Below are 72,089 nucleotides of genomic sequence, written 5' to 3'. Positions count from 1 at the left end.
TGATACTCTAATGGATGTTTACACATACAACAATGAATTCATCCAAGAGATAAGTTTTCTGCCTAATTGTTCTCAGGGAGCTATTTTTGCAATTAGCAACTTGTAGGTTTAGAAAAGGAAAAGGAAAAGGAAAAGGAAAAGGAAAAGGAAAAGGAAAAGGAAAAGGAAAAGGAAAAGGAAAAGGAAAAGGAAAAGGAAAAGGAATGAGAACAAGTAAAGAGAAAAGAAACAGAAAAAGAAACAGTTTAATAAACACTCCAAATAGCTTTCGATTTTTTGAGGTCATTCCAATGCAATCAAAGTGCAACAAATCAGGTGTCACATTTTCTTCTGCATATGCCTTGCTTTTTTTTTCAGTGAATGAAGCTGCAGATCGTGGGAGATGAGCTGTACTAAGGACTTGGCTGAGTGATACACAGACTAAGAAGGCACTCTGCACATTACACAACATTACTCAAATAATGCAGCTAATTCCTATTCTACCACACCTTTGTTATTCCAATCCCAATTGTCTCCTGAACAGACTTCAAATTGCACTGTATTTTGCAATCAGACTGTGTGCCCAACAGACAAAGATGACATCAGACTCTGGACATTTGTCCCGGATGTTAATTGGCTTTCAATCCCCAAGGATCTCTCACCTTCTGCGTGTATCAGTCATTTTTTAGCTGTTCCACTGGTCAGAAAATGAAGCAAGAAAGACAGCAATCTCTCGAAGATTATTAAACCTTTCTGTAAGGATAAATGCATTTGCTGTGTAATGAAATTCACAACCATTGTTTCCTGGATTAAGATTTTAATGTTGGCTTATCTGGGTACTGTTGTCAGGAGTTGAACTCAATGAACCCTGTGTATTCCTTCCAACTCAATGCATTCTGTTCTGAAAATTCATTCTGATTATACCAATATTTTTCAGATTTGACTTCAAGAAATAGATCAGTCTTCCAGTCCAGACCTGCAACACTGGACTACAGCATCAGCAGAAAAGTCCTGTAAGACCGGGACACTCACAAAGAAGGATTGTTCTTTATATTCAGAGTATAAATTGATAAACACTGAGAAGTCTCATTGCACTAAAGTAAATTCTGATTCAGATGAAAACGTTTCATAGAATCATAGATTTGTAGGGGCTGGAAGGGACCTCCAGAGATCATTGAGTCCAACCCCCTGCCAAAGCAGGTTCCCTACAGCAGGTCGCACAGGTCGGCATCCAGGCAAGTCTTGAACATCTCCAGAGAAGGAGACTCCACCACCTCCCTGGGCAGCCTGTTCCAGTGCTCCGTCACCTCACTGTAAAGAAGTTCTTGCGCACATTGGTGCAGAACTTCCTATGCTGCAGCTTGTTCTGTCTCCACGTACCACTGAAAAGAGTCTGGCCTCATCACTATGGCCCACACACCTCAGATATTTATAAACCTTTTATATATTTGTCTGATGTGCATAAAAGGGTTTTTCTCTTCCATATATCCTCCAGAAAGGAAAGATGGAGCTACATATGGAACAGAAATTCCTTCTTAATCTTAATAGTCAGAAAACCTTCCTGTTTTTAAAAATAATGTTTTATTATAATCCTTCTTAAAAATGTTATAGATGCTCTTAGGCAGAGATATCCTGGCTGATCCTATCTCTGTCCTGTGCAAACTGCAGTGATGAGTATAAGACCCTTTCTTATCTTTCATAGTTATAGACATAGATATCCATAGTTGATAAGAAGTGAATTAACAGAAAACAAAGAAAAAGTGCTGTCCGGATATCACTTTTTGCCTTGACTTCCAAGGCTGATATGTGTATATTGTATATAATATACATAGTATACATAATATGTATGTATATTTGGACAGAATTATTTTGTTGTATTTTCCTAGCATTATATGACCGCAAAATCAGTAGTAACAATTATTTCAAAAATCATTAAGAAATATAGCTTTAGTTGAAATCTCACCACTAAACAACACTTCCTCTGTCCCTCAAGTAGTTTTTAATCTGGTATCACGCATGCCATTCCACACCAGGGTAGCAAAATGTACTTCTACTCCTGCTCATCCTGCAGGTCATCACTTTTTCATTGCCAGTGTCATAACTCAGACAACATTCCCAAATTCAACTGATACATAGGTATAGCGGCATCAGAATATGTCAGCAGAAATCAGGACACTTTACATGCTTCTTTATATCTGCAATTTTGCAAACTATGCAAACATGGGATATACCCTTGTGTGGCTGTAAACCATAGTTTGTACAGATTTGCACTGAATTTTTAAGGCATCAGGACTAATGTTTGTCAGGCTTGCTCAGTCTGAATTTTTCTTGACCTCCCTGCAGCATTGTTTTACTTGGTTTAGCTGTTACAGCAATTTCTTCAATTGACAAGGTGTCTACAGCTAATTTATTTTCTTCTTGTTATTTTCATGTGGTACCACCACAGTATAGATAGCAGTAAAAAACAGCTATACTGTGAAGAATGAGATGTCTACAGTTCTAATAAAATTACATACTGTAAAAATATACAAGCATATTATGATGAGTCATTGAGAAACAGAGACTGAGTGTGGCACAGAGGAGTACAGGCATGAGATCTTAAAAGATGAGTGTAGGTTTGGCTTTGGAGGAAGCACATAAAAATGACACTAAGTGGAGTAAGGAGAAGAAATCAACAATATGAACATCAGAGTCACTTTGGCAGAGGACTCTAGATCTTGATAACTCCTGGTAACTTTCCTACCACCACCACTACCAGAATGAAACTACCAGCATCATCATCAGAGCAGTAGAAGGGTGAACAACTCCAACAGAAGAGGCAGAAACTGATAAATGTGCATATAATAATTTCAAATACATTACTACAATTATTGAGACTTTGCTATAGAGAAGTATTTTTTTGTTGTTGTTCTTTATTTTTATATCAATTACACAAGAACTAGTAATGATTAGACTCTTAAGATTTCAGTTACACTAACAATAAATTCTTGACCATATATGCATATATTTAAGCATGTATTTCACTTTTGACCCTGGATAAGATTCTGAACATAACAGCATGACTGGTAAAAGTGGGATTGTTGCTGCACTCACTGTTGCAGTGCTACTGTTCCTGTGATACTTATTTTGAGGTGGGTATGTTTTCATCAGCAGTTTTGGAATGGACCAATTTGTTAATTTCATTTGTGACAAACACATAGAGGAAACCCAAAGGGCCTGAAATACAATGAGATCATTACATTTTCCAAAAGATGTATTCGTTATGTACTCAGGCTGGAGAAGAGAAAGAGGAGAAGAAAGCCAGAGTGCCAGGCCTGATACCAACTAGTCCCCATCCTACCACAGCATTGCTAAAGGCTCCCAGAACATGCTCCATGTGAAGGAGGAAGGAAGAAACAACATGACCTCTGGTTAAACACAGACACCTGAAAATCTTACACCTCTCAGACTAGAGAGGTGTGTTGAACATAGTTTCTTGCCCCTGAGCTGGGTCTTGTCACACTATTGTGTCAGTGTAGTCTTGGATAAACTCCTACATGGTATTTTTCCCTCTTTCCATAGAGCATGAGAACACACACCATGACTCAACATGGACAGTTCACCACTGAAAGTGAAAAACCTTAGTTTTTCCTTGAAAGGCGTGGCTTCAAATGTCATGGAGAAAGAATCAGGGTGAAATTTGGAGGATTTCTCTTCTCAAACAGTGATATTCAGAACACTGGAGGAACACATTTATCACCCTCTCCTGCTGTGGTGTAAAGCTCTTACGTAAACTGCTTACTTCTGAATGAAAAGGCCACAGACCTTTTATTTCTTGAGTCCCTGGGAAGCAGCAAAATATAACTTTCAAGCAGCTAAGCTCCCCAGATACACTCTCAGCAGGGTAGCTCTGTACACCAGACAAGGCCTTGCCTGCAAATACCCAAACTAATCCGAATCAAAATAATGCCAGGGACCATAGCATGGATGATTACACAACTGTGCCAGGCCGATGGTATCGCAACATTTAGTTTAATAATATAGAGATAACAATTGAGAATTTTTTCATGAGTTTATACTGTAAGCAAATTCAGTGGGCTAAATTTTACTTTGCCTGTAATTTAATGAAGTTGAATTAATATCCTGCTGGCTTCTGAGCCTCTCCAGCTATGCTAGCTATGTAATAAAATGGGAAAATTCCTGAAAATTTATGACTTACATTGCTTTGAGTCCAGACTCCCTGCTGTGTCATAAGAAATACCAGGCTGCACTCCAGTGCTTGTGGGGTACAGGATAGCTGTCACTGATCAGAGTTACTTGTAATTTTGTCAAAGAGGAGTAAGGGAGAAGAAGCCCATATAAAAGTTCTTTCTCACTTAAATACAACTATGATTTAAAATTACAGTGACATTTGCAAAGTTTTATCTCGATATAAATATTTCTGATATTCTTCTGATGTGCTTGTAGTGTATTTTCAGCAATTGTCTGGTAAGTTGAAGTACCCCATAAGAACAAGGGCATGTGATTGTGTTACTTCTGCCAGCTGCACATAGAGTTCTTCATCTGTCTCTTCAGCCTTGTTGGCTTTAAAAGACTGGTTTCACACTCCTCCTCCTCCAAACCTAGTTTAAAGCCTTCTGAAAGAGCCCCACCTCAACTAGAATGCTTTTCCCCACCTGGTGAACCTTATCTGTTGCCAACTATATAAACTACCCCATGATCCAAAAAACTAAAATTCCACTGGTGGCACAAGACATTTGCCATTTGTTGATCATGTGGGTGTTCGTGTTCCTTGAAGTATATTTTCTTAATACAGAAGAGATTGAGTAAAACAGCATCTGAGCTTCCACTCTTCCAACTTATCGCCCCAGTGCCCTAAAATTTCTTTTGATATCCCTTGTGCTTCTCCCCTTAACTTCCTCACTGCTAAGGGCTGTAACAGACCAAGGAGTTTCCTAGTAAAGTCCCTGAATTGGTCCCCAGAGAGGAAGCAGACTTCCCTGTGGGAAGGATCCAATCAGCATTAAGGTACATCTGTTCGAGAGTTTTGATATTGTTAATATTGCGTACCTCCTATACACCACGAATATATAATCACCAGTATCACTGTCCTTATATTTAGTGTTGAATGGTGCAGCATCAGATCCTCTTGTTATCGTCTACTAGATCACATAAAAAGCAGTTAGCAAATACTTAAGTATCTACCTGAGAGTATTCAGCCTTGTAAGGAATGTGTAGTTTGGAGAAAGACATTAGGTGGCAGAGGCTATGGCAAAGAAACCTAGTACTACCTCTTCTGTGGAGGCCACTTCAGGGTTTGAGAATAGTCTAGGTGTTAACCATAGAGTCATAGAATTCTTAAGCCATAAAGCCATTCTATGATTCTGTGACTAAATGCATATTTATCTCAATTATAGCAAATATGTATTCAAAGACACAGAATTCTTTATCTATACAATGGATTTCTTGTATATGGGAATCATCCAGGAAGATACATCTGTTAGCCATGGGAGATTACTGTCATCACCTCTGATTCAAGGAACAGCCTCTCCTCTTCCACTCATAAATTCCTTCTTATGAGATGTCACTTATCTTCAATAGCAAGGTGCTTTTAATTAAAAGGGGAAAAGATAATTTGAAATGATACCTCATAGTTAGTATCATTATTAATGTAAAAGGCAAACAAAATAGCTTTCTGTTGATTTTTGTCCTGCTCACATTCTTAGGAATTAGCTACATAAACGTTAAAAATAGGTGCTTATGAGACATCTTGGCTACATTAGTTGTTACTGAGCTCACATTATGTTTCTTTCTCTTTTCTGGATAAAAGAAATGCAATCTAACTTGGGTAATCTATTTTCTAAAGTAAATATTCTTTATTGAATATTGTGTACGTGTATGAATTACCAGATATCAGATAATAAATTAAAAAACACAAAAATTCTATTGAATTTCATGAGAATCTGGCATATTTAAAACTGTCATTTTTTCACTCTCTTGACTGACTCTTCCTCCAAGCTACTCTTAGGAAAGCAAATTAATCCACTGTAGAAGAAAAAGAAGTATTGCATTTGATTTCCTTTTGACTCAAAAGATTTTTGTACTTTTGCTGTACCAGTACTAGTTAAAAAACTACTAGTCTGAAACAAGAATATAATACCTGTTTTCCTTTATTATCACCCTTGGAATAATACTTCAAAGCATGCAAGGAAATGTGAAAGTCCTGCATATAACCTGCTGGAATTCTGGGAAACTGAAGGAAATTATTTCCACTTATGGAATGAATGCTTACTTTGGAAACATAATAAATTGTATTAATCTAAGAGCAGTACCTTAGAGTAGTACTGTTCTTTCATATCAACTTCAATTCATACGTGTAAAAATATTTTTCCACAATTTACTTTGCACTGAATTTATCTTTTTTTCTATTAAGTTATTTATTCTTGTAATGAAGATATAAAACCACCTATTACTTACAGAAACGTGCTTGGTAGTATTCTTTGCCTATTTGAAGATCATAATTCTGAACTTCTAAAAGTAGTGCTTTTGTTTGTTCAGATGCATTTCTTTTTTGTTTTTCCAAATAATTTCAACATGACAAAATGAAGAAATGTTTTAACCTTGAGATGTATGACAGCATTTCAGCTATAGCATTATCCAGTAACAATAAAAAATGAGGAGGATAAGGGTCAGAACAAAATGCTTCATGAGAAAATAAAGGATCAAATCCATTTTTTGAACTTCAACTAAAACTGTATTAATTACTGTCTAGATCCAAAATGGGATTTAGACAACTTAACTTAAAAGCTGGATAAGTTTCAAGCAAAAATGAAATTCAACTGCTATTTGTTTTCCTGACTTTGGCAGCCACCTAGATCTTCCTAAGTACTTCACTGTTGGTCTACAGTAATACAAAAATACCTGAAATACCTTTTCTTCTTCAGGAACTTGATACAGAAGGCACGTTTGATCCTCTTGATGGCATTCATCCTATCAAGATGTAAGCTGTACAATTTATTTGTATTTGACCGAAATATTCACCATTAGTCCTAGGGCTGTCTCAACTCAGCCAATGAAGCACTTTCATGTTGTATTTCATGAGTCTTCTTGTCAGCGATAGAGTCCACAAAGCTGTGTAAATTCCTAATTTTCTCCAGAGATTTTACACAATTAGTTCAGACTTTGGTATCTACAGTCTATATAAAGCCAAATGAATACTAGCCATTCAGACTTCATAAACAGTAGCTTTACCTTCTTTCTTATAAAACCAGAACACTATAGGGAAGTAGAAGAACCTACAGCTTTAGAGAACAGCTAATGCATTCATTCTTGGGTCAAGGGAATTCAGATCCATTTCTTCCTCTGATCAAGATAAGGACAAATTCACAACAGAGACTACATACAGTAGTAAACTTTATTTACATACAGTAAACTGTGCAGGTGCAAGAGCTTGTTTTCTGCACAAGACAGAAGTAAACCCATTGTGGCCAGTTCGGTATGGCAACAAGCATGTAGAACAAGCATGTCTGCTTACAGTAGAAAATACCACATGAGCAGTACTATCTGAGATGCTTGAATGAGAGTTCTGTGCAGAAAAAATCCTCTTCAAAAAATGTTTGGCCTGTGTAAATGTTTCATTTTACAAATTATACGATGATAGACCTGTATTTACTAAAAAGTCTCAGAAAGAACTTTTCATCTCTTAGGAAGATTTCTATTACTTTCTTTCTCTTTATGAAGGTGCAATGAGTTTCCTCTCTCTAGATTGATGTCATTCACAATAACAACAGCAATTAATGAAACAGCCATGTACTGAAAAAAAACACATTGTACCTCGAGCAGAAGAAAAATACAAGCAGGTTGTTTTGCTTTGCTTTTTCTTTTTCCTTTGGAGTAATCTAATAAGCCATACAGAGCTATTGCCTTGTGACTAAGGTTATGGGAGAAGGTTACTTCATCACAGCTCCTTGTCCTTCTCTGGATTACGCCTGATTTCCACCAACACAGATCTAAATCTTTGGGTTTAACATCAAAAGTACCCTAGGAAACACTGGGAGAAAGAGGAAGGTGACTGTCAAATCTATTCCATCTGAGAACACCAGTTCTGCTGACCATTGCATATTGCTTTCATCTCTGACCAGAACACAGCAATTAGTTCCACGTCAGAGATCTCAGAGGTAGACTTATGTCTCAGTCCTCTGTCACAACATTAATTAAGGTAGCACAAGGAGGTGTTTTGGTGTATTTTCAAATGGAAGAATGGAAGTCAGAATCCTTTAATAGCAACTGATTCAGCTCAGGTCAGGATTTAGAACAAGAATGAAGAAGAGAAAGAAAATACACACTGATAGACAAGACATCATCACAAAAAACAAACAAACAAACAAACAAAAAAAAAAACAAAAAAAAAAAAAAAAAAAAACCAACACCTGAGAATAAAGAAACAAAAATACATTTGGAGAAATCTTCAAGTGGGAGAAGCATTAAGTGGTAATGCTGAGTCCTTTGCATACTTTTTATAGTTAAAGGAAACAAAGAGACCGTGAGCACTGTTCAAGATAAAACCATGACAAATGCCCAACAATGGTGGACGAGATAATGGCAGAAACATTAAAAATAAGCACTCTTGTAAGCAAAGCTTGTATGGGTGGGGTATACTTTAGATGAGCTAGTAAGCCTTTTCCACCTCCAACTTTAGCTTTAGACATTTACATAATCACACCCAAAACTCTGAGACAGCTATCACTAATCACAGCGTCAACAAAGTTTCCATGACTAATCCTGAAAGGCCAGCTGCTGGTGATGGAGAAGTCCTGTGAGGTCACCAATCCATCCCTTAGACAATGTCAGACTGAAGATATTGTTGCAAGATGGAACATTTCCTATTTATGGCATGGCTTTAAATAGGCTCTGTTCCTGGTTTGCTTTTTACCTCATGTATGAGTTTCTGCAAAGCCATTTGGACTTTCTGAACTCAAGTTTCCACTGTCCGTAAAGTCAGCACAACTATCAACCTATCTGACCATGCAGATCCAAACTTCAGCATAGAAATACAACCTAAGGCTTTTATATGGGAATTACTGTACAAATATGCAAAATAATTTTTTACGCATAGCACTGGCTTCTAAGGCTGTTGTGGGACAGGGAGGTGTCGGAGTGTAAGATTGATATATCTGCCTCTGTAGCAGCTGATTTAAAAATATATGAGTGAAAGTACCAGTAACTTGAGATTTTACCAAAAGCTTTCAAATAAAAATTTCTTTAATTTTGCCTGAATGTTATTTGCTTATTGTTTTAATAATTACCAGTTGTTGACCATAGTTTAAATAAACTGACTGAATTATATACTAGAAAGTAGGCATCTGGCATTAATACCTCTGCTGATTATCAGCAACAGTAGTTGCTGTACCTGGTGTTATTTATAATGTTCTCCTAACAAGTAATCATGGTTGCATGCAAAATAACCATATACCATCACTCTGATACTTCACCTACCAGTGTGGAACACTTGCTTTGGTGATTTTGCTTTATTTCTGCAGGCCAGATAGCCATAGTTATAATAAAATATTCTTCTTGTGAACTTTCTAAGAGTTTCATTTTTTAAGAGATATTGCAGAGATTTTGTCTTGACATAAGGAATGAGTAGTGTATCTTTCCATCAATGTTCCATTACATTTTACTAGTACTGTATCCTCTTCATTTAATAAAAAAGTTATTTTAGATGATAAAATCTTGTTTTACTGCCACTGTCTTACAGTAAGGGTGTTCAAGATAATGAGAAGAAGAAAGGAGCAGTATTCTCATAAGGCTGTATTATTAGTAAAAGGAATCAAATGATCTTTGAAACTCAGAGCTTCTATATTTCTCAAATTTAGGAGATGATTGTCTGGATTTCTTGGCCAAATAAGATAGTGTGACAGGCTAATATAAAAACAGACTTTTTATCCTTCACATACAGAAAATCCAAATATAAATATATATACATTTTATTTTGTGCTAGACAAAACCATTTTCAATATATTTTCTCATTAGTTAGACAGATGTCCTCAATCACCAGATTTTTGGTGGACAAAAAGCATACTGCATGCACTGCAGTACTGACTAGACGTGGGGACAAATAAGTCAATTAACCTGACTGAAGTTAGCATGAAATGAAACTGTTTGCATCTTATTCTAGTTTTCTTTAGAAGACCATCATGAATTCTTAAAAAAGAATTCTCACTGAAAAAGGTATATTTCTGTAAACCGCCATTTTCTGATGAAGAATTATGAAGATAAATTACCAGCCAACTCCACTGAAACACCTACTATGTTCCATTCTACCTAATTATACCTACCTTTTCAATTGATTTAAAAGAAGTTAAAGAAGCAATGTTTCCCTCTTTGTGTGCTTTAGGCAGATGTTTTGGTGGGGGATATATTCTGCATATCCTATTTATTTATTGTGCACTCTTTACCCATGAATATACTGTTAGTCACTTTTAGACAGAGCTTTCTTCAAGATGGCCTTTTTCCAACTACTTTGATGATTTGCATATTCTTTCTTTGCCATTGTTCTGTCAGTGTCAGTACAATAGCATAAACATTCATCTTCAGAGCTAATAGAGCTACAGAGCTTTTTTCCTCTCTTATAATGTATCTAGTCAAATGAGCTCCACAGGGACAACAGCTACACTTGGCTGAACACATCAATGACGAGAAACCACTGTGGAACTTGTGATGTGTTAGTCAAACAGGGATACCTATATGGCACATTTACATCATCAAACACAATGTAATAATTGTTATCACATAATAAAACAGCTTTTTAAACTACTAATAGAATTCAGATTGTTATTTATCTCTGCACAGAGATCTGTGCTTATGGACTATTGTTGATTATCAAGCTTTGGGTTTCTCAGTACAAAAAAAACATTAATGAAAAGTTAATCTGGGGCCCAAGGTGGTTGAGAGACTGAAAAGTATCACATATTCAAAGAAGTTGAAAGAACCATTCTAGTTGAACATGAAGAATTTATTGCTCTCTGTAGCTACTGAAAAGGATCACAGAGAGTAGATAGAGTCAGACCTTTCTCAGATACACACCAGGATAGAAAAAAAGACAACAAACTCAATGTGGAAAAAAGAAAGTCCAATTTGATGTGAAGAACATGTATTTACCATATCCAAATATTGAAAAGGTTGTCTCGATAGGTTGTGGAATCTTCATGCTTGAAGACAGTTAAAACCCAGCTGCACACCGCCCTGTGAAACCAGCTACATGACTCTGCTTTGAGCTGGGGATTGATTGCATCCTGTGTGCTCCAGAGGTCTCTTCTTACAGAAGTCATGCTGTATTGTCCAAGGCCACTCAACATCAAAAAGAAAGATTTGTATGAAACACTCTGACTATCTTACAAGATTTGCAAAGTCTTTATGTTCACTGATTTGTATACAACTGAAAGTGTTCTGCCCACAACAATCTTATTCAGTTCAATAAATCAAACTGTATAGAATTTTCCATGAAATATTGAGGCGCTCAAAAATCAGGTCAGAATGTGTGTCAGTGAGAAAAGAAATTCAATAAATAACATATATAGATCTGCAAAAACTTAGGTTTTATTTTTCAAAAAGGACCTTTACTACATTTTTATATTACACTAGCATCTGATGGAAGTCTAAGCAATTCTCTAAAAGATGACTAGTGTAGCAACTTTCTATGCAATTACCAGAGATGCATTTTTTTATAGTATAGAAATGAATTTTAAAATGAATTTTAATGAGGTGGCTACCTTTGTAATTTGATGCAGCAATTAGAATCCCTTATGACATACTGTAGCTTTCTTTTGACATAATTCCATCTTCCAGTCATGAGTTAAGGGAATGAGATTTTTTAAAATTAATCTTACTGGTTCTTTTGCTGCAGACTTCATTTATCAGTAGTGTAATCTTGTAGTTAGCAGAGGTGTGTTTGATCTTCTGAAACAGTAATTTCTTTGAAACCTTAAAACTTCCAAGTTTACTGTAATATGCATCAGGTCATTCCATACCCCATTATGTGATATAATTAGAGTAAAAAATAGCCTGACATGCTTCTGTCTACCATCTTTTGAGTTTCAATGAATTTACAGCTCAAACAATTTTAAGATCTGAATGTTCATTTCTGACTGTTTCCATAGTATATAGATTGAATTCGAACTTTGATTTTCCAGCAGCATTCTGGGAAATGTTATAGTCTCATGTGATACAAATACGACTATTTCACACAGTTCTTGATCTCATAAATCCTGAAATACCTTTTAGTGTAATATTCTTCAAATGAAGAAAATTATCAAGCAATCAGATTATATTGCCTAATTATTTTTGCTAGTACAATACAAACTGCAAAAGCTAGTAGGACAGATAAGATCTGAAACCGATATTTTTTCTTTACTACAAAAAGGCTCCTAAGATAGCATTGCTTGTTCTGAGAAAATTAAAAGATTCCACTGGTTAGCAACATCTCCTTTTTTTAATAACTGAAAATGGACTTTAAATTAGAGACATGTATCCATGAAAGAACGTACCATATCCAGAGTTTCTAAATTGTAGAATCGTAGAATCGTAGAATCACCAAAATTGGAAAAGACCCACAGAATCACCCAATACAACCATCCACCTATCACCAATAGTTCTCACTAAACCATATCCCTCCACACAAAATCCATCCATTCCTTGGACACCTCCAGAGTCAGTGACTCCACCACCTCCCTGGGCAGTCCATTCCAGTGCCTGACCAATCTTTCAGAGAAGCAGTATTTCCTAACATCCTGCCTAAATCTCCCCTGGGGCAGCTTGAAGCCATTCCCTCTGTTCCTATCACCAGTTACACGAGAGAAGAGCCCAACCCCCAGCTCACTACAACCTCCCTTCAGGTAGCTATCGAGGGCAGTAAGGTCTCCTAAGGTCTCTCCTGAGCCTCCTCTTCCCAGACTGAACAACCCCAGCTCCTTCAGCTGCTCCTCATAAGCCCTGTGCTCCAGATCCCTCACAGCTTTGTCGCCCTTCTTTGAACCTGCTCCAGGACCTCAGTGTCTTTCTTGCAGTGTGGGGCTGAAAACTGGACACAGCACTCGAGGTGCAGCCTCACCAGAGCTGAGTACAGGGGGACAATCACTGCCCTGCTCCTGCTGGCAACACCGTTCCTGATGCAGGCCAGGATGCCATTGGCCTTCTTGGCACCTGGGCACACTGCTGGCTCACGTTCAGCTGAGCATCAATCAACACCCCCAGGTCCATTTCCTCTACGCAGTCCTCCAGCCACTCCGCCCCAAGCCTGTAGTGTTGCCTGGGGCTGTTGTGGCCAGGCACAAAGTGCAGGACCTGGCATTTGGCCTTGTTGAACCTCATCCCATTGGCTTCAGCCCAGCTGTTCAGCCTGTCCAGATCCCTCTGTATGGTCTCGTTACCCCCAGGCAGATCAACACTTCCAGCCAACTTGGTGTCATCTGCAAACTTACTGATGTAATAAAAGATAATAAATAAATAATGATGTACAATAAAGATAGGGTAGAAGATGCAGAAAGGCCTCAAGTTTGCACTCAGAAGACAGAGATTTGGATCAGAGATCACCCAGACATTGTGACTTAGGCTTTGGACGTGGTTACAGGATGCACCCAGCGAGAGAAGCATCAAGCTCTTAAGCAGCATGCACCTGAGTGCTGTGTGGCAGTCCCATAGAATCACTGAAAAACTGGAGAGGTGCCTCTCACAGTCACAAAGCTAATTTTTCCAGTCTCTGCAGTGTTAAAGGATATTGTCTAATGTCAGGAGTTGAGTCATTCATAAGCTGGGTAAATTCATGCAAATTTCCAAATGTAATTTGCAATACAAATGCTTTCAGATTTCCATTCCTCCTAATCCCAATAGCAGTTAAAGAAGTACATGCAAATATTTGAATTTTAATGTTTAAATTTTTCTCTCTGTTCATTGCTGTTCTGCACTATCCTGTTCTAACTGAAGGAAGTAAAATATTTTGAGCGTCTCTACAACTATTCAAAGACACCACATACAATAAATATGAAACAAATTGCAAAAATGGAACATTGTAACCACTGCTGAAGCAATTTATATTTTCATTTGCAAAAATATTTAAGAAAAAGGCAAAATGCTGTGAGAACCAAGCACATAAAGCAGATATTTGAATTAATTAACAAAACCCCCCAACAAATTCATAGAGAAGCCATGTTGGGATAGATTAGTGAAGACCTTGGAAATACCTGCTACCTAATGGGATTTCCCAGCAGCCTGCCTCAACTCAAGGTTAGCAAAAGGTACTAGAGAATGAATGAACAAAACTATTTTTGTGTGCTTTCAACTTGAGGATTTCCCACAATCCTCAGTTAAAAAGGTTAATCTACCACACAACTCTGAGGAAGTAAAATATTTCATATTAACTAAAAAATAGGAAAATAAAATGAAAAAAAAAAAAATGAGGCCTTCTGTGATTTATTTAAAGCTTAATAAGGAGAGCAGAGTATAGCTGAAGGAGCTCATTCAGGCCATCACATCTAGGCAGAGGAGGGAACAGGACAGAAACATTTAGGTGAGCCAAATTAAAAATGACAAGGCAGAAAGAACTATGGGGACATGAAAAGACAACAGGGAATTTTTGACAGCAGGGGAAAGCAAGAATACAGCACTGTGCCCATTTGCTAATGTATAGGAGTGTAAGCAGCTCTGCAGATGAGAACATGTCTGAGAGGATTTTTTTTTGTGGAGGAGTCATGAAATGTGGTAACGAGAGTTTCTATGTGTAGGAGTCATGCAGTAGTACAGCAGGCCTATCTGTGGGAGTGAGTATGAGTCTTAGGAGTGGGTAGTGAAGGAGGGAAGCTTGTGAAGAAAAGTGGTTCACACTCTAGAAGGCAAAACATTATGAAAATAAAAGGATGCATCAGAAGGCAATCAGAAATTGGGAAGAAATTTGGACTGCAGAGACGTATGATGGAAAATTATCCATAGAAGGGCTGATGATAGCAAATACACTAAAGAAATTAAATTGGAAGGCAAGACATTGACCAAACGTAGAAAAAGAAAACAAAGGTATCCCCACTGAGATGAAAAGGGTTGCTATAATGAGGAAGATTTAAGAATGCATAATCAGGAGGAAGAATATTAAGAGCTAGCAGCAGTCTTCAGAAAATATTCCTCATGGGATTTACACAGAATACTGCAAATGTGGGTCTCAAATCTGCATAGAAAATGTCATATGCTATCTGGGTCACAAGCCGTGTGCCTTTTTCTCATTTGTCTTTCCTGTTTGCATTGAGTAAAAACAGCACATAACACCAAATTCATTCTCTGCTCATACTACTTACCATGAAAATCTGTAGCACTTACACAGTGAGTTTGGCAAGCAAGGGAGCATTCCTTCTCCTGCTATGTTTGGTTTGCACATCTATTTAAAGCACTTCAAACGTGTATCATCTTGAACGGCCATTTGAGGTGAATGGACAAAATTTTCAGGAAATTTTAAATTATTTTATCACTATCAGAATCTATATTTTCTCTGTGATGAAGCATGGCTTCATTTGTATAAACTATGCCATGCCTGGTACCTGGAAGCTCTTAAGGCTGCTAAATTGCTCACCTGGAGAGCTCTTAGCACTCATCTTCCTCCTCCCAGCAGCACTGATGGCACACAAAACCTTGCAGCTTCTCACAGATCCTGCTCTCCTGAGCTTCCTTCTCACCTTAGAGAAACTGCTGTTAAATACAGCACATCATTAAGGCCATACGGATCTAGAGCCACTGCTTGAGGCTGGGGCAATTACTGGGGTGCTCTGATAAAGGAACAGGTACTGGGAGCAGAGTAGGAAGGCAGTCAGTTCTTTCCAGCAGCTGCCTCAGAAGCACCTAACAGCATGAGTCTAAACAATTAAGTAACTTTTGCCATTTGTTGGGAAGAGGTTTTATTTCTTCTCTTTTTGTTCTTTTTTTAAGGGTATATCTAGTTTTATTCTTAAAAGCAGGGCTTCTTTCTCTGTGTTTCAGAACTGAGGACTTAAAAAGCTTCTGGACATGGCATATAATATGTCATGAAGATTAGGCAGTACCTTGAAATCATCTTTCTTTTTATGCTCATTTCTCAGAAAAGTACAGCATTCAGTTACTTTCCTCTCCTGAACTTCAGGGAGTGCCAATAGCACAGTGTTGTCCCTTGCTCATTATTTTTAAATTGGTAATATTGGTGCAAGGTTCTAGATTCTTGGGATTAAAACGAAATTACAATAAATTATTTTCCAGCTTTGCTTCTAAGAGTCTCAGATTTGTTCATAATGTTCACTTAAGGAAGGCTGCACTAGTTCTACCAATAGCTTTCCAGGCATGGAAAAGACAATAGTGTAGTTACCAAAGCATTTTATGGCTACTTTCCACCTGCTTCCATCAGACATTCCATAAAGAGTTACGTATTTACATAATATCAAATTATGTTACTACTTCAATTGAAATTATTAAACTGTACAAATTTTTCTAGTAAAGGCCAGACATATCCTGAGCCATCCACACCTCACAGAAGTGGCATTTTTTTGCTGCAAATCATGAGAAACTGTAAATGTTTTTATTTTTTTATTTTTAAATTGATGACAGAATCTCAAGAATCTGGAGGCATTAGAAAAAGATCTTCCATAGAATTAACATTTATAAACACAGCATATGTGTAAAACACATAAACTTAGATTAAATGTCTGACTGAGTTTGCACACCTGCTAGAAACGAAACGTATTGAATCTTGTGACTGGATTTGATGATATTTATTTAATGATATTTAACGTATTTACTAACCTGAGCAATTCTATGAATGTGAGAATTATTTCTGAAAATGCAGGGCCTACTGACATTAATGTTTCTTTAGGCATTTGAGGTATAGAGGAAGTCTAATCCTATGAGTTTTCAATATAAACATGAAACCTTATAATAAATGTTATCCTACTATTTGAACTGTAGCATACCATGCAGCCCTGTATCTGTGCTCAGACCCCTCACTGACACTGACAAAAATAGTGAAACAAGAAATTTCCACTGAAGATACATGACAACTTAATCACTTTAGTTACTTGGCATATGTGGTATGTACTTGAAGTTATGGTAGACTCTGAAAAGTGAAATGTATTGCTACGGATAGGGGCAAAGCAGACTACTCAAAAATGCAAAAATAGGTCATAATTGTGCCATGTAGCATGGCACACATCTCCAGAGTTTTATGACTATCAGTTTCTCTAAAGAACTTTCTTCTCAGCCATCTAAATGTTACAGAGATTATTTGAGTATCATGCGACTGAAGACACATTGGTAGTTCTGTATATAGTTTATCTGTTTTCTTAGGGCACTGAGCCTGAAATACTGCAACTTGCCTCTCAGCAGGGCTTACAAGCTCAGGTTTACAACTGATTTAGGCAACTTCAAGCACCCATTCAAGCAGCATCCATCTGGATAGTTATACCCTGGGCTACAAGACATGAAACTCAGGTAGAACAATAGAACATCCATGATTAAGAAACAGATGTGATCAACTGCACCTGAAATCTCAATCTTGTCTAAGCTTGGTGAGCTGCAGCAGGGACCATTTACATTATATACCTGGCTTGAATACCTGGACATTTTTTCCCTCCTGTAGGTCAACCAGCAGGCTGCTCAGACTGCTTGGAGCAAAAAGATTTGAATCTGCTGTGCTCACTTTGTGCTTGTCCAACACACCATTTCAAACTCATTAGATTTACTGATCTGCATGTAGTACGGAAACACACCTATGATTGTCCTTTGTAAAATAACTTGAAGATGATTCATTACATCTGAACTTTTTAAAAACATAGTTATATCTAAACTTTAAAAGAAACACACAATCACAGAATCACAGAATAACCAAGGTTGGAAAAGACCTTCAAGATCACCCAGTCCAACCATTCACCTATCATCAATAGCACTCATTAAGCCATGTCCCTCAACACAAAAGAAGAGCAACAAACAGTTAGTTTTCCTCTCTTGCATTCTGCAAATCTATTTCTGGACTGTCACCAGCCCGGTTAACTTTTCTTGTGAATGGTGGCTACACTGCTGGAACTTTGCTCCCAGAGATGGAGTAGGGTTCATTGTGCAAGCACGTGAAGACCTGGCAGGAGGACAAGGATATCTTCTTATCTTCTGTATCAGCTGCAAGCAAGTCTGGAGGCTGACCTCAAACAAGGCAAAAGCCCTGACTTAGCAAAGTACAGAAATAGAAGCCTACATCTAAGACTAGTCTATGTCATGCAGAAATCCACTGGATGACAAAAAAATACATGTAATATGCAGGAGACCTACATGCCATCACATATCTCCTACTGGAATTGCAACGCTGCAACACCATCTCTTTCAGATTTTCACTAATTCTCAGTTGGATTTTTTGTCTGAAGTGAAATAGGGTCATATTCTGTTTTGGTTCTTAATGTTATCAGAGCTAGATAAATTTCATTTAGTCCCTCAAATGTGATCCATGCTTTTAAAACCTATTTGATCCTAATCCTCTTCCTTAACTCCACGCTGCCCTGGATATCATCCTCTGACCTCTGTGTCACAATGCTTTTAAAATGTGCAACTGCTGAAATCACTGCACTGTAGACTGAAGCATGAATGCATAACAGTTGCTTTATTAGCCTGTAATGCTCATAGGTCCTATCTAAAAGATAAGCTGTATCAGCCACAGAGGCTGAATGGCTGAGACAGAAAATATGACTACAAAATTGTATCATAAATCTACTTTAGGTCTAGGAGAGTGTTCTCTGGTTAGCTCTATGTTGGCGATACTGTAGGAAACATACCAGAAACAGCTGGGGCTGCATTCAGCCTCATGAGGAGCATGTTCTTGAGGATTGAAAACAAAACAAAACCAAAAGCACACTATCATGTTGATCTTTTTGTTAAATTTCATTTCTCTCTCTTTATACATAGATGCTATTTTCTCCAAATCCCACCTCATAGCATGAATTTTCAACTCATTTGTACAAAACAAAAGTAAAATTGTTTTTGACATGCATCCTTGCAACTGAAGAGATATTAAAAATTATGAGGTTGATGATGCAAGGTTAACTACTAGAGACCAAAGGAAAAGGTCCATATACTTACTAACAGTAAGTCTCACTTCTGTAGCCAGTTATGACAGAGTTCAGTTTCATATGAAACCCCTATCACACCAAGTTAATTTAATCAAGAGCTCTTTTCTGCCTTGTCATACATTATGAATAAAGGAAAGACAAAGAAGACTAGGCAGTGAAAACAGAGACAAAGAAAACAGAGACAGAGCTAGAGAAAAAAAAAGTGTATTTCCTGTAGCCTGCCACTTGCTCTAAGTGCCAGTTCTTAAAGTATTTCAGACGAATAATCATCTGAACATCAGTATGTAAGCAGAAGGTGTGGCATACATTAAAGATCTTTGAAGTGGGGAAAAGAGAGGAAAAAGCAAAGAAAGTGGTTCATAGGAAATGTTTAGCCACCTCCGAGAAAGAAAGATGAGCTGTCCTTAGGCCACTGAGCCTTGCACACCAATGACAATGTCTGTTTGCCACCAGACAGTCTGCATAGCTGAGCAGACAGTTGCAAGGACATTCTGCCCATGCTCCCATCTGGCAGATAATCATAAGAGGTAACAGTTGGGAGAGGAGCAAGTTTCCAGATAAAGTGCTGCAAAATACACTTCTGGGTTTCATCAAGTAAACATAACAGACACAAGGATTTACCAGGGATATGTTTAATATTCTTCATCAACACCATAATTTTTGAAATTTTAACTCTGTTCTTAATATATGCTAAAAGATCACATACGCTCAATGATCATGTTAGCAACAAAATTAAGCTATGAATTTTCTTCCAAACTACTGGACCATCGTAGCTGAAGAACACAGAGGTAATACTTTTATGAGACAGTATTAGGGGGAAGACAAAGAGGGAGGGGAAAAAAATTTCAAAAGCAGTGCTTCATAGATGATACCCACAACAACATAATTTAATTTTTAAATCCAACATAGAAATCTGCAAAAAGGTCACACAGAATGTATTCAGGCTTATCAGAGGGAAAGAGCTGGTAGCTGATTTCCAATCTCTATCCAAAGTCTTTCAGACCTACAACAATATGGTATCAATTCTTACTTCTGTGAGCAATTTCATACAACTTTTAACAACATTCATGCTCAGGCATTTCCAGAAATGAGCACACATGCATGATCCCTCAGTGTACTGTAGGTTTTAATCAGGTTTTGCTACCAGATTAGTACTTAATTAATTACATTCCAACAAAGAAGCATGATAGCAGGTTTCCATCATTAATGTGCCTCAGGCCTTCCTACAGAATTGAAAAGAACAGTCTTCAGCTTCTGCTCATTTTTATATTTAAAAAAAGAAGCAAAACAGTTTTTCACTCAAAGTGCAGTGCTCCACGCTGCTTTGTTCTGCAGATGATTTTTCAGCAGGGCCATGGCTGCGAGTGATTCAGTACACCTCTATGAATTTTTATAGCACTAATGATTTATACAAAGTGTATAGCAGAAAGAACTACTCTGTTTCTGGATGACCTCAGTACTCAGGAAAATACAGTTTCTTATTTCAAGTTCTTTTCAGCCTGGATCTCTCTACTGTGAACTAAAATATAACTGGGCACAATTAGGCAGGGTTTCATAAAGAAAGCATCCATGGGCTTGCCCAAAGAAAGCACAAAGGAGGTAATGGTGACTAAAAAGTAAAGCAGAGTAGAAGGGGATTTTTTGCTGTTACAAGTGGTCCATGCATGCTGTCAGAATTTATAGAAATAATGTTCTAAAGATACACTTCTCCTCTCCCACCCTCACCTCCTCTCTCCTTTCTTCTACTGTCCTCACTCTCCTTCTTTCCTTCTTTCTTTCTTACTCTCTTTCTCTAACTTTTAAAAATAATCAATGTTTCTTTCAAAACCACTGAACTTAGCAAAAACAAAGAAAACCAGTGTCAAAAAGTGATCAAGACTACGCTAATACTTAAAGTTGGGTCTGAATTTAAAAATACAGAAGAACTAGAGTGTAAGTTTACATTATTATTTTCTTAGGATATCTTAGTACGCATTGTAAAATATAATTTTATCTCCTTTGGATACCTGCATGAAAGATACAGTCTATTCAAAATTAAAAATAATAATTTGCAAAGTAAAATTAGAATAATTAAATTGCTTGGTAAAAGTTTGTCCTTTATGTAACAGGAAAAGGCCTTTTCTAGCCAATATATAGTAATTCAGCTGACATTTACTACAGCCTCAAGCTGAGACAGACAGAGCTGAACTACTTTCATCTCACAGAATAACATGGACAATGTAATAATCTGAATCTTAATGATTAAACTTAAAGAATAAGTTAAGTGAAGCATGACAATCAGACTACATGAAATAAACAATCATCACTTAAGTGAATAATTGCAAAGACCTGGACGAATGTTAATAAGTACATACTGCAGCAGCAAAATGGGGTGAACATCATGCTATGAGGGAAAGAGAACTGAGCAAAATGTACAAAGCAGATCTGGGGATGTCTTGTGAAACAATTCTACTCTTTGGGATCTGAGAGTAAGCTGTGGAAAGAGGAAAAGGTACAGTTAGACCTGGTAAAATTGTAGCAGTGCATAAAAATCTTCATTATTTTGTCTCTGTTACGGAGAATACAGAGAGTAAGACTAAACAAAGAAAACACTCTTTCCTGGAAATATATTGTATAATGTATTTTTTAACATGTACAACATTCTAGCTGTAGATCTGAGTAAGCACTCACAACCTCAGAACTATTCTACAAATAAGTGTTAACAAAAAAAAGTATTTTTCGTACTAGATATTGCTTCTTTGACTTGAGGTCAGGGCTGACAGGGCATCACTGAATTTAAGAGGCTTCTATAAGAAATTCTAAGTGAGAAAAATGCTGAATGTAAGTCTTGAGGATTAATTTTAAAATATACTTCAGTTCTAATAGTTGGACAGGAAAGTCTTCTTCAGCTCTTCAGTAAGGTATCTGGACTGGTATCGAATGCCCTTGTTGTCGAATGTTTGTAGACAATGGGGCAGAGAAGCTGGGTACTGGTGAAGTGGATGGCTGTCATATACCTGTTCACACAGAGTGGAGTTCAAGTATGCTGCACAAAGGAAGTCAGCAGGAGTCTTGACCTGAACTTCTCATTGGTTTCTTTTCCTTGCAGGTACATTGAAAACCAATTTACTTTTTTTTTCCTGGTAATTTCCCTAGGCTTTCTCCCTGCATGCCTCACTTTTCAATGAGCCCAAGTTTGCCTGTGGAACTATAACTGAGATTAAGTAATCTTGTCTATCTAGTTAAAGCAAATAGATATTACATATTCCTTCAGTTCTACACACAATTCAAAAAGAAACAAATGAAGCCACAACCAAACCAAATACATTACATACGTCTATATGTGTAAATGGTGTCTGACATGGAAGTACATATGAAACAAGGGCATGTAACTGAATTCCTCTGTGAGTTAAAAATGGCACCCGCTGACATTCACTGACACTTGCAGAACATTTATGGAGACCAAAGAGTGGATGTAAGCACAGTGAAGTAGGGGGTGGTGTATTTCAGAAGTGGTGACAGTAATGTGGAAGACAAGTCACACTCAGGACAGCCACGCACACAGCTCTCACATTATGAAATGAGGAGCGCCTCGATCAGCTCACTCACACAGATTGGCGGATTATGACCAAGGAAGTATGTACTGAGCTCAATATTGATTTCAAAGCATTTGAAACAATGGTGGCAATATTGGAGTATATCAAATATTGTGCCAAATGGGCTCCATGAATGATTGCACAGGAACAGAATAAACACCATATGCAAGTTTCTCAGGATCTACTGAACCAATATGAGATTGAAGATGACAGTTTCTTGGACTAAGTTGGTTTTAACCACTGTCTTTTCCTTGCCAGACCCATATAGCTCAAACTTCACTGCCAGGTCCAAGAATACTCTTACCCCCCTTAGCCAGTCATCTCAATTGCCTTTATTCCTACTTTCTCCTCTGTGGACAGAGATCTTACCTCAGGAAATACTCCTCTTTTCATCTGCCACCTATCCTGGAGATGTAGAAAGTCTTTAATCACCTAACTTTTTAATCGTAAAGCTCTTTAACTGTCTAAAGCCCTGCTTCTGGCTCTGCTCCAAAACATTTCAGCCTTTGGGGCAGTTGAGTAAATAAGTCAAACTTAAGGTTTGACAGTATTCACAAGTTGGATTTTCTACTTGTCACGCCTCCAGTCTTCACCCAGTAGGTGCAAGAGTCAGAGTTTTATGGAAATCATGGGCTTGCTTCTCTTTTATCTAGTATCTTAATAGCTAGGGCACTCACTTATGGCAATTAGGATTCAACTCCTTTCTAGTTTTTTGATAGAGACTGACCTGGCTAACAAGCAGTAATATACTCTGAAATGACAACATCCACATTTCTTTCTAGCACAGTTGTCTAACTGGTATGGAAAACTGACACCAGAGGCAGAAAAACAGCAAGTGCAAGCATGACTCTGGAAGCTTATGACAGAAAGGATTGGGAACCAGAGCCTTTTTCATTGAAGAACTTCTAATTTTATGTTAAATATGTAGTAGACCATGAACTAGATCCCAGCACTATTTACCCTGATGGTTCGTAAAAGAAGTACGAATCCTTTGCCATTGCTTAAATATTTGAAAGAAGAGAGTTGGTGGTCGTGCTTCAGGAGCATGCTCACAGTTGTGAATACCAAACATGGAACCAGCCAGCTGGCATGCCACAGCAGTCTATGAGACCCACCCCCTCCACTGCCACGCAGACACAGGTAAACAATGGCTCCCCTCCTGGAGGGCTGAGCTTTGCAGACCCCATTCCTGAGCGCCAAAGTCCAGCTTTCTGACAGATACATCCATGTTTTTACTGTCTCTGTTAACATATTACAGAGATGCAACAGTAGCTATGTGCATGCAGAGCCAGTTAACTTTTGGCACAGTATCAGGCAATTCCAGCAATACTTCTTCCATAGCCTTGTTATCAAGGCCATGACACTTACCGGGTCAGGAAATTATTGCCCTGCATTTCATTGCATTTGGACATGTCCTAACTTGTGCTACACCTTTCATAACAAGCCAAGAAGCCAAAGGAATTCTACTTGGACTTTGTAAATTCCATTAACTACTTGGCAGCAAGATGGTGTAAAAAAAACAAGATACTAACTGACATGCAATGGATGAAAACTTAGATGTCTGGAAGAATTATGATCCTCCCATCAGCACCTATGATGTCTCCGTCTTGACAGTGTTATTAAAACATCATCACACTGCTGTTTAACATGAACTGAAATTCACAGTAGTGTTAGTAAATAAGGATTTTTTTACCATACTTTTTTGCAAGCTTAATTGTTCATCTCTGCTAGCAGGGCATTTGCCTCTGGGACATGGAATGGCTAGGGAGGTAGGTAACTACTTCAGCTCTCCTATTTAGATGACTTACATGTAAACCAAAACTTCCCGCAGTCTGTGTCTGCTTAGTCCTGTCCAGACAAACCTGCAGATACTGTCCAAGCTAATGAATGACTTTCAAAGCTGACCTCATACAATCAAGTGGGGGGGAGGCTGAAAAGCCGATTGATGAAGAGAACCTCAAAGGCTTGATAAGACACAGGGTTTATCTTAAAGGAATTCTGTAATTGCTATGCTGTTGGTTTTACAGACAATAAGGTATTGACACTGCCAAGAGCCTTACACAATCCTAGTGGAATTCGGATTGCAAGTGATAAAACAAACGTTTTAAAATCACACTGTAGTGTGTATATGCTGATGTCATCTTTCAGTGTAAAATACTAGGGAAAAAGTCATAATGTTATTATTTGAATAGAAGTTTCTAAATGAAACACCTTGTCTTTTACTGATTCTGAAATTAGGTTTAATCAGAACCTTTCTGGCTAAATTAATGTTCCTAAGTGCAAACTAGAAAGTATGCACACAAAACACATCCCAGCTGTGCAACCACTATTTTGCAGATGAAGGAATCACAAATTTCAGCCTTTCTGCTATCAGCTTTGTTGAAAACTATGTCACAAATTTAGAATATTTTATATGAAATTATCTGAGACTGTTGCCTTAAGAAGGGGAACAAGGCTTGTAAAGGACTTGGAGAAAATGCCCGACTGGAGGAGCGACTGAAGGAACTGGGGCTGTTTAGTCTGGGGAAAAGGAGGCTGAGGGGAGACCTTAGTGCTCTCTTCCAGAACCTGAAAGGTGCTTGCTGTGAGAGCAGGGCTGGTCTCTTCTCACTGGTGCCAGGTGACAGGATGACGGGAAATGGCCTCAAGTTGTGCCAGGGGAAGTTTAGGTTGGATATCAGGAAAAATTTATTTACAAAATCACAGAAATCACACGGTCACATAATCACAGAATCACAGAATGGCCAGAGTTGAAGGGACCTCAAGAATCATGAATCAATCTCCAACCTCCCGGCCATATGCAGGGTCACCAGCCTCCCCATTTAATACTAGACCAGGCTGCCCAGGGCCCCATCCAATCTGGCCTTGAACACCACCAGGGACAGGGCATCCACAGCTTCTCTGGGCAGCCTGTTCCAGCACCTCACCACTCTCTCTGTAAAAAACTTTCCCCTGACATCCAACCTCAATCTTCCCTCCCTCAACTTAAAACCATTTCCCCTTGTCCTGCTGTTATCAACCCTTTCAAAGAGTTGACTCCCCTCCTGTTTATAGGCTCCCTTTAGGTACTGAAAGGCTGCAATGATGTCACCCCACAGCCTTCTCTTCTCCAGACTGAACAAGTCCAGCTCTCTCAGCCTGTCTTCGTAGGGGAGGTGCTCCAGCCCTCTGATCATCCTTGTGGCTCTCCTCTGGACCCTCTCCAACAGCTCCCTGTCTTTCTTGTACTGGGGGCTCCAGACCTGGGTGCAGTACTCCAGATGGGGCCTCACAAGAGAGTAGAGAGGAAAAGGGATATTAAGCACTGGAATAAGCTCCCCATGGAGGTGGCTGAGCCACCACCACTGGATGTGTTTAAAAACAGTATGGATGTGATTCTTAGGAATATGATTTAGTGGAGGGTTGTTAGAGTTAGGGTAGTATGGTTAAGTTGTGATCTTTTCTAATCTGAGCAATTCTATGATTCTTTGATTCCATGATTCTATGAGGAATACTCTTTGGATAAATTCTAAAGCAATTACATAAGACAATATATTTTTTTTCATTCATATGGCTTAATTCACAGGCCATGATATGCACTTACTAAATTCAAGATACTTCGTATTTGTTTACTGAAAAAGTCTGGAAGAGACTTCTAAAGATGATCAAGGTAGGCATCCTGAAGGGTGTTAAATATCCTTAGAAAAGGTGACTCCACAACGACCCTGGGTGGCCTGTTCCAGTGCTTCATCCTATGTTATGTGGCTATCATTTCTCTCTGATATTACTACTCTCCTACAATGCATAAAATCTTCAGTAATGTCAATCACATTAGCATGCAACACTGTAATGTCCTTAGACTGCAGAACTTGCATAGATAAGATCCTTTGAAATATGTTTAATATCTCCTGTACTCTCATTAAAGCTCAACAAAGACATGTAATAGCATGGCAATAGTATAGTAATAGCTTGGTGGTTCTGGCTCCTAGCTTTTGAAACACAGCCCTGCCAAAATAACTGCCCTGACATGTTCTGACATGATCTGAGAACAACTAGAAGCATCATAACATAAAGATAGAAAAGCAGCAAGTTGAAAATTTTTTACTTTTCCTGATAGGAATCAGACTAGTTTTGTCTTACTGACTTTGCTAAAACTGTCTTCGTGAATTGGGATAAGACAAAACCTTCTTTGATATATTCACAAAGAAAGTAAGGATCTAGAAAAGCCTCCCCAGACAAAAATAAAAGAAGTCATTCTTTTGCTTGTTTCAAGCATGTCCAACTGCAGATCCTGGAGATCTGAAAATCTGGCTTAAGTACTGCAGTGCAAAGAACAAACTCATTTAGTGCTTTTTTCTGCCCTATGCACAACCACTACGTGTGTGTTATGGTGAGCACTTCATATTTATACACCAGCCTTGTATGGTTGTAGGAGGCTGAAGTGCAGCCTGACACAGATCTGCCAGTTTCTATTACAGTCATTTTCCTCTTTAGCAAAGGAAGATCAGTGGCACGCGTCCCTGTGGCAGCTCTGTGATATTCAGATATCCCACTGGCAGAAAGCAGCTGCATCACTATAGAGCATTTTGTTTCATGAGTCTGCACTGTTTCCTACATGAATAAAATTAAACATGGCAGGGCTGAGATTAAAGTCCCTTAGCTGCTATTCCTTTCATATTGGAAATTAAATGTTATGCTGCTGACAAACTCTTGTTTTTCTCCACATAAGAAACAGCTTAAGGCTCAAATACCTTCCAGTCCAATCTATACACAATTTCCCATCAGCAGCAAGCTCAAAAAACAGTATGAGAAGAATGACTTTGATGAGTCTCTACCCTTGGCATGATGAGAAGAGTTTGCCAAAGGCTGTGTGGTGTAGCAGTGCTCTCAGAGTCACCATTTTATTGTACTCGATGTATAGCAATTCTCCATAAGAAAAACTGGATGATACTTTCAGATTTCATTTGTTTTCCTGTGAGATAAGAGTCCAATGAGTCATGTATTTGGGGAGATATTGAAACTACTAATAATTATTCAGATTAAATACTACTAATAATATCAGTTGGAATGATTAAAAGTAATTTTAAAATGAGTTATATCTCTCTGCTTGAAAGCAATTAAATATATCTACACAAACTTACTCAAAAGAAAACGAGTATTTCATAGATTATTTAAATTGTCCACTCACTTACAGGGACTGGATCAAAATGCCCCATATTGAAATGTTACTGTTAATAGTAGTACGTCATCCTTCATGGATTTATTTCACAAATAACATTAATAAACCTAGGCTTATAAAGTACAGCACTCCTGAAACAACAGATTATTTTTAGAATATACAGGAGAAATATCTGTAATTTATTTTGGAAAATCTGTTCCTATTTCCTATTTTCCTTCAAATAGGTCAAGTTCAGTACACTTTCAATACAATTTTCTTATCTCTAAGAGCAAAACGTCTCATCAATACAGTCATGTCTGTCAAACTATCTCACTCATTTTATGTAAAGAATCAGGCATGATCTATCTTATCAATCTATGTGTTCAACTGTGTGCACATGCCACTTCATACACAATTCACCATGTAGAAGCATAAATCAAGTAAGACAGTGGCATTTAGGACAGAAAGAGGTGCCTTGGTTGAACACCTCTTCCTGTCTAAATGCAGGTGAGCAATCTGATAACTTAGTATAGAGCAATTTTAGCCAATTCAAATAAATACTGCCTTGAGGCTATTCTAACTTCTGCCAGGAACTGATTCATACATGGTAGGCTTTTGAATCCTGCTGATGGGATCATGATGAAAGGGCAAAGCATCCATGTTTTTCACAAAAAAAGTGGTTTTTTTTCCAAACTTGGTTGTTTTCCATTCTCTTTTGCAAAAGTGCCTCAAGCTCTGGAACAGCTATAGATAAAACTTCTTAATAGCTTGGAAAGGATATTTTTTTGTTTAATCAGGAAGTATTTTTTTTTTTAATATAATGAAAGACATTACTGAAATAAGTGCAGTATTATAGGTAAAAGATAAAATAAGAAGATAGCCTAATCACCAAATTAACAGCAGTTAAAACAATTCTCAGAACTTTAAAAAATTTTACGAAGTAGAGGTTTATATACCCTTACTTCTATCAAATAAACATTCCTAAGATTTACTACAATTGTCACTTCTGGAGTCTTTCTATTGGTGACTGCAATTAAGTACTGAAAGTGATGGCTTTTCCAAAATATAGTCAAACACATCTTTTATCAAATTAAAAAATGTATCATTTTCACTTTTTTTTTCACTTTCACTTTGTTTTCCTTGCTAACATAAAGCCACTATTTCTCATATCTTTTGGTCTTTTTTCCTAACACAGGACACATGAATTAAAAAATACAGAGAAACTTAAAGGATGAAAAGATGCATCTATTAATTGCTAATTTATATATAGATTCCTTGAATTTCAAAGAGTTAATTGTAAAAGAACTTTTGAATAAATATCTACATGCAGGTGAACATTCTTTGTGATACAAACATACAGTAAACATCTAGGATTTTACAAGTCAATCGCTTATATGTCATGTTTATCTGGACAATACTAAAAGGGTAAACTAAGAGGAATGAGAATATTGACAGAAAATTTTGTTCTGTCTAGACACACTTGTGTTACTCTCACCATAAAAATATTTTCACTCTTGATAAATAGAAAAAGAATAAACAACATAAACTTGTAAACAGAATACAATACTTGTGTCCTTTATTATTTTTATGAGAGAAATGAGCCATTAAAAACAAAATTAATTTTTGAGTCATAGAAAACCAATATACTTCACTTTTAAGGTTGTAAATTACATGATCCCAAAGCAATATTCATATTTCACATTTTGATAGCACTTGTCAACCCGATTTTTTAATTATTTGCCAGTTATCTTGTTATGTACAATGTTGAGATTGTAAGGTCTATGAAGGAAGAACCTCCTTATCCTTTCTAGTAACTACCATAAAGGAATTATCTCCCATTATAAATATTTTTCCTGAAGTCATCCCCAGCATCCAAGCACTTCAAAGCAATTAATGAAGACTGGTCATTATTATATCTGTGTGATTTATAAGGATGCAAAAGAAATGAATTTTCTGAGGATTTTCGGCTTTTATTCTGCCTGGAAATACTCAGTCCTGAGTGCATTCAGATACGGATGTGTCCAGGCAGACTCAGCATATGTGCATTCCACCGGGTAAGTCTGTGGAAATAACCACTCTGTAAATATCTAATTTCCACAGATCAGTGGCATTGCCACAGATTGACTTAGGCAAGTATCAGCTGGTACAGAGGCAAATATTAGGTAGCAAGGTAACACAAGCTGCCAGTCACAGCCTTTACTGCAGACTACTTGAGCCAGTCTTGCATATTGCAAGTGCAGCAGCTGCTGTGTAGGAAGAAGCTAGAGGAACAAGCTAATGGCCACACTATGAATTTTATCAGCTTGCCATGAAATGCTTCAAGTCCCACCTGTCATGAATTTAGTAGATTCCAAAAACAACTAACAAATTTCCGTCAACATTATAAAGTCTACAAAACAAGAAAGTTCCATAAACATCAGTGCATAGCACAGCTGTAACATCACAGAAGTCTTTGTTGTTTTGTTTAAGAAAGTGGACATATAGGGGAGCTTAGATCTGGAATTCACCACGTTTTGGAAATAAGTGCACAACCCAAGCAGGTTGTTATTGTATCTGAAAAGAAAGGTTATGCATACAAACAAGTACCGTCAGTGCCCCAATGTCTGCCCTGCTACATAGACCTTGCTCAGTCATTTTCCAGGCCCTGAGAGAGCAAAACTGCCAAAACATACTAAAGCTATACTAAATGATTAATTCACAGGTCATCCGAAAGTAATGCCTCCTATTTATTTTCATGGACAGTACAACAGATACAAAAAGCAAATAACACTATTCGATAGACTAAATTCTCTGCTACAAACACTCTTTTTCAACACAGTCACCAATATTAGTCGTGCATTTTTGCCAGTGATGAACTGGAGACTTTATGCCATGTTCACAAAAATCTGCACCAGCAGAGGTGATCCACTCTCACTGTCATTGCTGCTGAAACACACCAGCCATTGTGATCACATCCACTGCTTGGGCTCCATAAACATCAGCAAGTGTCAGTTAATATCAACTGGGGCCATAGAGGAATTCAGTGTCACATAGTGACAGTTTCATATGCGTTTCCATGTCAGATGCCACACTGTCGGAGTGCCTTTCTGCTGCCATCTGTCACACAGCAAAAACATGGAATGGAATACTCTGGGAAGATTCATTTTCTACTGCCATATCACCAAGGCACTACTTTTGGAGCAGCTCTCACAGAAAGAGTGGCTGGCATGTAATGGGTGGATAGGACATTTTAATTGTTAATACGCATCACCATTACTGACCTATAAAATTTAGGTCACTTGGACATTTGTAGCAGTCTCAGCATGTTGGAATTGCTTTTTCCTTATTCATCTTCCATAGCCAAGATTAGATGCCTGTTCTGAAACACATGAAGATCTGACATTCGAATTATAGTCTCTAAATTGCACAGAATCTATTCTTCCTCACGAAACTCTGTCTAGGCAAAATTCTATTAGTTTTTACGCCTTTTGGATTTGCAATTGGGTTCTTGATTCTAAGCAGAGCAAGTCAGAGCCTCAAATTTGAATTCTCAGGAAGATATTTGGTAGAACCGTTCTGTGATGGATTCAATTGAAAACAAAATATCCACAGCAGCTGAAAATCAGTTTTGTTCTTGACACACCATTTACATTAGGTACTTTTCTTCTGTACTTGAAGGGAATATTTGTCATTACAACATTGCAGTGTTTCAGTATATTAGTATAAATGCTTTACCACATCTTTACATCCTATTGTTAATTTTGGTGATTTTTTTTTAATAGCTGATATTTTTAAGAATAAATTGTCAAAATATTGTGAATACAAGTTGGGAAGGAATGCATTTGCAGTGCTTTCTTTTCTCTATCATGCAAAAGACCTAACTGAATATTTAAAACAGTGATTATGAAAGGTCATTTCCATGTAATGCAGTTATAATTTACATGTTTGAAACTAGTATTTCAGGTGCATTGAAAACAATACCAGGAAGTTATTTCTTCACATTAAAGACACAGAAAAACATATTCCTCTTTTGAAGAAGGTATACATAAAATTGTAGCAATAGAATCAATAATAGACATTTTGCATTTACTCTTGCTTATTTACGTATGCCATAGAAAGTCCGAGTAATTAATAGATAGATTTAGTCCAGAATGTAAAATAACTCACAGCTTTTCAACATCTCGGACTGCTCTGAATTTATAATTTTTAATCAATGTCTGATTTTGTCTCTTGATGATTTGGGTAGAATCTTGGGCTTAATAACACAATTTGCAAAGCTCCCATTGGATTTAAATAAATCAAAGAGTATTAATTGCCAATCTGTGCATTGCCCCTTTAGGAAAACAAAACAACAACAACAATATATATATATGTGTATATATCCTATGTCATTGCTGTGATTGTGTCTCAGCTCATCAGGAGTTCTCAGCCCACTAGCTGTTAACCAGATCTTTGAGAGGAGCGTTATCCTAGACAATGAAGCCAGAAGAACGTTACTGGACTGGCTTGAAATTACACAGCTGCTCCGTGGCTTCCCCTGCAGACAGTGTTAGACAGAGCAGCTCTCAGGCATTGAAAGGTAAATCACTCCTAGTCAAAATGAAAGTGAGATCTTATACAGGACCACAGAAGAACTAGAGAGGGGATAATAGCTAGATAATAGCTGATTGTTGCTGTCATAGACAAAGGAAGATAAACAAACTCAGTGAGTTTACCATACTGTTTATTAACAGAGGTAATAAATAATGTTTGGGTCTTCTACCATTTTTTTCTTGAAGAAAATTCATATGAGCTAAGAAAAGGAAATTGGTCCTGCTGTATCTCTGCTATTTAGAGTCAGAAAGCAATTCTTCAAATAGTGCCCCGGGTGCTGTGATTTCAAGGGAAAATGAGTATGTTTATGGCCATATAAAACAGCCATGATATGAACCTGCATTGGTCAGAGTGCATTTGTAAACTGTTATAATCAACATAGTTGTCTTTTGCAGTCTTAAAATGAGAATGCTGTAAAACAAAGGGACTCTATTTTTCCTTCTTCCCATGAAAGCTGAAGGACACCTGGTAATGTATGCAGAGTTGAAATGCAGTTTTGCAAGCACTGTTTCCTTTCTTCTGCTTAGCTAGGAAACAGTGTTGCATTTTGTTTAGCATTGCAGTGGGGAAACAAAAGTTGTTTATGTTAGAGAATTACATGCCAGTTATTCAAAGACTATAAGAAGCAGTGTTCATCCAAGTGAATTTTGAAAGGTACAGGTTATAGGTGCCACAGAAATGACACAGCCATCTATCTAAATCGTGAATACAGGCTGATCACAGCAGGAGCAGAATACACATTTTTAAAACGCTCTCATTTTACATTTTGACTACAGAGGGACAGCCCTGCACAAATACCATGAGCTAATACAGGAAGCTCAAGAAACATGGGAGTTTACTTAGTAGCTTGTGTACCTCCTTCCCATACAATTGTGGAAAGAATAAGAACACCTACAGGGAGAGGGGATGGTGAATGAATGGGAACTCAGAACAAGGGAACAGGAGCATTGCAATATCTGTGATGGTGATCATGTGAAGTGATGATATGCAAGTTGGCTAAGCAGTCCTTTCCCCACCCACCATTCTTCAAACTTATGCTGAAATTGCTGCCACTCCTTATTATTTTCCCCACTCCTTCCTAACAGGAATAAAAATGAGTTAGGATTTGAAAAGGTATACTCTCTACAGCTGCTTCTACTAGAGATTTCTAACATGTTTCCTCCCCCTTCCTGTAAGCATCTTACTACCAGCTATAGAGAAATATTATTTCTAGCCATGTATTCTCCCATACCCTCCAGAGGTGTGAAGAAGAAACTGGAAGAAAATGCCTCATCTTAGGGAAAGAGGTTTGATTTTCTTTTTACACATTCCAATAGGTAGACACTGCAATAGCATTTTTTAACTTAAATGGTCTCTATTTCCCCATTTGATAATTGTGTCTTCGTTGTCCTAAACAAAGCATCTCAATATGCCAGTTTCTGTGTTTCCTTCATGTGCTAGCACCTCCAAGATTATATCCTTCCATCCATGCGTGCCAGTGCATGGCATATGTAACAATCAAAACACAATTATGATGAAGAGATTTCCAAACTTTTTGCAGGAAGCTACAGGAGCAGGAATATAAAGCTTGAGAAAATCGTTCTATGTCATGCAGAAAGGAGATACTTTTAAAGAGATGTTTGAAAATCAGTCTATCACTTTTCAGGTAAGAAGGAAAACAAGTATGAGTATGAGATGTTTGTGGGTGAAAATGATGTCTTTTATAAAGTTGCAATCTCATGTCTGAAGGAATCAAAGTAATTAAGTGTGTAAAAGACATCGCATCTACCTCAGCATATTTCCACTCCAGAAGTTGAAAACAGAATCAGGAGGCAGCTGAGTTCCAAAACCGAGTTGACAGTTTGAAGTAAAAATATTTGTAAACAATCCTAGTCCCTTTTTTTGCCTAGTAGGTAACCATGTTACAAGCTGTTCTAACAAAGAATTGAAACTGATGAAACTTCCACAAACCAGACTGCAAGATAAGAGCTTTCCCAAAGCAACGTTCCTGGCAGCCAGTCAAGCTGTGGAGTTTCTCTACACCTGCATGGTTACTGTGATGTCCACACACAAGTCCACATTAGAAAATTATACAAAACATTGTTGTGTCTTCCCAACTGAAATTTAAGCCTGAGTAGATATAAATCAATTCTGAGTTAGACAGCTGTACAGCAAGCTCTCTTGTTTTTCTTTGGGCTGGGTTTTTGTTTGTTTGTTTATTTCATGTTTTTGCCAGGCAGAATCAACTGTTCAAGTTACATATATATATATACATATATATGTTAATACATATCTACACTTAAATATATATAACAAACACATGTATGTATTAGCTTTTGTACTATCTAGAAGTTAAAAACAATAAATGCTTAGTTGTACCTTTTTTATTGACATAGCCTTCCTGTTCCTATGACTACTTTCCTCTGAGGAAAATGTGACATGTTGGATGATTTCCCATTTTCTATTCAAAGAAGAAGTATACACGCTAGCCAGCATTTGACTTCTCTGTTAATCTTTAGCTACCAAAGAACATCTGCAGCCTAGCAGTTTGTTCTGCTGCCCAAGGTCGGTAATAATCAAAATACATTGTTCAACAAAGGGAAAGGTTGACATTATACCTCCTGGGAATAAAATAATTTTTAATTTATATGTAGCAGCACAAAAGAGGCACACAGTGCAGATTCATGTAAAACAAAGACAAGTAACATTTAGAATCATATGTGAAGTCTAGTTCTTCTTCCTAACCTGGGAAAATAGAAGGGGTGAAAAAAATGAAGGCCTATACATACTGCCTTCATTACAGTCACAGCAACGTGCTACTGCTGCAACATCCGTGAGATATGCAGGATGGAATGGAATCTCCCTCCCACTTTGTATTACACCATTCTATTGTGTAGTGTTGTGCATGTTTAACTTTCTGATACAATGCAATGGCTTTCGTATGATCAAATTGCAAATAAATACAGGGAACAGATCCAGGTACCTAGAAATTCCCAGGACACCACTGCAGGTAATTCCATGCTTCAGAGAAGGCATTCACAAGCTTTGTGGCAGACATAGATTCATGGAGATACCTGTAACGTAAATCAATACGTGCTAATATTACGTATTTCACAGCAGCAGCTGAGCACATTCCACAATAGGAATGTTCCTGGACCTTATATTTACAGTACTACACGTCAGTTTAATACCCACTGATGTCATGTTTATTCCTAATAGATTTCATAATATCCAACCTATTATCAATTACCTATCAATGGGCTTTCTGTCATACTTTATAAACAGTAGACTAGGAGCTTCCATTATTTTTTTCGTCTTCACTACCACACCATGAATTCTATACTATGAATTCTATACTATTAATTCATTTCTTTACTGTTGGACTTCTGTTACAGCCTGAGTCATATCTAATATATGTATAATATACTGCATTATTATGGAATATCAGCACCTGAATGAAACTCTGATAGAATTACTTTCACTGTTTAAATATCATGCATGATCAGAATTAGACTATTACAAGAAAAAGCAAAAGAGAACCAACACCTACAAAGAGTCCAAAAGTGCCTTTTGAACTGAAGGTTTAGAGTACACTCTAATCACAGGGGAGCTGGTTATGAACAAAACAATTGCTTGTTGTATATTATAACTCAGTGTGTTTTCCTTTCTTATTTTGCCATATGAATGAACTGGTTTGTTGTAGAAATATTCCTTCTGCTATTTTTCTGCATCTATGCAAACTATGCATTACTTTCTTGGATCTGTGCTGAAGACATCTTACCATTCTCAAATATAGGAAGGGAATAATGAGAAAGTGCCGTTAGAGAGATTTTTCACAAAAGAACAAACTGCATGCTTGCCTGTTAGAAAAGACAGCTGGGATTAAGATATCGTTTTACAAGAAAAGTGGTGACATTTTCACTATTAGACAACACAGAGAAAGAGTGGAACATTAGATGGTGCACAAAGGCTGATCAGCTGAAGATGTGAAGGTGGATGGAAAAAAAATGTCATTTGCCCCAAGGCCCTGTCATTCAGGAGAAGGTTCATAGTAAATTTAAGTCTTTCAGAAAACTGTTCTGGTTGAAGCTAACTGAGCAAATGCAAATTGGCAAGGTTTGTTCTTATTCCTTCTCTGTCATTATCTCCTTATAGGATACTAAGCGACTGCATCCTCTTGCCTGAAGTTACCCACTCTGAAAAGGAAGAATGAGGATATTGGCCTTACATGAGTTGGTTTTACCACAAGTTACTGTACTTTCACAAAGACTTCATCTTGAAAAGGATTTCCCACTTTCTACATGGAGACAGATAGCTAAGGACTTGCAAAGAGAGTTCTGTCCTACCCAAAAGTTATATATGTCAAGTGTAGGAGGGCTGTCTCTCTTAAAAGGCCTTGCCTGTGCCTCTTCAGTGACTGAGAGCATAGACAACCATTTAAAGCGTACACATAATAGACGATGATGAGTTAAATTCATCAGAAACTGAGACTTATCACATAAATAATATATTCTTATACAATATATCTATGCCAATATTTTTTCAACATGTGGATCTTTAGTGCACCAATCAACCATGTATACTGTAGATAAGGTTAAATTAAATTAAATTCTTCAAGAATTTAATCAGCAATTTTTTTACTTTCTTTGGAAAAAGATTATGTTCTTGCTTTTCCTAAAGTATGCAGAATATTTATTTTGTCTGAATACTGACATTTTGGTCTATTCTTATATTAATAAGCATTTCTCAGTTCTAGTACATTGCATAAAATCATTATTCCTTATCACCGGGACACAGTTTATCATTTTTTTATTAAACTCAAAATTTTTACTTCAGTAAACTCCAGTCCAAAACCAAACCAAACCATACCAAATTGGGGAGGTGTTACCCAAGAGCTTTAACCTCTTTTTTATTAATGGGAAATAAAAGGTACATTAAAAAAGAAACAAATAAACAGTGTAAATGATCTCCCACTCCAGTTCAAACAGCCTAGTAATTTAAAAAAAATTATGCAGTTGTATTCTGAAAGGACTAAAATAAGCCTCAAAAAATTATTTGTATTTCAGGTAACTTTTAATTTCATAGCACATACTTTTCAATATCCATTACCCTGTAGCCATTGTCATAGGCTCTCATTTTTTTCTTTCAAACTTTAAGAAGGAAATGAAGACAAAATCTTCATGTTAATTAAGAAATGTGGTGGAACTAAACACTTCTCTCTGGAATAACTAGAAAATCTCTGCATTGCCAGTGAAGTAATTTCAAATAGCAACTTCATAAGAGACGAGCTTAAATAAGTTCTAACACTTTGAAAGATGACTTTGCTGTGCCACTTGCACAGCAACTGCCTTCCATTTTGCATAATAATCCCTCAGATATCATAAAAGTTATTGGGGTTTAACGCAGCAAAAGTGAAGATTAGCAGTAAAAATGGTGAATGTTCTGAAGAATTTCAAAGTGAGATTTTTCAAATACATTGTTATAGGACAACTCACAAAGAAATATCTGTGAACTTTAGGATTTTATTCAGAATCTGAAATATCTCTGCATTAAAAAAGAGTGAGGGGAGGTGTTCCAAAGAATCTGAACCCTCCCCACTCCCCCCGATAACATCAGGAAATCTCTGAAGAAGAAAATATGAGTTCACTCTTCCTTAAATGCTCCAAATGCAAGAATGGCAAAAATCATGGCGACATTCACAGATGACATGGGAAGAAAAAAGGGATGTTGCAGTGATGTGTATACTGAGCTGACTTTTCAGTCTGCCTTTATAAGGGAAAACTTCTAAACTTTTTGCTGCAAAGAAAACTTTTTTAATAATGTACTTGAAATATGTCTAGGCAGTATAACCAGGTCCCCTGAACAGAAGCTAAAGACAGCAAAATATAAATAAGAAATACAGCACAAGTTTACAGAAAAGCTAACTGTCCATTCTGATCAACCAAGCAAAATCAGATATACAAGTTGCAGGTAAATCAGAAAGTAAATTCTAGTTAGATATACAGGAAAAGAAAGCATTCCAGTGAGTACAGTCAAACATTACAATACGCTGTCATGAAAGCCTGTCAAACATCCATCTTTAGTTATTTTTGAATCTCAATAAAGACAGGTCTTTGTAATTGGATTTAACTTTGAAAATATCCCTGCTTTAGTAGTAATAGCAGTATTTTAGCAGTAGTGCCATATCCAAAGGAAAGCAGCACTTGAATATATACTATATCACACAAAATAAAAGCACTGAATATGACAGGAGGACAGGAAAGGTAATTCAGAATTTCCACTTGTTCATCAGGAATATGCATATAAAAACATATATCTCTGTACAAAATTACTGACTAAAGAAAAAAAAAATTGAATGCAAAAAAAAATCGCCAGTGATTTTTCTCTCCTACTTGAGTGTCAACAGCAAATAAATATTTTTCACTACTGACATGACATACTACATCATTTATGGCACTCCTTTCAGTGCCCACGGAGGTGAAGATACTCTTGTATGATTATATTTCATTACTTCTTTCAGGTGCAAGAGAGCATGCTATATAGCTCGAATAAAATGATAAGCAAGAGCTGAAGCAGAAATGGACATTTAATGTCTGAATTTTTGAAACACTGGTTTCTATGGTGACAGATGATTTTTCCTAACATTGGCTACACATACTTGACTTTAAGAATTTGAAACAGAAAGAAAAAAGAATAGGAGAATTTCTGGTAGTAGGAAAGGAAATGTAGAAATGAGAAATGTTCTTGTCTTTATCATGAAGTTGAAAAAGCATCTTTTAATTAAAAACAAAAAACAAAACAAAACAAAACAAAAAAAACCCAAACAAACCAACAACCATGTTCAATTGAACCAATTGCAGAAAATTTTCAGTTTAAGAAAAAAGAGGAATATAGATAGAGACGGAAACCTTTTCAGTTCTTGGATTAAGAATGGCTCTCCTTTGAAGCTTAGAAGGACTGTTCCTCCCACAACGAACATTTATGAACAACTCTTAAAAGATGCATTAAATGGCTTTTTCATCTCTCATATCCCAGAGTTGTTCTTCAGCAGGAAAGCACTGAAATTCCTCACTTTTTCCAAAGAAAGCACGTGAGCTTACAGGCAAGACAGATATTGGCATTCCAATGAAGGCCTGAAAGCTGTCTTATTATGCAGATCTTGCTAGTTCTCTGAATGATTTTTATGTGCCATCTTCTGAAGCAGGAAATGAATCTTTACCAGCACATCCAGAAACAGGGTACCTGGAGGACTGTGTGAAAGAAATGGGCCTAGGGGTGTTGGTTGATGCTTGGTTAAATGTGACTCACCAGTGTGCCCAGCCAGCCAATGGCATCCTTGCTTGTATCAGAAATAGCGTTCCAGCAGTAGCAGGGAAGTGATTGCATACCTGTACTCAGCACTGGTGGAGTTGCACCTCGAGTACTGTGTTCAGTTTCAAACAAGAAAGACATGGACACCCTAGAGAATGTCCAGAGGAAGGCAACAAAGCTGATGAGGATCTGGAGAACAGGCCTTATGAGGAGCAGCTGAAGTAACTGGGATTGTTCAGTCTGGAGAAGAGGAGGCTCAGGGGAGACTATATCACTACGTATAATTACCAGAAAGGGGGTTGTGGTGAGGTAACAAGTGATAGGACTAGAGGGAATGGCCTCAAGTTGTGCAAGGGGATATTCAGATTGAATATTAAGAGAGGTTTATCTTCTGAAAGGGTGGTTAGACTCTGGATGGGTTGTTCAGGAGATGACTGAGTCACCAACCCTGGAGGTCTTCAAAAAACATGTAGATTTTGTACTAAGGGACATGGCTCAGTGAGGAAATTTTAGTGGTAAGTGGACAGCTGGACTCGATGATCTTGGAGGTCTTTATCAAACGTAGTAATTCTGTGATTCTGTAATTCTACAGTCTTGTTCTGGATTGCATGAGGAATAGCTAAGTGGAAGGAACATAACGTAGTAGGAGTTCTGGTGAAAGCCAAATCATTGCAAATTTTGAAAAAGATTTCACAACAGAATCATAAAATAGCAGAATCATAGCTGCTGGAAAGGACTTCTGGAGACCATCTAGTCCAATCTCTTGCTAAAACAGGTTCTGAACAGTAGGTTACACAGGAAAGTGTCCAGACAGGTCTTGATTATCTCTGGAGAAGGAGACTCCACATCCTCTCTGAGCAGCCTGCTGCAGTGTTCTGTCACTATTACAATTAAGAAAAATCTTTCTTATGTTTTTATGGAACTTCCTGTATTCCAGTTTGTGTTCATTGGTCAGTCACTGAGTTAAAAAGAGCCTAGCACCATCCACTCTACTCCCACTCTTTAGATATTTATGAGCATATCATTGATATGATCCCCTCTAAGTCTTCTGTTCTCCAGGCTGAACAGACCCAGATCTCTCAGCCTTTCTTCATAAACGAAGTGCTTCTGACCACTAATCATCTTTGTGGCCCTCCACTGGACTCTCTCTAAAAGTTTCCTGTCTTGTTCTGGGGAGCCCTGAAGTGGATGCAGTACTCGAAATGTGGCCTCATCAGGGTAGAGTAGAGGGGGATGATCGCCTCCCTTGGCCTGCTGGCCGCTCTTTATTTAATGCATGCCAGGATACCACTGGCTTTCTTAGCCACCAGAAAACACTGGGGGCTCATGGCCAACCTGTTGTCCACCATAACCCCCAGGCCCTTCTCCTTAGAGGTCCTTTGCTACAGGTCAGCCTCAAACCTGTGATGGTGCGTGTGGTTATTTCTCCTGAGGTGCAGGTCTCCACACTTGCCCTTGTTGGACTGCACCAAGTTCCTCTCCAGCCAGTTCACCAGTCTGTCTGTGTCACTCACCAGTCTGCCCAGGTCAAAACTGTAGTTGTAACAGCAAGCAGCAAGATAAGTGCCTCAAACATTTTGAGAAAATCTCAGAGATTTAGGAGTAGTTTCAGTGTTACTTAATAAATGCCCATTTTTTATGCAAATAGAGCACTCATAGAACTCTAACTTTGTTCTCCCTCTGGCTGCAGGCTCTACTCCACAACAAATAGCATGGATGAAAGACCATGATGCCATGTCTCCTCCATGCTCAGACAGGCGGTGTGCTGCTGGCCTTCCATAATCTTCCATTCAGCTCTGTGCTTCTTAGACTCTTTTCTAGGGAAATTGCAGAATCATACAATCCATAGCCCCATGCCATGTACCTCTGTACACATCTCATCCGTTAGAATAGTGACAGTTGACACAAGGTTGTATAATTACGGTTTTCATTCAGTTTAATATATTTTCACTTAAAATCCTGGCAAACTGTACTCAGTGACAGCAAAGGAAGCTTCAGCTGAAGCATCTGGCTGCAAGTCTCAGGATGAGAAAGAGGAAACAGACTGTATTTCTTAAAACAAGATAAGGATAACCAATTGCAAACTAGCAAATAATGCTTTGTAGTCTCTAGGAGATGCAGATGTAAATCACATGTCAACTATTATTACGACTGCAAATTTGATGGAGGGAAAGAAAACTCCACCCTAGCACACATAAGAGTCTCCTCCCTGCTAACTTTGACATTTTGCTGGTTATTGCTAAGTGTTCTGCTTGTGCAACCTCATCGAATTTCCCCTACGTCACTCTTGCAGCCTGTTTCCTGGTCACTCTGGCCTCTACAGGAATCTGGCATAACTTTTACATGTGGATAATTGTGTGTCACAACAAAGTGTCCCCTCCCATGCATCCACCCACCCACACATTTAATAAATGCGCAGAAGTGACCTAGGATTTCCTACACAGGGAATGGATGACAAATACGTGAAATCTGTGAGCAATCCCTTCATTTCAGTGAAGAATGTGACAATTCTTTCACACGTACTGTTTTCTGTAAAATAAGAATTTCACAAATATAATCTGCCCCAGTCAATATCCCCGGACAAACGTGGATCTTTGTCATATGGATGCCATTGTTACTTAGCAGAAGGAGTCCCAGACTGGGAGTTGGACTAGATAGCCGTCTAGTCTAGAGGCCCTTTCCAACTCTTAAGAATTCTATGATTCTATGATTCTGTAGCAAACATATTCTTTTCCTCAGTCTCCAAAAAGCATCTCAGTCTACAGACTGGGGTGGGTAGATGATGATAAGTTGCTCTTCCCTCATCTCTACCCCTAGATTCCCAAGTATATTTCCAAAGCAATAAAGCCTTAATTTCAGTGGATATTTAGCTTACAGAGACTTCAGCATTCATACTTATGCAGAAAAGAATTTTCCTAACAGAATTCTCTTGACTATTTGAAGTTGTTCAGCTGGTTGTTAGCTGGTATGTATAACAGAGAGCAGAATCAAGAATGTAATTATAGCATGTGCATGATCTCACCTCGAAGTACAGATATGGGATATATTATATTTAAAGTTCCAGTTTTTATCCCCTATCTATAAATGAAGCAGACATATGCCCTGATAAGAAAGTCTACGTAAGATTCCATTTTCTTCGGAGAAATGGCTAAACACATACTAAGCAAATAATTAAACAAAGAGCCAGCATACATCAGTTCAATGCATGTAGTTCTTGATTCTATTATTAAAGGCCACGGTAGCCACTGGATTGGTGCACAATAGTAATACGTCTCAGTCACTTCCAGGGATGAACCAATGCTGGTGTCTCTCATCAAACAGAGCTTTGGAGGCAGACCTTGTCACTGATGAGTAGATCAAACTGCATATGGATTAATGCAATACTGGCCTGTATTATATGGATCTTTCAGATATCTTGTCATTATGATGAAGGATCATCAGGAGGTCATCATACGGGCTGTATTCCAAAGACTGCAATTTCATATGGTTGTGTATGTTGGAATTTGTGCAACTGTGACACATTTTGAAAAAAGTTCTTTGTTTTCTGCATTTTATGTATTTACATATCTATTTATGTTGCTCATATTTTGAGATCTGATACTACAGCAAGTTACTTTATAATTTGAAATTGTACTTGCTATAGTGTATACTTGAAAAATGGAAATTTAGATAAAGAATTAAGACCCAGATATTGAAATCCTATTGTCCAAAGTAGTTCTGAATGGTGAACTTATCACATCACTCCAGGAACAGTCCGAAGACTCAAAGAAACTGGGAAGTGGTTTCTCACATAATTCGACAATTAGTCTTTTTCTGATTTAAAACAATGCTATTTAATAATTTTAAAATAAACTCCTTTATAAATCCACACAGAAAATCTTATACATAGCCAGGATGTTAAAAAAACAAAACAAAACAAAACAAAAACCCAAATAGAAGATTAGTTAATCTGTGAACAAGGAGTCTAAAATTTGTCTAAAGCAATCCTCACACTGAATACATTCTGCACTAAAAGTTTTGTTTCCTTGCACTAGAGTAGAGAGCAGCACAGTATATGTGAGGAAATTTGAGTGTAATGGTGAGTGAGGCAAAGGACTGAGAAGTGTGAGAGTCACACAGGGAAGGGAGAAAAACAAGAATTTGAGATGGTAGGGGTCAAAAACATTAAAAAAATATTTAATAGCTCAGCCATATCAGTTCTGTCACTGATGAAAAGGTACTGTTGGAACAACAAATACATTACCTAGTGACATAACTTGTCTCTAATCACTGTTCAAAAGCTTAAAAGAGAATTTGTTTGAATATAAATCATTTCAAGTACAATTCTAATAATCAGAAACAGTGTAGAAGATAACTCTGTGTATTGCACTTTACAGCCTTCCAATGGTCCATTCTAATCTAATTAAGCAGCTTCCTTGGAGAGCAGGTGGGAATTTGCTCTATCAGAAAAGACACGAGAGGCCTCTGGAATCAAGAGGAAAGTATTAGTCTAGCAGAGCTTTTAGTAATTAAGCACTTCACAACAGCTGTTAATGTAATCTGCCTCCTCTGGGCTAACTTCGCATCTATCCAGGATTCCCTACATAGAGCTGCCTAGTCAACAAAATATTACGCAGAGTCTCAAGGGCACCATTGCTTCAATTCTTAAAATATGCTGCCTCTGGCCACGTGATTTAGTGCTCATGGTTATTTCACAAAGAATAGACAGGATCCCTGGAGGAGAGCCATAGAAGAAACAGACTCACTGTAGTCTGTTTACTATTGTCCTGGCGGGGCGCAAGAACACAATATTGAAAAGGGTGGGGCAGTGGAAGAGTTTTTTTATAGATATTGTCTTGGTAGTCCTTTTTAGGGAAGCATGGTAAGATCAGACAAACATCTTGAGAGCAGTTCTGTACAGGGAGTAGGGAGAGAAAGACAGTAGATATTACTAAGAAGCAAGGAAAGAAAGAAAATGTCTTGTTTATGCTGTCATTTGACACCATCTAGTAAATGGGCTTAGTTCTATCCAAATCAGTTTAGCCTCTTCAGTTTTCAGGTGTTTGTAGATATAACATTTTTCTTTAATACCATCTGCTCTTTGGAGATATTTTTTTAGAATTAAAAAAAAGTCAAAATTCAAAATTCATTAGCTTCAGTTAGCTCTTCAGCATGTTATAATCCCATGCTCCTAGTATAACAATTATTGTTTTAATCAGAAGTAGAAGACAGAATATCAGAGCTCAGATTAAGTGACCTTCCTAGCGTGCTACAAAGCTTCAATTTTATTTTCCTTGTTATAGTGTTTGAAGAGCAATTGAAATCTCCATTATTAAATACTTCTATGCTGTGATGATATTTCTTCAACTATACTACCATGAAGTTCAGCTTCTTCTGAATACTTTATCATCTTATCTAGCATTCCACAACTGTAGCTTCTCTCAGAATTTCAAGTTAAATTCTTCAGCCAGCCAAAATAATGGGCTTTCAGGATGGCTTTATTAGCTTCTATAGTATTTCTAAAGTTGCTTATAAGGAAGGTTGCATCCTACATGATCTACTAAGCCACGTTGCTTCTCACCCTGTTGAACTAATCTATCTGTCTATACTGCCTCTGAGTTCCGAGGCATTAGAAGTTGTTCTATATTATTATCATTTAAAACTAGAGAGCAGTAGTGCTCTGCCTAAGAGGAGCACAGAACAAGAAGAATGGGGAAATCAAAGAGGCTAGTGCTGAACAGAATCACAAGAGGAAGCACACACCAAGAATAGTGTACTTGTTAGGAGGCCAGGAGCATCAGTGGAGTCTGTAACATATTTCCTGGATGTCTGAAAGAAAGAAAGGTTCAAATTCATGTTATAGACATAGCATCAGACACAGTTTCACTTCTTGTTCTCTGAGAGGAAAGATCTTTGCGTCATTTCCACCACTTTGATTACAATACCAACAAATGCTTAATTAAATGCAATGTTTTACCCTTGAAGTACCCCAAAAGACTGAAACATTCATATATTAAACCAAGGAATATTAACATTACTTCTGGGCTGAAATTTTCTGGGAATTAAATCATCACATTTTTTTCATGCTGCAACATGTCAGCATTCTATATACTTGCTGCAAAGCTAGCTCTTTATACAGCTTTTGATTGATTTTTTTTCTTTTTTTCTTTTTTCTTTTTTTTTTAACAAGATCGATGTTTTAAAAAAGAGCCAAGATAAATGTATGTTTCTTTGCTGGCAGCTGTGCAAATTTAGGATGTGAGTTTTCAGTTGACTTCTGCCAGGAACATCTGCCTTGAACTCACTTTAGTCTTACTAAAGCTGTCACCCTTCCGAAAGGAATTCCTGTTTCCCTTCCTTTCACACACATATGCGCTGCTTATCAGGGCATCTAGAGGAACAGCCAGATCTGTGTGATTAAAAAAAAGAGAAGGCCTGTCACTCACCATATCCCTTGGATTCAACAGAAAGGAAATTCATTTTAGGGAGCATTGAAACCAAACAATAGCAACTCTGCAGCTGGTTTCAGGGGTCTGATGTCAACAACACTAGACACATTTTTATCTCATTTGAGATGTATTGAAAAAGGAGAGTGCTTGATGAACAGTGGCTGACATAAACCAAAACAGATTTGCTCAGCAAGTAAAGTGGGATGAGAACAGAATTGTGCCACACACACTTTGGAACTTACAAAAAAATCCATATACTATTAAATGAAGATTATTTGAAAAGTAATTTCTGCTAATAAGTACTTAAAGAAAGATTTCTTTCTTTATGCACAACAATTTAAAAAAAATGCGTTCCTTTTTGAAATTTGTTGCATTTAAAGCTGTTAAATTTAAATGTATTGTCATCAACAATTATTCATCTGAGCAGGTAGCAAATCAATCTTCTTTCATGGTGACAAGGTTCAGAAAAAGAAAAAACAAACAACTAGTCTTTGAAGCTTTCAGAGATGACATAGTCAAGGATTAGTTTTAAAATATTTGTGCTTGCTTTGTAATAAGCAGTTTAATCCAGTTGCTTTTTATATTCTCTTCATGGGATCTTCCTGTTTTCTTTAGCTTCAACACTGCTCTTTCTTATCTTCTACAAGAAATCCAGATGGCTAAGATTTAAGAAAGATCATGCTTGATGACTAATGCATTAATACAGAGGATATTACGTTGTCTGAAGAACAAGCAAAGAGTAAACAATTAAAAGAATGTTTATGCTTCTTAAAAAGAAAAAAAAGAACTTTTGAAAACACCTGTCACAGCATCCAAACCCCGTCCTCTTTCACAGTTTTTTGTAACTTCCCAGAGATCTCTCAACACTTCCAAGTATTTTTTCATAACCAAGTGCTTCATGGCTACACAAAGTCCACCAACATAAAGGATTTTACTTAAAAAATAATTTTGTACGTATAGCTCATCCAAACGTGTGTATAGTCAGCCAGTAATCACATTCAGTCCAAACAGTGGATAATACATGTGACCGCCCTGTCACACTGTAGGAACCTTCATATATGGAGATGAGTTTGTTTGCCGTACCATTTCCAGTCCAGAAACTCAGTGTCAAGGCAGAGATGCAGCTATGCGCATGGAATATTGACAGGGATCAAAAGATTTGTGAATACTTCGGGCTAACTCTTCCCACAGAGGAGAGTGAGAGGGGGAGATGGGAAAACTTGCTTCCTTTACAGGATCAAAGCAGAAAAGCAAACCCAAACTTAGAAGTTTATCATATTCAGCTACATCTGTTTTAATAAATTATGTTGTGATGAGCAATGTTTCTGAACACCAAAATCTGACCAGACGTATTGACTGTTACAACAGTCTCTGGCATGTTTTTGTCTTATGAAATAATATTCTATGAAATGCAATTGCATGGACTTGCTGCCTTTTCACCTTTAGTATATAAGTCTAACAGAAACTCTCACCACACAAAGGAGGCTAAGATCTCAGGAAAAAGATGTCTTGTGGGAGCTAAGGTATGATGAAGGAATAAGGATGATAAGTATTATAAATGCATATAATCTTGGTCACAGTAAGGGGATTTTATGTACTTTTCAAAGTGAAAACGTAACACCAGGATTTAGAGATCATCTGCTTTCAAATTTTTACTCTACTAGATTTCCAAACTTAGTGAACATTGCCAATAAACAGAATTGTAAGTTTTAATTTAAGTTGATTAAAAGATTGATGCTGTGTTGGAAACAGTGGAGATTAGCACAAACGATAAAAAGAAAGAACAATAGTTATGGCAATTAATATCTCGTCTGATGTCTTTCCCTCTGGGAAATTAACATTAGAAGATTCTAATTCTTCAGAAATTATACTCCTTTGCAATTAGCTTTTGTGTGACAATCACTTTAAAACAGTGTACTAAATCTATCTGGAGGCATTTTTCCTTCACATAACTCATTAGCTCAAGAGGAAAATGTAAACGATTATTCAGGAGCCCCACAGAGTGCAGCACTGCATGGGAGAAGTAATAGCTTCCACTCTGTCTTGTACTCACTTTCTAGAACTTTGCACTTAATTTCCACTTTCCAATTTGGAAATCACTTTTCTACTATAAAAATTAGTTAATTGTACCTATTACCTGTAAAATTAACATAAATAGAAGCATTGCTTCCTGACACTGACATAGCTAAGACCTTTTAACTCTTGCACAATTATCCCCAAACCCATGACAATATGAACTAAAATGATCCCAAGTGTAAATGAGTAACCAAGCAGATTTTGAAAGGCAGAGAAAACGCATATTTATGGATGGATTGCGTGCTACAAATCTAGATATGCTATCATACAAATAGTAAACATTCTTTAGCTGCTACCTCATAAAATCAGTTTTACCACTGAAGTCACAGGCAGGCTGCCTAGGGACGCTCCAAGCTTGATGATGCACACTGTCAAATCCAGTGCTTTACCACTACAAAGGCAAAAAAAGGAGTAGTTGTATTCCAGCAAGAAGCATTTGGATGACAGAGAAGGCCATGAAAACAGCTTGCTTCTGTTTACCTCTACACCATGCTCTTTGTGTTTACCTTTAAGAGCTCACTGTCTCAAAGGTCCAAATTCTTCAGCGTAATTGTAATCACTTTGCAAAACAAAGCAGCTTTCGACTAATTTATTGAGCTTAAGTATTTTTCTTATGTAAGGTGAAACTCGGGTAATTTACAATCATGAAAGCAATACCTACACTCTTTGAATATTTCACGTTGATGTTGATGGAAGAGAGAATCTAAGCCACACGGGACACAATTAAAGCAATTTCAACTCACAAAGATATCTGATTCTTGCAGCTTTCTTTGGGCTGCCCTTAAGTGTGCTAGAGTCCAGGACACATATCACAGAATCACAGAATTGTAGGGGTTGGAAGGGACCTCCAGAGATCATCGAGTCCAACCCCCTGCCAAAGCAGGTTCCCTACAGCAGGTCACACAGGTAGGCATCCAGGCAGGTCTTGAACATCTCCAGAGAAGGAGACTCCACCACCTCCCTGGGCAGCCTGTTCCAATGCTCCGTCACTTCACTGTAAAGAAGTTCTTGTGCACATTGGTGCAGAACTTCCTATGCTGCAGTTTCCGGCCGTTTCCCCTTGTCCTGTCTCCACTCACCACTGAAAAGAGTCCGGCCTCGCCATTCTGCCCCCCACACCTTGGATATTTATAGACCTGGATCAGGTCCCCTCTCAGTCTCCTTTTCTCAAGGCTGAACAGACCCAGTTCACTCAGCCTTTCCTCATAGGAGAGATGCTCCAGGCCCTTCACCATCTTCGTGGCACAGGATTGACTAAAAAGTCAGTGTACAGAAGAGAAGTATTGGCACCCTCTTTCCAAAGCTCAGTTTTGAAGCGGAAAGGTTGAGTTCTGACAGTCAGTCCTGCACCACCCAATCAGTCCAGTAGGCTTTCCACCCATAACAACCTTAAGCAAATACATTTTCACTTCCAAATGTTTTTACTAGATTTTAGCAGAAACTAATGAGCAGCACCACAAAGTTAAAATAGAAATAAAAATCCTATGTGCTCTGCTTCTAGTGGAGCTTTTGCATTTATTAGTCATACTTCTATCCTGTTTGAACGTGTTATTGCTATTTTCTTTAATTCTTTTTCCAGGGGCTGTCTATAGTTATGCCTGATGACAGTTATTGTTTCCATTGTTGCTTTTCTAATGTAGTGTCCATAATGGTGTGTTGCTTTGCTATAAGTAATAAAGCAATAACACACACACACAAAAATAAAGGACAGAAAGGATCTGCCCATTAAAATAACAACAACATGTCTCTGGTGTATAAACAGCACTGAAAATCTTCCATCCAGGACTTCCAAAGGTGTTCCTGAATTTGCTGAAACATCACATACCAGGGATGTGAGAGACATAGACCTGTTGGAACGTGCCCAGAGGAGGTCACCCAAGGGATGGAACACCTCTCCTACAAGGATAGTCCAAGAGAACTGGGGCTGTTCAGCCCAGAAAAAACAAGTTTGAGAGATTACCTGATAGCAGCTTTTCAATATCTACAGAGGAGTTATAGGAAAGAAGGGGACAGGGGACAGACTGTTTAGCAGGATCTGGGGTGAGAGAACAAGGGGAATGGCTTCAATTTTAAAGAGGTTAGATTTAGGTTAGATATAATGAAAAAGTCTGTTACAGTGAGGGTGGTGCGGCACTGGAAGAGGTGCCTTGAGATATGGTTGATGCCTCATCCCTGAAGACTTTCAAGGTGAAACTGGATGAGGCCCTGGGAAACCAGACCTGGCTGTGATGTCCCTATTCCTTGCAGGGGATTAGGATTATATGGCCTTCAGAAGACCCTTCCAACTCTTAAGAATTCTGTGATTCTACAATTCTATGAACAAAGTTGTACATTTAGATTACTCCAAAAGATTGGAAGGAAGAATGAGGGCCGCTATGAAACATAAATAATACAGCATTTAAACTCTTTCAATACTGTAGTTTTCATTAATTAAGAAATTTCTAACCTGAAAAGGATCGCTCTGAATTAGAAGACAGATGTTATTTTACACTCAGGGTCAGAGAATAATAGAGTACCTTAAGTAGGAAGGGAGCCATTCCGGGTCCCACACAGGACTACTCCAAACACAGGGTCTGAGAGCATTGTCCAAACACTCCTTGAACTCTGGCAGCTAAGGGCTATGACCTTTGCCTCCAGCAGCCTGTTCCAGGGTTTGACCACCGTGTGATGAAAAGCGTTTTCTTATCATCCATCTGACCACTCTCCCACACAGCTCCATGCCATTCCCTCAGTCCTGTTGTTAACACCAGAGAGCACAGATCAGTGCTGCCCCTCTACGCCCTATTTGTTATGATCAATGACTGCATAGTCTTTCAGATGTTCTTTAATAACTCCAAGAATAATCTTCATAATTTTTCCAAACGTTGAAATGAAAATGAGAGGCCTCTAGTTATCAGGATCTTCTTTCTTGCCATTCCTGGAAATGATGAATGGATTTCAACCTCATTGAGCAGCAACTGAAGTCAAGGTTTGGTGAACAGTGAACTCTCATAGGATTTAAGAATACGTAGCTGAGGTCTGTTAGCTCTGTAATGATGTTCATGTTATTTTCCTGCCCTGTCAGCCAATAAATATGGGGGAATTACACATTTTGGAATAGTGTAACTTGTTTTACCACTACTGAAAATGATGTTAGTGCCACAAAAATAATACAGTTTCTTTATTTAGTAACAATCCTGGCCATCTTTTCTTTTTGGTAGCTGCAAAGCAATTTCTCCTACTGGAGAAAGAAAAAGGCATGTATAGATATAGAAGAAGCAGGAGAGCAAGTGAAAAAGCACATCTGCACTAAGCTGTCATACTTCCCACGCAGAATCCTCCAGGATTCTGGAGCTTTCTCCTGCCACCATCTTCACCATGCCAATCTCTTGACATTTGTGCATAACCAATTCTGACTTTATAATCCTTCACATTATGACTAGATCTGTCAGTGAAGGATATTTTCACCACTGTACACTGGATATCAAACTTAAGAGCTTCAGCTGATATTCAGGGTTGCCTGTATAGATAATGAAAGACGCTAATGAATCACTCATGGGAAGAGCTTAAATTTGACCACTCTAACTTCACCAGACATTCAGGGAGTCCAAGGCCATAAGCCTAAACTCAGGTTATGTAAGTGTCTTTATATGGGACATTATCATTTTTATTATTGAAATCCAACTAGATAATTTCCTGGGTTTACTGGAGAAATTGTCTTCTAAAGCTGATTTGATCACTTTGAATGTGTTTTTTTGCTAGATGATTTTGTACAAATTCTTTATAAAGCTTAGATTACACCCATGGAGAATTTTTCAGATTTAGGTTGTGTGTCCAAATATTCAAATAATTTTGGGAATAATGCTTGAAAAAATATGAAAAAAAATGGTTGAAACAAAATGAACAGGATTAGCCTTTAATTGTTTTCTGCAGAATCTGTTTAATTTCTTGCATTCTTTCTCTGAAGAGAGAAAATTAAGTTGATAAAAGGGTTAGGTGAATAGATTCTACTTGTAATAGAACTTTTTAGAACTTTTCTACTTTTAATGCACACAGACCAAAGAGATGAAATTTCAGCTCCTTTTTTTTTGCAAACTACTACTTACCGTACTAGCTTCTATAGAGTTCCAGTAGGATCCCATCAACCCATTTAGCAAAGAACTTTGATTGTCTTCTTGCAAACTGGAGAAAATAAAAAATGAGTATACCATACCCTGTGAGAATTGAATCAAAGCTCTAATAGTGATAGCCGTTAACACCTTACAGTATTTCTTACCAACATTTTTGTAAGATCATCTGAAATGACAGGAGTTTGGGAAAAAATATTGAAAAGAAAAAAAAAAGATACAGAAAAATACAGTATAAGCACTCAGACTCTGAATAAGCCTTACACTGAACTTGTAGTGGTAAGGATTTGAAGGAATAGATGTATATTTAGGAAAAGGCAGACATTCAAATAAACATGTATGTATGTAAGTTAAAATGGAATTATGATTCTTTTGTTCCAAAGTAGGGACAAAGTGAAAGGAGTATTTTCTTCTTTCCCAATAGCTTGTATAAAATGTCTGCTCAGATTTCCTTCCCAAAAGACCAAAGATTTACAGACTTTCTATCTTCAAAGCACAATATTGCATTTTTCCAATACTTAAAAGCTCTTCCTTGGTTCTGTGTTTTGAAAAGATTGAATTAACAGAATATAAACAGAATATATTCCATTGCAGCCTGTTGTACACAGAGGCTCAGGAAGCATTTAAAATAAAATAAAATAAAATAAAATGCCCCAAAATTGCAACCATGCAGCACTGACAGGCACCATATATGTTGATACTCCTTTTAGCTACCGTTGAGTCAGTGCCTGCTGACAGAGAAGAGTTATCGTGTCCAGTTCTTATTCACCTCTCCCTTCAAAAAATGGACAAAATTGATGAATTTTTATCTTTTTCACATTCCCAGCTCAATATCCAAATATGTTTTGGATATTTGGATATCCGCTTTCTAGTCTCAGACAAGATCTTTGATGATGATAAGCTAAATTCTCTGTCAAAAGAAAAAATCAAATCTCAAGAATTATTATGCAAGAGATAGAATAATGTTCCACATTATAAATCTGTTAAGTGCAAAAAGAAAAACAACCTGATATAAGAGCAATTCTGGTCTTGTAGAAAAGAAAACAAGAGAGAAAAAAAGAGAAATAAGGACAACCAGAAAACCTTTAACAACTTCTGACTGATAATGATTAGAGAAATTAGACTCTGCAGCTTAAAAAGAAATTGCGGGTTTGGGAAGAGCCATCAAAGGAGGATATAACAGACACCCATAAAATGTGAGTAGAAGATAGATGACTGGAGCATGACTGTTCCTTACCTTTCCCTGTAGAAAACTTGTGTCTATCAAATGAAATAGGAAGTGATAGATTCAAACTAAAAAAAAAAAAGATGCTTCGATAACTCAGCTCAACAACGGAGCATCTTGGCATAGGACCTTGTGTACAGTGAATGTTTGCATGGGTTCATAAAGCGTTTGGATAAATTAAAGAAATTAGCATGGTGCTGAGGCAGCTTTCATTCATGGTGACAATGCTCCTGGTGGCTAAGGGAATCCTTGGTCATAAATTGCTTGAATGCGGAAAACTGTTTTGGATAAGAGTTGTTATGGAGTTTCCCTGTTGTTATACATTACTTGGAACTTGCAGAGACAAGAAAGCACACTGACCTTCATATATGCAATATCAAACTAGTCATATGCTCAAATTTTATTTGTTTTCCAGACTGGTACAAAAGAAAAGCTGGAGCTAAATAGCAACAGAACAGAGAAGTGTTCTGGTACATGGGTATGTTCTCTAATCTTTCAGCACTGGAACTATCACTACAATATGAATAGATACCTATAAAGTTATAAAAATATGCTGATAAATTCCAAGTCTTCCACAGAGAAGCCTCTAGTTGGTTGATTTGAACCATCACACTCACAAGCACCATTTAAGTAAATCCTTGTCAGATACCATTTCTGGTATTCAGCTTTCAGACATGCAGATCCTCAGTGTCCAATTGTTCCCATAGGAACATCTGTGAACAAAATACAAGTTGTCTTGAAAAGAGACATTGTCTCTCTCAAGGGAGAGATTGTCCTGGAAAATCCTCTATCATCTTTCACCTTGCAACGTTTTCAGCACATTACTCAACAATAAACAATCCAGAAAGTGAACTTTGTTCTCTATTATCACACTGGAGGTTTTCCATGTGCAGCCAAAGCAAGCATTAGTATCACAAAGGCTGACTATGTATTGATTTTGCAAGAGACTGCACATCACTTCAGAGAGCACCAATGGTAGCTTTGGCTATCAACACACCTCACTTTCCAACAAAGCTGGCAATCAAATCTTACTCACCTTTCAGCTGAAGGTTTTCTATGCTTCTGATAACTTCTGATCAACCAGTTAATCTCCAAATACTTACAAGTTAGATATATTTGAGAAAAACAGGTCATTTTAACAGAAGCAAAATATTGAGTCAACTGTACCCCTCGTAGAAGAAAATAATGGAGCCCACTGAGCCCCCTGAATATTTAAGTTTTCACAATGACAGTTTTCTAACATACATGGTAGAGGGAAACAATTTTCTCTCCCACACTTATTTACCTTTAACTAAAAAACATTGAATATTCATGCTGTATCAATTATATGCATTAAAAGAATCTCTCTTAACTCAGCCACACTGGGATTTTGTGTGCTAACTATCCTGTTAACTATCCTTGTTGACATGAATTGCAGTCATTTCACACATTCCATTCCAGGTCTGAGGCTGTATCCACCTTCTCTGCTTTTGCACAGTGCCCGTAAGAATTTGGATTGCAATCCTTGATAAAATGTAAAACTACTACTGTAAAAATGGTGAAGCACAGTCTTCAAGTCTAGGAATCAGAAATAAAAAAAAAAGAAATTCACAGTATTTTTGTCAGCAAAACTAGCTTCTTCAAAAATAATACAGGTAATTAAGTAATACTTAAGTGGTTGTTCTTCTGTGTTTAATGTACATCTTCTTAATCTAACTGTACAAAATAGGAGTCAGAGAAACATAGGGATAATGTAGCAATTTCAGGAAGCTGAGTTTTTCAGGACATCTGATGTTGTCAGGCATCTCTCGGTACTTGGTCAAGTTACAGATTATTAAACTGTCCTGAAATTTTCCCTGACTTGAGTTAATTGTAGCTAAAGTTTATCTCTCATTTCCTGCCCTATCCCCCTCATAAACCCCAGCTCCTGGTTATACTGTCCAGCACTGAAGTCAAGCACCAGTGTGTCACAGCTTGGTAATTCTGGGATACCTTCTGCCCTGTCCTTGAGGCTGGAGGATTCCCACTTCTTGCTCCCTCCTCTCTCAGAGGAATTGATTGACTCTCAGTGCTGGTTGTCAAAATTCCAGGACCTTACACAAGACCAGATCCTTATTAGTGGGGAAAAAAAAAAAAGTATTAAAATAAAAAAGATAATTCCAATTTATGCTAATAATATTGCTTCAGTTATGCTCCACTTTGTTCACCAGAAAATATATCTGTCATTCTGTCTTTCAACCTCTTCTCTTCTGTGATTGTATAACTCAAAGTGTTCACTGAGTTTTCTGTTGTTATCTGTTGTTTGCCAGCTGCCTCTGAGAATACACTAACCTTTTCAACAGGTCTGCTTTAAGCTCTTTGGCACTCCTTTAAAAGCGTCAACCTAACACTGAGCTGCTATCAACCATGGGCTTGCTATCAGTTCATAAACATTTCAGTTTCAAATATGCAAAATTGTCTTATATTACTTTACTGAAAGGAACTTGAATCCAGTAAATCTGATGTTCAGTGATTGGAGTGTGTTGCAGAGTAAATTCTTCATCTGAAGGAAAGACAGATGACTATCAGGACTGAGAATTTACCACTGCCTCCACGAGCCAGGCATACTCTTTTCCCGTGAACTCAGCTGCCTTCTCACTCCACAGCCAGCATCCTTAGAGAAGCAAAATCTAGCTCCACAGCCTGCTTTGTTCCTTATCCACCAACCACGTTTGAACAAAATGTGCTTGGCACACACTCCAGTTCAGCACAATTAAAATACAGACCTCTTAGATGCAGACTGTATGTAGAGACTGCATTGTGTCTCACAACCCCCGTAACTAGAGGCATGTCCAGCACACAATTGGCATCTTACACAATTAAGCCCTCAGTGGACACTATAGAGACAGAGAACTAAAACATGATAGGTAAGGATTAAAGCAGCGAGCTTCAAGATTAAATTAAATTTGTGAGTAGTCTGGGCTGGGTTTTTTCAAAGATGTTCAAATAAGATAAGAATTTGAATCAAGTTAAAATTCAGTGCAACTAGAAATACAACTTGTAAAGACTATTTTGAAGATTCCATTACCCTCAGGCTTGTTTTTATTAACAGTAACTGCCTTAATGACATTTTTAACTGATATCTGAATAATCATTTTCTTAGACACATCGCTGTCTTCTAGGGTGAGGAGCTGTCCCAAAAACTAAAAGGCATATTTAGATTGCCTTATGCAGAGCTAGGAATTCTAATTAGTTTAATTACATGTCTATTCAGTACTCTAGATTAATGGGTCATTGTTGGGTGTAGAAGCACGAAACCCAGCAGATAAGCTGGAAGCCTTAAAGCAATAACTTTCACAGTGATGGCATCATGTATTTATTACATAACGTTTTTGATTTGCCCATGTGCTGGACAGATCCTTAGGTGCAACTGTAAACTATCCTTTCCTACCAGCTGAAAGACTCTTTGTGTTTGCAGTAGAAAAAGAAATGGAGGAAACAAATAAATAAACAGAGTGGTGAGTGAAAAAGCAAACCATCCTGTCTCACAGAAGTGCAAGGAAGAAGAGGCTACCCACTACTCTGTATACTACCTTTTACCCTGTACTAGTTTTTAGAGGTTTAATGGGTTTACTCACTTAGTCACCCTATTTAAGCCTTCCCAAACTTATTCAAAGAGAAAAAGGTCTAAAAAGCAAATGGTTTTTACTGCACAATATTTATATTTCCCAAAGCTGAGGTTTTTCTTCTCAATTATTTATTAATCCTGTTTTATTAATCCTATTAATCCTGATTTATCAATCTTGTTCCACCCAGCCATATAAAATTCTTGCTTTCAGTTTATTCCGCTCTGTCTGAATTTAGACCAAGGGTTTGCATCTGTCAGCTCTTGCTCAAGAGTCCGTATCTGTATTATTACAAAATCGACCTCTCTAGAATGCATTCACAATATAAATGAAGTGCTATATAAGCATACATTCATTAACCCTCATAGCTTTCCTTTGAGGTAAGCATTCTGTATGCCCAATAGTCTTTAGTAATCTGAGGCAGATAACAGTTCATCCAGTGAAGATTCCTTAATTAAACTTCAACACTCTATATCTTACAGATAGTAAAAATTTATTCTCCATTCTCTGTATTTGATTATTTTCTACTCTCTAAGAAAATTTATAGTAAGAGTGCCAACAGCAAGTACTGCTCACTGTCCTTGCTGGTGTCTCTTTGAGGGCCCATACTATCCATGTACACAACAAACCTCACAAGCTGCCCTCTGCTTATTTCTCTAAGTATGTTGTTCCTCCACTCAGTTTTAGCAATTTCTTCCCCTACAGCCACTGCAAATTTCAGTTCCCTAGTTCATCATTCCCTCTTTGTCCACTTCTAATCTCTAAAAGGGTTTATCAAAGTATCTGCTTCCATTAGATAACAGATCTTTTCTGACACCTCCTCTTTGGCTATATTTAGTCAATCTGTTTAATAATACATCTTGGATCCTGGTCTTGGAGGAATTCTCCCTGAACATAGCCCAATTCACAGAGGCATGTTGAGAGACCACTTAATGCATTCTCAGTCATATCATGATATCAAAGACATCTCTGGCCAGAATCTGTAAGCATTTACAGTGCTGAAGATTCCCAAAATAGTCTATCTTGTTCTGTAAATATTATACTTTTTCCAGTATTTCAACAAATGTTCCATCCTGAGGAATAATTTCTGAAGATAAAAGCATCTGAAAACTTGCTGAGAAGTAGGACTTATTGGCTTGAACATAGCCCTCTGCTAATACATCTCTCTGACATCCATGTAAAATTTCTGTGTTAGTTTCTTCCAATTTGTGCATCCTTAGCTAGAAAGTTATCCTCAGAGCATGGTTTGCTCCTCAGTATATTCATATCCAGTGAAGCTTCAAAATATAGAAAAATGTAAGCTTGTGACATCTATATGTACTAATACAAAAAGTGAGATTAAATTATTAATTGAATATTTCCACTCTTAATCATTTTTCTTTACCTCCAACTACATTTACTGTTTCATCACAATATTAGCATACTAGTAATCTGAGAACAGGAAAATTTTAGAGACCAACTTTTAAATCCCATTTTAACTGATATATCCAACAGTGAAATCTAAATTTGCAACGTTTGAGAAAAAAAAAAAAGTGAATATTATAGTACCCTGAAATATATTCTCAAATTGCTTAATAATCAGTGAAGTTCTATAGCTTTTATGCCCTGCTCTGGAAGTCCAGGATGCTATGCAGAATACACCCCTGATGATTCAGGTGGAGACAGTAAGATTGCTCCTCTCCTTCTGGACTGTCACAAGAGCATGGGACCGGATGGGCTCCACCAGTGCTGAGGGAGCTGGTGGCAGTGATAGCTGAGCTGCTCTCCACCATCTACCAGCACTCCTGGTTATCTGGAGAGGTGTCAGAGGATTGAAGGCTTGCCAGTGTGACTGCCATCTACAAGAAGGGCCATAAGGAGGAACTGGGGAACTACAGGCCTGTAAGCCTGACCTCAGTACCAGGGAAAGTTATGGAGCAAATCATCTTGAGTGAGATCACACGACATGCGTGTGGCAACTAGGGGATCAGCCCAGCCAACATGAGTTCATGAAAGGCAGGTCCTGCTTGACCAACCTCATCTCCTTCTATGGCTAAGTGATCAGACTGGAAGATAAGGGAAAGACTGTTGATGTAGTCTACCTAGACTTCAGCAAAGCCTTTGATATGGTCTCTTACAGTATTCTCCTGGGAAAACTGGCTGCCTGTAGTCTGGACAGGTATATCCTTTTTTGGGTAAGGAACAGGCTAGAGGGCTGTACCCAGCAGGTAGTTGTTAATGAAGTTCAGTTGGCGACCCATTCCAAGTGTGTCCCACACGGGTCAGTACTGGGACCCATCTTGTTCAGTATCTTTATTGATAACCTAGATTGAGGATTGGGGATTGAATGTAGCCTCAGTAAGTTTGCAGATGACACGAAGCTGGGAGGTGGTGTCAATATGCCTGAGGGTAGGGAGGCCCATCAGAGGAATCTGGATAAGCTGGATCGCTGGGCTGAGGTGAATGGGATGAGCTTCAACAAGGCCAAGTGTCAGGTCCTGCACTTTGGCAACAACGACCCCATGCAGTTTTATAGGCTTGGGGATGAGTGGTCTGGTGACTGTGAAGAGGAAAGGGACCTGGAGGTGTTGGTTGATGCTCAGCTGAACATGAGCTAACAGTGTGCCCAGGTGGCCAAGAGGTCCAATGCCATTTTGGCCTGCATTAGAAATAGTGTGGTCAGCAGGAGCAGGGAGGTGATCATCCCCCTGTACTCAGCACTGGTGAGTCCATATCTTGAGTACTGTGTTCAGTTTTGGACTCTCACTACAAGAAAGACATGGAGGCCCTGGAGCATACCTAGAGAAGGGCAACAAAGTTGGTAAGGGGTCTTGAGTACAGTTCTTAAGAAGAGTGCTTGAGGCAGCTGGGACTGTTCAGTCTGGGGGAGGCTCAGAAGAGACCTCACTGTACTCTAAAAATTCCTGAAGGGAGGTTGTGATGAGAAGGGGTTTGGTCTCTTCTCTGAGGCAACAAACAGGACCCAAGTAAGTGGCCACAAGTTCTGCCAAAGGAGATTTAGATTAGATACAAGAAAAAACTTTTTCTCTCAGAGAGTGGTCAGGGGCTGGAATGGCTGCCCAGGGAGGTGATGGAGTCGCTGTCCCTGGCAGTGTTCAAAGATGTCTGGATGAAAAGCTACGAGGTATGGTTTAGTCGCTTGTGGTAGCAATGGTAATGGGTGGACAGTTGCACTAGATGATCATATAGGTCTTTTCCAACCTTGTGATTCTATGATTCTGTGATTTAAACAGCAATCACACTTGTTTTCAGATGTTGTAAGTGCATTATACTAAAATGTGATATACAGATTGTAAACCTCAAAGGCAGTTCACAGATCAGAAGTCTGGTACTGCAAATACTTGCTTTAAAGGCAATATTTAAAGGGAATTGAATAGCAAAAGATACCTGTATATGATTTTTTTGTTCAGAAGCAGATTTTTTTAGTGTAAGCATTATACTTCAAAGTGTACACAGCACCTTCCAACAATACCGATTTTTCATGATTTGTAAATAAAATCAAAACCTATTAATTCACCTTCTGTCAGGCTTGTGAAAGTCTTATCAAAACCTATTAATTCACCTTCTGTCAGCCTTGTGAAAGTCTTAGAGGAAGATAGCACTACATTCCTTTCTTTGAAGTACAGATGATAAAATTAGAATATTTGCCTCTGATTTTCAAAAGTGACAGTCCAGCTCTCTCCAGTCCTCCTCATAGAGCATGCTTGGTCTACTATTAACTGCTGTTTATTAAATGTTTTCTAGTTTTTTATTTATCAATAATAGCTAGAAAAGCATTCATGTACATTTTCTCAGGCAGGCATGCTTGCACCTTTGCACATCCAAGACCATCGTAGCTCTTGAATCACTATAAAGTTTTATAACTATTATTTTTATGAAGAATTTCAGTAACATTCGTCCCTAAGTGCAAATCTATTCAGTGACTCAACTGTGATTTTCCACATTGAATAATGAGTTTACATGCAAATTTAGAGATTTCTGCAAATAGTTAAGAAACACAGAATGTGGGAAGGAATAGAAGGTGACAGATTGAATATTTGCCTGAGAGCAAACAATATGCAACTCAAATATTCTAACCACACAGTCAGTGGGAGTTGGGCCAGGGGTACCATTAACTTGTATGTGCCCAAGAAGATAAACACTATATTTCCATAGTGGAGAACTTACATAACTAATTGCAAAGAAGGCAAGATGTGATGCTCATTTCAGAAATGTTATTCATCCTCAACTTTAAAGCAGGGTTGAAAATAACTTACAGAGAAATTAATTTTACAGGTAAACTAGTCTTACTTTCTGGTCCCATATAATTTGTGCTAATTTTAAGTTGCACATTATTTACTTCTAATGCATTTATGTAGCATGTTTTTAGTTGTTACTCTGCTGTTCAGCTAGCAGTTGTAGCCAAGCAATTAAAAAAGGCATATAGAAAATTACTTGCTGGCCCTGACTGCTCACCTTGAACTATAATACCCTGAAAAAATATCCAAGCACAGGAATGTAAATATCTATAACAAACATTCAAATCTTTCAATATTTGGGGGGCAATCCAGAATACAGGAAATGCAAACACATAGTGAGGAAGTCCTGCCATATGTTCTACCTGCCATTACTCAAAAGATTATTGTTGTACCCTAGCCAAGACTATGTTAATGATGTGCACAGGAAGGGGCTTCCATCTACCATTATCAGCTTCCCACTGCAGTACTGATCCTTGCAAAATAAAGACATGTCAGACCTCAGTGATACATGTACATGCAGGATGTACATCTCACGTTCACTCTGTAGCCCTAGACAAATGCTATGCATGCAGGGAGGTAGTGAGTAATAAAGGTGGTAGCTAAGCATAGTAGCCCTGAAGCTCTCCAAGACATTCTAACATACCGAGATGGCCATTTCTTGCTCTTTCCACAGGAAACTCTCAGATCTTCTCCATCCTCAGTATGGAAAAGAGGGATGTTATAGAAGAAGGAAAAAAAAAAAATAAAGACAAGGGGAATGGTTTTAAACTAAAGTAGGGAAGATTTAGTTCAGTTTAGTTAGGAAGAAGTTTTTCACTCAGAGGGTAGTGACGCACTGGAACAGGCTGCCTAGAGAGGCTCTGGTTGCTCCATCCATGGATGTGGCTCTGGGCAGCCTGCTGTAGTTGCTGGTGATCCTGCCCCTGGCAGGGGTGTTGAAACTAGATGATCTTTGCAATCCTTTTCAACCCAGACTATTCTATGATTCTATGATTCTATGATTCTATGATTCTATGATTCTATGAATGTCAAATGAAAATTGCTCTGTGTTCCTCCTATGCATGTAGTCTTCTGTTTCTCAGCTGCACCTTCCATCATTTACTTTTTCCTGTCTAGCCTTGCTAGATGCTGGGTTAGAATTAAGATGCTTCATTCCCTGACCACTGTGTATGTTTTTAGGGAAGAATCCGCAATGGAAATTTCACATCACATTTGCAGCTTTCCTTGGCATTATATGTGCATTGCATTTTTAAAATTCTTGCTCTAAAGCATTAGACTGTGTAGCTAGAAACATCATCAGTAGTGGTCTTGTGTGCAGAGCCTGCAGGACTTTCAGCCATTTCATGTCAAGACCTTGCTTTACCTGCTGGCATTTCATGGCACAAGGAAGTAAGTCTGCAGACTAAACTTGAAAATAGCACAACTTTATAAACTGAAAGTGTCTGAGTTCTCTAGGGACATCCTCGAACTGTAGTAGCCAGCTCTCAGCTTTATATTCACAGCCTGTGCACCTCACTGAAAAACAACGATGACAAAAACTAACACACACACAAAAAAAATCCAGCCACACACAGACAACCAACCAACCAACAAATAAAAAAAAACAACCAACAAACAAACAAAAAGATCCACAAAATAAGAAGCCAGAAAACTGACAAACCTGAAATATTTCAGAGTGAAAATATAATGCAGTGCAGAGAGAAAAGCCAGACAAGCAGGATTTCTCCATCCTGTAAATACTGGCAAGAAGAAATGTTTGGATATTGTACATTGCTACCATGGTCTCAGGGCAAGAATTGCAATAGGATTTGGTGGCTTGCAATTGCTGGCACAACTATGAGGAGCAGCTGAGGAAACTGGGAGTATTTAGTCTGCAGAAGAGTAGGCTGAGGGAAAATCTTATCCCTCTCTACAACGACCTAAAGGAGGCTGTGGCAAGGTGGGAGTTGGTCTCTTCTCTATTTAGTGATAGAACAAGAGGGAATGGCCTCAAGTTATGCTGGAGGAGGCTCAGGTTGAATATTAGCAAAAAAATTCTTCTTTGAAAGAATGGGCAGGCAGTGGAATGGACTGTGCAAGGTGGTAATTGAGTTGCCATGCCTGGAAGAGTTCAAGAAAAGTTTAGATGCTGTACTAAGGGATGTGGCTTAGTGGGGAAATACTGATGATAGGTGCATGGTTGGACTGGATGATCTCGGAGATTTTTTCCAACTTTGGTGATTCTATGATTCTACAAACCTACGATTTTCCTGAGGAGCACTGAAGTGTGAAGAAGTGTGTCTAGCAAAAGGTTCTAATAACCCTTGCTGCAGCAAAGCACTGGTCTTGAAAAGCTGTTCCCAGCATCTCCGCCAGCACCTTGTCAAAGATTGCTCTTACAAACTAAACTCAGGTGGGCAGTTTAGCACATAAAGTTTTGCATAGGTAAGAACATGGAAACTGATTTAACAACTCACTCATCAGTGAGTGTTGAACATTTTCTGTGCCGACCATTTCTCAAGTCTGTTATTAAGATGCTACTTTAATTTTTGTGTGAGACAGAGTGGTGTGCCCAATTCAGAGAAATCCAGCCCTGTTTCTGGCAGATGAGGCTTTTGTCAAAGTAATATGTTACAGATCTTTGTAGCTTAGTTCAGTCATGCTGTCTCATGCAGCAGGAGGTGTACATAGACCTCAGCTATCATACATTATATATGGTCATAAAATTCATCTTACAGTAATATACAAGAATGAAATAAGACTGAGAAGATCACAAAATATCAGTTCTGCCAACGTACTTTTGAAGACAGAAACATCCATAAGAAATGCAATCTGGACAGCTTGGGTTGGTGATTACGCAAACTCTAGATATCATAAACTCGATGCTACTTTGGGATGGAAACAGATGCGTCTTAATCCAAAGGTTCTAAAGCTAAGACAATTTTATAAAGATATTTTGAAGTCATAATACATAAAGATATTATCTCCAAAATACTAAAACTAAGCTATGTTTCAGCACCAACATGCATGATTTTCAAGCAAATTTTCTCCACTTAGTATTCTGAACAATAGGAGAGTGGTTAGGCACCATTAACTTTCATTTTAAATATACACGCAGCTTCACTGATAATTATTTGATTTCTCTCCAGGTCAATTGATTTTTGAAATAGGAGCAAGCAATTTCTCATAAAATGTGTTTATGTAACAAATGCCATGAAAATCTGTCTTGTTATAAAGTGAAAACTTGAGTAACAAAACTATCCCAAAAAAATCAAATCAAAGTGGTACAGGATGAACGGTGTGTAAGGTCACTGAATAACAGATGTGCTCCCATGTGCTCCACTGTCATGGTTTTGTGTTTTGTTGGTTTTCAGTATTCTACATCATAACATCATGTAGTGTACAGGCAGTTAAAGTGTTAATGCTCCAGTTCCAGGTTCCTATCCCTATACATCACAGAAGTCATGGGAACTGGCCCTTCTGTGTGTGGCAGCCTCTTACTGCCTTGCAGTGAGTGCTGGAGGGTGCTTTCCTAGCCGTTCCAAGCTTTTCAGGTTTGACTCAGTCTCAGGAACTCTCTCTATTTTATTTATTAGTCTCAATTTCAATTAGATTGTACTATATTGTGTTATCTTGCATTCCTATATCACAGTTAGTAAAATAAGTTCTCCTCCACTGATTGTTGCTGCTGTTTTTCTTCCTTCCTTGAGCCCAGCTCCCATCTCCCTGTCCCTTTTCCCTTTTCCTTCCCATTTTGTGGGGCCAAGGGGGGGCCCAGGGGCCTACTGCCCCCCTGCCACAGGAGTAGATTGATCTAGTTAACTCTGTGACAGCCATTGAATACACAAATAAGATATGATTTACTGCAAGACCTTTTGTAGAAGCACTATATGTGATGACTTTCCTTAGTATGACTCTAAGGCAGATTTTAGGTAGATTTAGCAAAATAGATGACGGCTGTAACTGTATATGCCAAAGACACAACTTGATGTTGGAGATCATGTAAGCAGTCTGTAATTTAAGCATCTCGTATAATACAGATCCCATGCTCCTTTTCCAAAGTATTATTTTTCACTGAGACATTTGTTTACTGATGATGCAAAGAATAAACAACAAATTTGGTATAAAACTCAAAAAAACATTGCAAGTGTAGGAGAGACTTTACTAGGTAGTCTTTGTACCTTCAGAATAAGAAAGCAAGAAGAGAATGATTTTGCTTTGGAATTAATGTCTTTTTGCAGTTCCTCTTTTCCTAAAAAAAAAAATAACACAGGGTGTGGAGGGAACAGGAAGAAGTCTCCAGCTACGCCTCAATGCCTGATTTCCGTGCACTTAATATTTATGTGACCTTAAACTCTGGCTGAAATTTGTGAACACAATTAAAATTTACTTGCATAGAGTAAACCGTGGTTACATTATTCTTAAAAATTGGATTAGAAAGTAACATATTTCTAACAGAGAAAGAAAAGTGAGAGTTTTGCTATGAAAAAAAGTCAGATGTGATGTAGCAATCAAAAGACACACTTTGTCATTTAATAAGCAAGAGTGTGAAAGTATTAGTAATAAATTTTCCTTTCACTTTGCCGTTTTCAATTCATGTATCTGATGCCACAACACCATTCTCAAAGGTACTTTATTTTTTGGTGTTGGCCTTTTATGCTTCTACTGAGGCAATGGAAACATTATTACTATATTAATACAGTCTGAATGTTACCTCACTCCCTTTGTGTAGGCCAAAGAAAAGATCAGGGAAGGACACAGGCAAAATCTAAACTATACAATGGCAATAGTATTTCATTCCTAATCCAATGACATCCAAAGGTGACATTCACTCTCTTTCAACCACACAGATTCAATACCTGGCAGATTGAAAGATGGTGAAAGGGTTAAACAAGATGCAGCAGCAAGCTGAACCAGTAGAAACTCATTATGCACTTAAGACAGCACTACTGAGAAAATAATTTTCTTAGAAGTTTCTATTCAAAATTAAATCCTACCATGATAAATAGCCTGATAGATCTAGGCAGTTCAGATCTGAAATATTATTTTGTAGTGTGTTACCTGGCCATTCTCTACTTACTATAAGGGCAAACAATTCAGAGCTTGTCTGGGCATTTTATCCTTTGAACTGCAAAATATTTCCCGTAAATTTCAGAATATTAAATTTTCCAGATAAATGACTTCAAACGTTTATGTCTTTTTCCAAATTTTATTATTTATATTTCATTTCACAATCATAGAAATATTAAATTATAGAATCCTTAGATTTGGAAGGGACTTCTGAAGGCCACCTAATCCAACTCGCTTGCAATGAACAGGGACATCCATGAGTAGATCAGGTTGCCCAGGGCCTTATCCAGCCGCACCAGTCTCATCCAAGAAGAAATGTGTTTTATCTTACCCTATTCTGTTCCAAACAGACTTCTAGTTAAGAAAAGACAGAAATCTGTAGATTGGCCTTTATATTGATTTTAACATTTATATCTGTTTCACATTATGTGTCACCTTAAATGAAAAAGTCTTAAATCCACTAAGCCACTAGGATTTGAAATCTCAAATAGCATTGAAAGCAACATAACAAATTCAAACATCACGTAAGTCTCAAGATTCACTTTGTTTTATGAGATTTCTACTTTATGGTAATAAAACCTGTAGAGGATCTACGTCAGGTCAGCTGGACAATGAGCTGCAGAAATCCAGGACAAAGCTACTTTACCTGTTCCTAAGTAGGAGAAAACATTTTGATTTCATAATCTAAAATCAAGATAAAAATATGATTTATATACATAAATATTTTATATTACATAACAATATGCATATTCCCGCTCAGGAAATTATCTTATTACATAGAAACAGTTTGGGATTTGTACGTATACTTCCTATTGCACTATTCATTAAAGTTCTTAATACTTATTTGGTAAATTATATTTACAAACAAAAAAAACGCTGTTCCCAACCTGTAACTCCATTCTGTGCTACACACACAAATATAACTAACATATAATTACTATCAAAACTGCTTCCCAAAGCAGGGAAGAGGATGCAAAACACTCTACAGCTCTCCCGGGTATCAAGGTCTTAAAAGAATATTATTAGGTAACCTAACAAAAAATGACATAGCTGCTAGGGTTTTCATATAAGAACAGAAATTACCACTCAAGTACTGAAAGCAAAATATAATGTAAGAAGTATCTTATGATATAAGGGGCCATACCTATGCTTGAGTTAGAAACCTACATGCATGTGTTACTGTCCTGTTGCTGCATTGTGTCACAAAGTTTGTATAAAATAAGGAAACTGACTGACAGAGTATTTTGTACCAATCACACCGTATATAAATGCATTTAATTCTGACAAAGAGTTTCCTGAAAACTTCACTGTGAAACCTGAGGAGCTGACCCATTCAGACCATTAACTTTGATGTGCAATTAACACAACGAGCAGCACTGAAGCAGCAACACCTATAATACTGGACTTCTGTACATATGCATGCTTCATGACAGCCCTCCACCCAGCCTGCTGGTTTTGACAGATGGATCACAATGCTGAACTGTAACACATTATTCAGATCACATAAGTCTGTCATGCAGAACCTGATGGCAGTAGCATGACTAATAGAGTGTCAAACCCCATGCTTTTAGTTCAGATTTCCCATCATCTTTGATAACATAAAGACTCATAAATACAAAAAAATTCTGCACAATTGTACATTTTTCCTTGGTAACATGCAAGTACATTCCTCATTAACATCTGCTCTATGCTTTTAACTAGAAAGAGGAAGGAAAATTTTCAGAGCTCATGGGTAGCTTCATTCCGGATGTTTAAAAGACTCTGGCATTAGATGTAAAGTAAAAACAAAGTAAAAAAGTTCCTCTTCACTTGATCCTTCAGGATGAGCTGTTGTTGACACGGATAAAATAACCTCTCTCCCAAATCTTGTAAGTGAAATGCTCTGATGTTAAACAGTCATGATTTCTAAATGCAATCACCTGTGCACTCACTAAAATAATGAAAAATCCAGCTAACTATGTTGCCATAAAATAGGATAGATTACATTCCACTTTTCTTTGGAAAAATTTAGTAAGCAGAAGACTTAAACCTTAAGACATTTCAAGTACTTAAACACTATATATTTGTTTGCTGTTGAAAAGAGCAAGTCATCCAGGCACATATTATTTTCCACAACAGACAAGTTTATACTTTAGTGTGAGCAGATCTCTAATTGAAATTATCAAAGGAAAACATTTTCTATTCAAATCTAATGTTAAATTCTCACTAACTAATCAACTTAATGGATCCTACGCAAAACACAGATACTGAAGGCAAAGCACTTTCTGTGTCTAAATTGATATCTTGCATTCAGATGCATGAAGGTGGAACTCTGTAGGAAACTACATTTAATTAGTAATACTAATGGAGCTTAAACTAAGAGGTTTTATGGAGTTAAATCCTATGGCATGATAGCTGCTAAATGGTCTCAAATTTGAAAGTCCTCGAAGCAGAGGAGTACATAATCCAAAACAATTAACATTTGTGATTCAAGTTGTCTCCTATTTGTTTGTTGGTTTGTTTTTTTTTTTTGGCCCATGCAATAGTACGGGAGTTTATCACTCAGTAATTCCTGCATGTTTCTCAGACTTTCAGGCCAAACAAGATAGGCACTTTTCCCCACAGTTTCCCCACATTTGGAGTTCTTATTTCCTCCCCACCTTTGTAAGAGATAACACAAGCTAATAGGAACAAGTAGTATGAGATCAAATTTATCTTGTGTAAACAAAGCTTTCATCTTGTCGTCTCCACGTGCAGTATATCTTGCTTTACTAGTTTTCAGTCACAATTAATGTTAATACCTACTTTTATTGTTTTTTCTCATTCCTTTAAAGACAGGTTGTAGAGAAGAAAGACAGGTTGATTTAAGCATTAATTTCTGGGCTGACAAGAATTAGTAAGGCTCTACCATTTGTGCAGAATTCCTTTGGGAGGGAAGGTACAGGGCAGAACAAAAGATCTACTCTCAGCTCCATTTTAATGGTGTCCCATTCACCAGCAATAGGCAAAAAGAGCTGAGCAGAGTTCTGGCTTGCTGGGATTTTAGCAGCCTAAACAATTACAACCCATCCAGGTTTAACTGCTTAGGAGCTTTGTATAACTAACTCTTTGTGTCACACCTAGCCTGTTTAACTCAAAATGTGAATTTCTGAGATATATTGAGAGGTTTTGTGCCCAGAAAGTAATTGTTAAAATCACTCTGCTCCCAGAATCACCAGAGTCACTGAGGTTACACTCACCTCTACCTCCAGTGACCTCTCACACCTGAGGGAGGACAGTAAATAATAGGCTTGGGTGGATGTATGAATGTCAACACAAGCATTTATCACATGGTTTCCTTCTGCAATGCTAATGCACTTGATTAAATAACTCTTTTTCCTTTTTGTAGCATCAGGTTTCAGTTATAGGCACAGATGCAACAGGTATACAATATTGCTTAGGTTACAAGAAACAAGCAAGGCCTAAATATAACTTTATAAAAATAAATTATGAGAACTGAAATACAAGAGGACATTTTAATGATAAAGGCAAGATCAAGCATGGCAAAATCATTTGTACAATTCATTTTGCTAAGCTACAGTTATATTAGCTCTAACAAATGCACAAATGCACATTTGAAAACGTTGATGTATTTATTTATGTTGGCCAATCAAAACAAAGCACGTCAACAGTTTGTGAGGTTATAGAGGCCACGCACATTAATTTAAAAAATTCATTATTTTCATTTTTCTTAGAAATTCTCTATGGCTACTCAAGAAACTCTTCCTTGCTGGGATTTGAATTTCGTTCAGATTAAGTGGAGATTTAGATCAGCAACAGCATTCAGTTCTGACTGTGCAGTGGCAATTAATTATCAGTTTTTATTGCATTTTCCAGTCAAAATGCTAGCATACACCCACCCTGATATTGCTTAAAAGTACATTGACAACTTAATCCTGCATAGTGTCAGCTACCTGCTTGATTCTGCTTTTGAATGTGGAAACCTAACATACTGTGTTGCCAAAAAAATCAAATAATTTTTACTGAGGGAAAAGGAATGTAATTGAAACAATTATCCTAGAGACACTACTGTAATCTCAGATATTTCCCCCACATGTACATACAACCATTTGAGTTACAATTTTCAAATATTTTAATTGTAAAATATCAGCTATATTAAAAGTACTGCAACATAACTACGCTAAACCACATGTGATAATTCCAGCCAGCACTTTCACACTGAAGGAGGATTGGTGGTTTAGTACCTCACAATAGTCCCTGAAGAGCAGCAATGCTGGGAAATGAAATGCAACATCCAGCTATGTTTCCTGTGCAAACTGTCAAAGAGAAAGAATGCTCATGCAACCACAAAAACCCCTTAAGGACTGATTTCAAGCTGAGAGATGTAAAATCTGTACCACTCTACACATCCCGCCACACTAGTAATGGTAGTTTAGTGTACAGTGTGTGCCAGTGTGCTTTTTTGCTTTCTTGTTTTTTCTGCAAATGTATAGGAAATAATTCCTTACACTAAACAACACAAGGTAAATATTTAATCCTGGTGATAAAGCCTGTGTTTTGTTAGAACAGGGCTCTGGTGTGGAGATTGAGTCCCAAGTATCTCTGCCTGCCCTCAGAATCATGCTGAGAAGTTCTGGTGCTGACATTTTCATTTCATAGTACAGGAGAATAAAGAACCAGAGTTCTGTACCCACAGAGCACCACAGCCAGGCAAACTCCAGCTGGGACCTCACGGTGGCTGCATCAGTCCTTGTCTCTCCACATCCAGCCCATAGGCATGGCAGAGATCATCTAGCCTGCTCCGATGGAGCACAGACACTCAGTCACAGCTGCACTGGGACAGCAGCTCCAGCACAGAAGGGACTGGTGAGCCTCCCATACCATGGTATCCTGTTCCCAGTCAGCATTCCAGGCAAGCCACAAGGTCACTCACAGTGTGACATTATTATACCACCAGGTCCTGACAGACCAGTCTTGGGCTCCACCTTTGTTTCTCATCTCAAATGGATCTATTTTTATGGCACATACAAAAAACTGTATCTATCCTTGCTTATTTATAAACACAATATCATGTAATCTGGAATTGAATAATATAGACTTCAATTTCTGTGTTACTCATTAAAATATCAGTTGAAGCCTTAATACAAAACATTTACAGATGCTGTTCTTTTTTACTCCAGTAGGTCTCCTCGTATGAGTCATTTGCTCAAGCTCAAGCTCAAGCAAAATGAAGTCATGGCGGGACTTGCTCCACCAGCAGGTAAACCTTTGGCAGGTCAGAAATTTGTTTTCCAAGCTGCTGAATGGAATGGGCACACGAAATATCCCATGAGTGCATCCCACCCACCAGATTATTGTGTATCATAAAAAATCTCAATCATTTGGCATTACTCCACTTGGGATAATAATTAAATACTTATTGATCCGAAGAGAAGGAAACAAGGACTTTCAGGCTCAGTGGTTAGGGCACTGAGGTGAGAACAAGAGATTCCAGTCTGTGCTTCACTGAATATTTAATTATTTATAAAGCAGAGCAGCTCCAGAGACAGAAAGCAACCTGCAAACTGGCACATGTGGAAACATAGATACAAGTCCCTACTTCTTTTCAGAGAGATTAATATTCACAAAAAAAAGACTAATGAGAAGGACAAACCTAAATAACAGTAGTACCCAAAATCTTTCCTACATTTGACCACCATGTTGGAAGGGTCCTTTACTTGGTAATGATTACCTGGCTGTATCTGTAGTTGTAATGCCCAG

General features: G+C 37.7%; 1 long non-coding RNA gene across 6 annotated transcripts; it reads right to left on the bottom strand.

Moving 5' to 3' along the window:
• Positions 1 to 20,409: 20,409 nt before the first annotated feature.
• LOC128074542 (uncharacterized) lies at positions 20,410 to 50,857 on the bottom strand. Of its 6 annotated transcripts, none has more exons than XR_008203223.1 (6): positions 50,595 to 50,854; positions 48,464 to 48,539; positions 45,387 to 46,731; positions 35,317 to 35,407; positions 31,043 to 31,140; positions 20,410 to 21,543 (listed from the first exon to the last, which is right to left on the bottom strand). It is a non-coding gene; the product is annotated as an uncharacterized LOC128074542 (long non-coding RNA). The 6 variants fall into 6 exon arrangements; XR_008203224.1 differs by lacking the exon at positions 20,410 to 21,543 and having other exon boundaries at positions 28,583 to 31,140; positions 45,387 to 45,452; positions 45,929 to 46,032; positions 48,445 to 48,539; positions 50,595 to 50,857; XR_008203220.1 differs by lacking the exon at positions 20,410 to 21,543 and having other exon boundaries at positions 28,583 to 31,140; positions 50,595 to 50,852.
• Between the last annotated feature and the right edge of the window lie 21,232 nt (positions 50,858 to 72,089).

The sequence above is a fragment of the Tympanuchus pallidicinctus genome, unplaced genomic scaffold (assembly GCF_026119805.1).
Source record: "Tympanuchus pallidicinctus isolate F22 unplaced genomic scaffold, pur_lepc_1.0 scaffold9, whole genome shotgun sequence".
Lineage (NCBI taxonomy): Eukaryota > Metazoa > Chordata > Aves > Galliformes > Phasianidae > Tympanuchus > Tympanuchus pallidicinctus.
Note: the sequence above shows the minus strand (reverse complement) of the source record. Positions and strands in the feature narration are given on the sequence as shown.